The sequence below is a fragment of the Temnothorax nylanderi genome, unplaced genomic scaffold (genome assembly GCF_030848795.1).
Source record: "Temnothorax nylanderi isolate EJ_2023f unplaced genomic scaffold, tnyl_v1.0 TNYL_tig0609_pilon, whole genome shotgun sequence".
In the NCBI taxonomy this organism is placed as follows: Eukaryota; Metazoa; Arthropoda; class Insecta; order Hymenoptera; family Formicidae; genus Temnothorax; species Temnothorax nylanderi.
This window is the reverse complement of record NW_027249671.1, coordinates 1-72,089: the sequence shown is the minus strand read 5'-3', so window position 1 is coordinate 72,089 and position 72,089 is coordinate 1. Positions and strand designations below refer to the sequence as shown.

The 72,089-nt window shown below is 36.5% G+C and overlaps 5 protein-coding genes, 4 long non-coding RNA genes and 1 pseudogene across 11 annotated transcripts; 7 read left to right on the top strand and 3 right to left on the bottom strand.

Moving 5' to 3' along the window:
• Nucleotides 1-6,430: 6,430 nt before the first annotated feature.
• On the top strand, nt 6,431-10,043 carry LOC139784303 (uncharacterized). 3 transcript variants are annotated; one of them, XR_011721533.1, is made up of 6 exons: nt 6,431-6,928; nt 7,065-7,176; nt 7,272-7,415; nt 7,924-8,090; nt 8,167-8,478; nt 8,852-10,043. It is a non-coding gene; the product is annotated as an uncharacterized lncRNA (long non-coding RNA). The 3 variants fall into 3 exon arrangements; XR_011721534.1 differs by having other exon boundaries at nt 7,065-7,415; nt 8,167-8,426; XR_011721532.1 differs by having other exon boundaries at nt 7,065-7,415.
• Nucleotides 10,044-17,284: 7,241 nt separating this feature from the next.
• On the bottom strand, nt 17,285-17,914 carry LOC139784307 (uncharacterized). The gene is made up of 2 exons (XR_011721535.1): nt 17,732-17,914; nt 17,285-17,538 (listed from the first exon to the last, which is right to left on the bottom strand). It is a non-coding gene; the product is annotated as an uncharacterized lncRNA (long non-coding RNA).
• Nucleotides 17,915-37,049: 19,135 nt separating this feature from the next.
• On the top strand, nt 37,050-37,826 carry LOC139784300 (uncharacterized). Its single transcript, XM_071723463.1, has one exon. It carries the CDS (start codon nt 37,050-37,052, stop codon nt 37,824-37,826), a length of 777 nt encoding a protein of 258 aa, XP_071579564.1.
• A 2,708-nt stretch (nt 37,827-40,534) lies between these two features.
• Nucleotides 40,535-40,977, top strand: LOC139784309 (uncharacterized). The gene is made up of 3 exons (XR_011721537.1): nt 40,535-40,629; nt 40,723-40,784; nt 40,871-40,977. It is a non-coding gene; the product is annotated as an uncharacterized lncRNA (long non-coding RNA).
• A 14,635-nt stretch (nt 40,978-55,612) lies between these two features.
• On the top strand, nt 55,613-58,760 carry LOC139784305 (uncharacterized; annotated as a pseudogene).
• A 36-nt stretch (nt 58,761-58,796) lies between these two features.
• LOC139784306 (uncharacterized) lies at nt 58,797-61,765 on the bottom strand. Its single transcript, XM_071723468.1, has 3 exons — nt 60,869-61,765; nt 60,682-60,781; nt 58,797-59,406 (listed from the first exon to the last, which is right to left on the bottom strand). Exons 1-3 carry the CDS (start codon nt 61,585-61,587, stop codon nt 58,948-58,950), a joined length of 1,278 nt encoding a protein of 425 aa, XP_071579569.1. The 5' UTR covers nt 61,588-61,765; the 3' UTR covers nt 58,797-58,947.
• Nucleotides 61,766-62,755: 990 nt separating this feature from the next.
• LOC139784299 (uncharacterized) lies at nt 62,756-63,389 on the top strand. The gene is made up of 2 exons (XM_071723462.1): nt 62,756-62,823; nt 62,870-63,389. The coding sequence occupies exons 1-2, from the start codon at nt 62,756-62,758 to the stop codon at nt 63,387-63,389; spliced, it is 588 nt and encodes a 195-aa protein (XP_071579563.1).
• Nucleotides 63,390-64,877: 1,488 nt separating this feature from the next.
• On the top strand, nt 64,878-65,445 carry LOC139784304 (uncharacterized). Its single transcript, XM_071723467.1, has one exon. It carries the CDS (start codon nt 64,878-64,880, stop codon nt 65,355-65,357), a length of 480 nt encoding a protein of 159 aa, XP_071579568.1. The 3' UTR covers nt 65,358-65,445.
• Nucleotides 65,442-66,821, top strand: LOC139784310 (uncharacterized). Its single transcript, XM_071723470.1, has one exon. It carries the CDS (start codon nt 65,442-65,444, stop codon nt 66,819-66,821), a length of 1,380 nt encoding a protein of 459 aa, XP_071579571.1.
• A 2,930-nt stretch (nt 66,822-69,751) lies between these two features.
• Nucleotides 69,752-71,588, bottom strand: LOC139784308 (uncharacterized). Its single transcript, XR_011721536.1, has 3 exons — nt 70,211-71,588; nt 69,933-70,091; nt 69,752-69,850 (listed from the first exon to the last, which is right to left on the bottom strand). It is a non-coding gene; the product is annotated as an uncharacterized lncRNA (long non-coding RNA).
• Nucleotides 71,589-72,089: the final 501 nt, after the last annotated feature.

The following is a 72,089-nucleotide window of genomic DNA, read 5'->3' as shown; positions in this document are numbered from 1 at the left end:
TTTTATTCGCGCGTTTGTCACCCGCAACAAATTCACCATTAAACATTGTGTTTATCTTTACATTGTCATGTCGTTGCATGACGTTCCGCACACGATCGAGTACAATGTCTCTCGCATCTTTGAGAAATTGACGAGGGTCGATGTGTTTGGAATTTATTACCGCACCAGTCAGTATACGACTTTTAAAAGCCGTATCTATCTCGCGCCATCTGAGTCCTGTCTCACTCGCACTGTATTCGGCACCCACATGCACGAAACGTTGACGTACCGAATCTTTCAGACCTTCGAGTCTTGCAATACATGCGATCAATGACTGTTTAAGACCGATCGATAATCGTGGTCGTTTAATTCGGCTTTGTTCTTCCAACGATTCGATAAACTCGTTACATCGTTGCTCCCACGCGGTAAATTCTTCCCGCGAATTTAATAGGGTGGATTGGTCCAACAACTCTTGCTCCATGTTATTACACAATCCTCTTTCTAACACAATTTGTTGTACTCACGACTTACAATTCTCAACTACTGAGCGTACCCTCAAATTCGTCATTTTATATTCTACTAATGATGCATCGTTTGCTTTTTTATCATATCTAATTTCACCGTGATCTCAGCATCCGTACATTTGCGCCTTCCAAAAATGTAAGATTTGCAGTTTTGCACGTGTGTGATGAAGTCACCGCGAAACACGTCGCGACATGTTTTTGAAAACAATAACGCGCCATTAACTTATGCGAAATTGCAAAATTTGCAATTTTGCACGTGTGCGATGAAATCATCGCGATGTGTCTTTGAAAACGATATCGCGCCATTGACTTATGATGAATTGATCTGTATAACTGCAGCAGCCATATATCGGCGCTATTTGCAAAATTTGCAGTTTTGCACGTGTTCGATGAAATCATCGCGAGACACGTCGCGACATGTTCTTGAAAACAATAACGTGCCATTAACTTATGCCGATTTAATCTGTACCACTGCAGCAGCCATATATCGGCGCTATTTGCAAAATTTGCAGTTTTGCACGTGTTCGACGATCTCATCGCGAGACATGTCGTGACATGTTCTTGAAAACAATGTCGCGCCATTAACTTATGCTAAAATTGTATCAAAAGTGGACTTCGTTACCATGCATAATCGCAGCAGTCGTACATTGACGCTAGCCGAAAAAATGCTTCAATTGCAGTTTTGCACGTGTTAGATGAAGTCATCGCGAGACGCATCGCGATGTGTCCTTGAAAATTTTATCATGTCATTAACCCTCAGGGTACGGACTGGGTTAGCGTAACCCGAGCGAATTTTGAAAGTAGCGCCATTTCAAAGTGTTCCGTAATTTCTGTCGCGATCGCGGTCAATACCGTACGGTGACGCCATCCGTCAGACGCTCTCAGAACGAAGGGATTTCGCGCCGCTCCCCGCGTCTACCCTGACCGCAAAGTTTTCCCGACGAGTATCGATCCGTCATGCCGTGATCGCATGATCACGAAAACACGGCTGATTGGTCGATGCCCGTCACGGGCCCGAAAGCTCCCGAAACGCGAGAGCTCCGGGACCAGCAGTAGTATCACATACTCCGGAGCACGAGGTGGTACACCGCCGTGCGTCCGTTCTATTTTCCGTTTCACGCGGGCAAATACCGTCGTGCATACGGCTCACTTGCTCGTTCCGAGCATCGCTGATTGTCTCGCGCCGATCGTGCGTCCGCAGCAATCCACCCTCGCTACCGCGAGCGGTGAAACATCGCGTATAAGTCGCGCCGCGCCTCGCCATTGTACGTTCGATCGTCTCGATCGCTTCGACAAATTGTGAACAGTCTCGCGCCCGGTGTTACGAACTAGTGCGACTGCATCATAACGCCTCAAGGGCGTTTCGATAAGTGCAAGCTAAAAGTGCGCTTCCAAATTGCCATCGCCTCCGCGATCAGCCGAACATATTCGCGTCGCGGATGATCAGCGCGCCAAACCATCCTCACATCACGTGCGCGCCGAGTGTCGCGCTCACACTTTACGAGTGCGTTCACCATAACTGTACAATATTAAACTGACTACTCAATATATTTTGTGCTTGCTCTATAACAAAAGTTCTGTGTGTTCATTTCCTGCACGTCGGATCCCTGTCGGGGTCGACTCGGCATCTTACTCCAATTGGCGAACCGGAGTTACGCCCGGATCTAACGATTCGCCAACACAAAGGAAGTGAATGGTGTTTTTAAATGTATCTTTGTTTAAACAAATAATGTAAAAAATCTATCAACGCCATTGTATTTTTGAGAAAATTTACGATCCAAAAAAAAAATTGTTTCAATTGACAAATTACAGCCCGATATACAGTCAATCAAAGTCGCCGGGTTAGGCTAACCCATGTCCGTACGGAACGTAACTTTTTTATAGTCCGTACCCTGAGGGTTAACTTATGCTGATTTAATCTGTACCACTGCAGCAGCCTTACGCCGGCGCTGTTTGCAAAATTTGCAGTTTTGTGTATGTGTAAATGGTCTACGAGGATTCTAGAGCGCAGTCGAGAGTTACTCGCGCAGTTGAGAGTTGATATATCTGTAAAAAGAGAGTATGGGAACGGACGGACGCTATTGCTCGTCGATGGTACATTTGCTTCGTGGCAGAGAAGTTGGATTTCGAATTACGTGCTTACTGGTAATAAGACATGGTGTCCCAAGCATTCTGTATTGCATATCATTAAAACTGCAGATAATTGCGAGTCGCTGGGCTCATACCTTAAGGAGGTTCCGTCGCTACAAAAAAATGCAGCCAGTTTCATGAAATTTTAATATGTTGTTCTGGAATGCAAAATAGAATTATGTGAATTTTTTGAGAATTTTTCACCGTCCGTTTTGAAAAAAATCTACTCCAAAAATTGTACTTTTTAACATAGGTTCTTATGGGAAATGACATATTGCACACCTTCAGAATGAAATAAGTGCAAGAAAAAATGCAAATGATAAGGAAAAAAAATATGCACATGTAACTTAATAATTTACAAATAAATGAGTGAAAGAAAGGGGACGGTTACCGCACATTTCGTAGAAAAATTAATTATAAAAGCATAAATTGCTTGATTTTTCGTCTGCTAGACCAGTGATCGGCAAGTGGGCACTGCTCTCGGGCGCCCAGCTGCTCGCGGGCAATAGCTGAGCGCGCTGGGCGTTAGGAGGGAGTGGGCGGGGGGAGCGTCGCGCTGTTCAGAAGAGCATCGAAGAATATTTTGCTATACAAAATCAGATGACCCAAAATTAACATGAAATAGTAACGATGTATATTTTGAATAAACTGTTCTTATATATTGTAATAATAACGCATATAAAAGTTTTATAGATTATAATATAATTAATAATATAACACATAATATTATAATAACAATTATTACAAATTATTGTTAAATGTAAATTGTAAAAAAAAGTTAACGTTAATTGTTTTTAATTAGAAATGTAAAAAGTATAACACAAATAACAAATATTTAATTTATATTTGATTTACAATTGAAATCTGATATTATTTGCGATATATCGGGTGTTATTGTCCTGGCAGAACTTAAACGAAGTATTGCGTTTAAATGTGAATCTGTTAAATGTCCGCGTAATCGTGATTTATTTAATTTTATAATAGAAAATAATTGTTCACATATATATATGAGCCGAACATACTCATTATTTTTGCGGCGCGAGCGTGTAGTCGAGGAAAACGCTCTTGAGGTACATGTGAATAAAATTGTACGATGTCAGTTGTTGTGTGGAAACGATTTGTAAGAAAAGTGTCACATTTCAAATCAATTAATTCTAATTGTATATCTACGGGAACGATATTAATATCAACAGTAAAAGGTGTCATAAAGATAAGCAAATCTATTTCTAAAACATGCATTTCCCTGAAGCGACGGTCGAATTCACCATGCAATAATTGAAGTGAATTTATATACTTTTCGTATTGCTCATCTTCAATGTGCACAGATGATAAATTTGGAAAGTGCAACAACTGTCGGGATTGAAATTGATTAATCCATAAATTAAGTTTCATTTTAAAAGAGCGAATTTGATCAAACATATGAATAATTAATTTATCCTTGCCTTGTAAAGAATAATTTAATGTATTTAAATGATTAGTGATATCCGAAAGAAAAGCAAGATCGGCGATCCAGGAAGGCTGTGACAGTTCAGGCACAGATTTATCTTTTATTTCTAAAAAAAATAGTTATTTCTTCGCGTAAACGAAAGAAACGCTCAAGAGTTTTACCTCGACTAAGCCATCGCGTTTCACAAAAATAGGGGATATCAATATAGTCCGACTCTAAAGAAGATAAAAACTCACGAAATTGGCGATGGTTCAATCCTGTAGTTCTAATAAAATTTACAACTTTAATAACAATTTTCATTACTTCGTCATACTTTAAAGATTTTGCGCACAAAGCCTCTTGATGGATAATACAATGGATCGAATGTATTTCTTGTCTTGATTGCGCCATTAATTTTGACTTCAAACGTCCTAGGAAGCCTGTATTACATTCAACCATTGCTGCAGCACCATCAGTAGCAACTGAAGCTAATTTGTCCCAAGATAGGTTTATGCCTTCCACTGCTTCTTCAACACTAGACAATATGTCTTCTCCAGTTGTAGTATCTTTCAGATGTATTATATTTAAAAGTTCCTCAGTAATAGAGAGGTTGCTATCCACACCACGAATAAAAATTGCCAATTGTGCGGTATCAACAACGTCAGTACTTTCGTCAAGAGCTAACGAAAAAGCAATAAAATTCTTTGCTTTTAATAGCAATTAGTCGCTCGAGATCTTCACTTAATTTTTCAATGCGGCGTGCCACAGTTCGAGGAGAGAGACTAATTGATTTAAAAATATTTACATTATTAGGACATACTGTCTCTGCCGCAATTTCAAGACATTGCTTGACAAATGGACCAATGCTAAATGGACGTGATTCGCGTGCAATAAGATGAGCAATTTTGTAACTAGCATACAAAGCAGGCTTATTTAATTCCGATTCTTCTTCCTATATTAGAAGAATAATATCTTTGTGTAATTAAATGTAATGTATTAAATTAAATAATTAAAACTCTAAATGTAGTAAAATACACATATTTTATATCATGATAATATATATTATAAACAAAAATTACTTTATTATCGATGACAGCTAATTTTAAATCGTGCACAAGTTTAACTCGCTCCGATCCTTCTATCTTGTCATAAGTAGTTCCATGTTTTGTGTTATAATGTCTTTCGACATTATATTTTTTTGGAATTATACACATTCTACAGATCAAACATTGTGCTTGTTTATTAAGTTTGATTGTGAACCACTTCTCTTCCCATAAACTCTCAGAACCTATACTTAAGGATCTTACTTAAATGTTAAACATTTAACAGTTAAATGGATAATCAAAGTGCGAAAAGATCCTTAAGTATAGGTTCTGAGAGTTTATGGGAAGAGAAGTGGTTCACAATCAAACTTAATAAACAAGCACAATGTTTGATCTGTAGAATGTGTATAATTCCAAAAAAATATAATGTCGAAAGACATTATAACACAAAACATGGAACTACTTATGACAAGATAGAAGGATCGGAGCGAGTTAAACTTGTGCACGATTTAAAATTAGCTGTCATCGATAATAAAGTAATTTTTGTTTATAATATATATTATCATGATATAAAATATGTGTATTTTACTACATTTAGAGTTTTAATTATTTAATTTAATACATTACATTTAATTACACAAAGATATTATTCTTCTAATATAGGAAGAAGAATCGGAATTAAATAAGCCTGCTTTGTATGCTAGTTACAAAATTGCTCATCTTATTGCACGCGAATCACGTCCATTTAGCATTGGTCCATTTGTCAAGCAATGTCTTGAAATTGCGGCAGAGACAGTATGTCCTAATAATGTAAATATTTTTAAATCAATTAGTCTCTCTCCTCGAACTGTGGCACGCCGCATTGAAAAATTAAGTGAAGATCTCGAGCGATAATTGCTATTAAAAGCAAAGAATTTTATTGCTTTTTCGTTAGCTCTTGACGAAAGTACTGACGTTGTTGATACCGCACAATTGGCAATTTTTATTCGTGGTGTGGATAGCAACCTCTCTATTACTGAGGAACTTTTAAATATAATACATCTGAAAGATACTACAACTGGAGAAGACATATTGTCTAGTGTTGAAGAAGCAGTGGAAGGCATAAACCTATCTTGGGACAAATTAGCTTCAGTTGCTACTGATGGTGCTGCAGCAATGGTTGAATGTAATACGGGCTTCCTAGGACGTTTGAAGTCAAAATTAATGGCGCAATCAAGACAAGAAATACATTCGATCCATTGTATTATCCATCAAGAGGCTTTGTGCGCAAAATCTTTAAAGTATGACGAAGTAATGAAAATTGTTATTAAAGTTGTAAATTTTATCAAGAGACACGGCAGTGTCTCGCGCCAAGTATACGCGGAGCGAGACCGACCGTGACTCTTTTACGCGACGCGACGGGTTGCGAGTATACGAGATGTTGAGATCTCGATAACGAGTGAACGGATCAAGTTCTAAGTAGGCTTGATCGATAGCTTGGGGTCGAATTAGGGGGGGGTTTCTGTTATAAATATTCCGCTACGTGCCCTACGAGCGGAGATATTGCGACGCAAAGTCCAAATGTGAAAATTTTATTTTAAGATACTTTCTTCTACGTCGACCGCTCTCATCTTAATATAACATATATATAACAGAGAAATGTCACTTTCACTTTTTCGACACTGGCGGCTAACGGCGTTAGTATCGCAGTGCAGTGCAGTGCAGACAGTGCGTTTAGCGCGCTGTCATCAGTCAGTTCATCAGTTAACCTATTCTCGAGAGACACGGTAGTACGCGCGGAGCGAGACCGACCGTGACTCTTTACGCGACGCGACGATTAATTCAAGGTAATTGTTTTATGTAATTATCCTATATAATTATCTTATTCTATATATTACTGTTACTTATTTTACTGTTTATACTACGTTTACGTGAGTGTTTACATAGGTTAATAACCTATTATATTCATTTATATATTGACAGCAGAGAGCTGATACTGAGATCAAGGAGTCAAGGAGCCTGTTCACACGAGGCGTTTCTGCCGCGCGATTGCGGCCGCGCGTTAACGTTTGCACGAGCCGCACGCTGTCGCGAGGTAAGGTGCGACAACGCGCGTACGCGAAACGGCAGTAACACCGTAATCGTGCCGGCGATATACTGAAAATAGAATTGTTTCGTGCTTATCTGGAGATTTCGTATCCCTACATTGCCCTACATCGTATTACCACCGCTGCCGGAAAAGAAGGTTCTCTACGCTTTTGGCAGAAAGTGACGACTGACACGTTCGATCCCGACTTCGTTGATGATCGCAGAAGAGCTGGAGGAGGACTCGAGGTACGTTTCCGATTTGCAATTATAAAAGTATCGTGCGATGAATGTTGTACCCAATTATAACCTCAAATGAAGTTGTGCACGTTGCTAGTAACGCTGTCTGTAATAATTTGCGTGAAAGATTATTGATGTAATATAAAAATAAATTACACAATATGTATGTTTATTGTTCCCGAAACGAGTTACGATCTCATATTCTTCTAAAGCTTACCCTCATGTTCTTTTACTCAAAACCATTTTGACTTTTTAATCAGCTTGTAAACCGAATTATAAGGCCTGTTTTTTTTATCGGGCTGACACTTTCTTTCTCACTTTTCCCAAATTTTAAATATATATTATTTTTAATGTGAGTGTATATTAGTGTAACAATAAGAAACAGACCTATAACATGGATGAATGTTGAAACCAAATTTGAGACGAGTTAATCGTTTCTACAAAGAACAATGTATCATTCCATGTGATAAATATAATCTTCAAATTTTATAATAATATCATATTACAATTATTTTAGGTTCCAGTATGGGTGTGAAATCTGTAGTGCTAGTAGGTGGGATGGACATGCATGCATAAGGAATAATACTCGAAAAGAAACCTCATATTATCATCGCTACACCTGGTAGATTATTCGACCACTTGGAGAATACAAAAGGCTTCAATTTACGACAGTTAAAGTTTCTGGTAATTATATAAGCATATGGATTTATTTTGACAATCATTACATTGATTCTAATCTCTCTCTCGTTTTATTCGCAAGGTGATGGACGAGCCAGACCGCATCTTGAACATGGATTTCGAGGTAGAGGTTGATAAAATTCTCAGAGTAATGCCACGAGAAAGAAGGACGTTACTATTTTCAGTAACGATGACAAAGAAGGTGCTGAAGTTGCAACGTGCATCCTTACGCAATCCCGCGAAAGTTGAAGTGTCTACTAAGTATCAGACTGTAGAAAAACTGCAACAATATTACGATTTATTCCAGTGAAATTCAAGATACGAAATATAAACGATATAACTGTTAGTCACAAAAAGAAATATCAATCATCACAATTATTTTATTATTATTTTGGTACGATATACTCTTTATATTTATATGATAAAATTGCCATTTGAAATTAAGCATTTATTGAGACTCGTAAGACTTTTCGATGTTCTTATTTTTGTATCGTAATTATAAGTCGTTGATTAAAGAAAACAACTTGTATAGATAAGTAAATGTGCTATTTGAATTAGCTAACTGAATCAATGTTTAATTATAACTGTCGCAAATATTTGTATTTTTGTGCAATTAGAAATAAATTTCTTTTAAAAATTAAAATTTATCTTTTACGTAGCATGTTTCTCATTTGTATTATTCTTGAGTTAATTACTGAATTATATTCAATATTCTGAAATTTAGAATAAGTAGTTTATTCTTATCGTCTGAATATTTTTCCATTTAGGCTTGTGGTTAGCGCCGGTGTTGTACATCTCATTAGTATAGCATTAGTCGGCTGGGGCTCAGGCAGAGAAAAGGATGATCGTCTGGAACCAATACCTGCACTTGAAGAGAAAACAGCCGCAGCGATAATGTTATACTAAACATTATAATAGTGTTAAAATCGATGCAAGACTACGATTGAATTACGCTAACGTGCGTAATATCAAATTGATAGTGTCTATATCAAGATTGAACAAAAATTATAGCTGATTGTGAGATTAAATAGCAATAGTTTTCGTTCATATTTGCCTAGATACAGTCCAGTTTTGCAACAGATATTGTGCAATTTAATATTGAATTGAAACGCAAATATAAACGTAGCAAGTATGTTTGAAGTGAAACGCGTTAATAAAAGACAATATTTCTCGTATGTGACGAATTAAGAGTTGGGATATGTATCACCCATGTGTGGCATATAATGTACATTTTGTCATGTTTTATGCATCGATATTATGTTAGTTCATAATAATATTCGTGATTTCAAAGCGACACTAATCGATTTACGAAATTTACGGAAAACGAGCATTTTATGTGTAACAATCGATTATTTATGATTGAAAGTTATGCGCTATTCGCTTTACATGGCATAAAAAGACGAGATTGAGCATGAAAAAACGCTTTATTATAGCTTAATCTATACATTAGTTTTTTTTATCAATAAGGCCGCAATCTAGACAATTATCGTTTCAAACTTCGGTTAACAAATTTCTATCGTTGATTAGTATAAACATTCGTATATCGAGTTATCTCCTGATATATCTCGTAAATAGTTAAAATCCATTTTCATATCCTTATTTAGCTATGTTTTTTTTTTTTTTTTTTTACAAAGGCGATTGTTTTGACTAGACTGGGCTCTTAAAAGAGAACGATAATATATATATTTCTACCTATAATCCAATTAGTTAGAGGATATTTAATAAGTAAGTGTGGCGTGCCTTTTCTTCGAGACTAAATACTTTTAACAATTATTTCTTGAGACTGTTATATCCATATAAAATGTACGATTTAATTCCGTGGCCGTGGCAAATCGTACATGGAACGTATCATGAAATGTAAATACAATAAAAAGTTTGCTCCTCGGGAGTATATATTTATTACAATGATGTCGCGGGTGTAATAATAAAACAGCGAACAGGTCATAGAATGTGTTATAATCTTCGTACATACTTTATTTCCTTCATTACGTCGAGATCCTCGTCCTTATAATTTATTTCACATAAATAGTTTCATGCGTATAATATACAATAATCATTTGCTGTAGGTATGCGATGGGAAGAAAACGTACAGTAGGAAATTGTACAATTTTCCTCTTAAGGAAAGATGTGTGATAACACGCGAGATAATGTAAAAAAATTTAATGAAGGAGTAGGGTACAAGAGAATTTTATTGATATCTCTATCTTTTCTATATCTTTTCAACAGAAAGAAATTATTTATTGTATCAAAGGTATTAAAACTATTTATTGTATATCGAATATCAATGATTATATTTTAATGATAAAAGACGATGAGAGTGGTGGTGAAATTTTTTTACTTTATTAGTATTAATCACGTTAGAATGCGATTATGTCCTATATCGCTAAATATACAGGGTGTTCCTCAATGTTTGGTACTTTTTTCATATTTAGATAGAGCGAGCCAAACTGAGTCGAAAAGTCATGTACCATTTTGCAATTTTCGCAATAAGATCGTCAAGTCTTCTCGCAGAGAGTATTCATTATGTACATGGCTCTGTATTCCACGTTATTCAGACCGAATGGTGAGTTTCCTAAGGAATCTTTTTAATATCTCAACATTAATTAAACAAATTTACAGATATGGATCAATTAATCTATGTTTCTGATACTTTGAATCGGTAAACTCACCATACGGTACGGAGAACGTGTAACTTAATTTCTGTAACTGCCGCTGAAGATGGCTCAAAACTGAGCCGAAACGTACGGATCGATGTAATGTATCAAAACGACGAATAAATCAGTTATTTCTGATATTACGCACTGTGATCTTCCTCTGACCCTCATAGCCTTGACTTCTCCTATTTTAATCTCGAGGGTCCTCATATTACTTTATTTATTATTTTGACTTTTCTTTGATAAAATTTTATTATGTTCTTTGAAGGAGTATAAATTCTTCTTTCGAGTACATGATAAAGACTCTTTCTAAAATTTGTACATTTTAAGACTATTATCAAGAAAATATTCTTTCTTAAAGACAACCGTTACTTACTAAAAGAAAAAAAGTAAATTGAGTAATCGCTTTTTTAAGCAGTACAATTGATATTTCCCTGTGTATGCATGTACACTCGTATGTACATACGTACGCACAAAAAATTTTTCTATGTTGTTAGAAAACTTTATTTCTATTTAAAAAAGGCGAGAAACTATCATCGCTCAGAACGGGGGCCCGGCGTTACGCGCCGCTCGTGCGTAATCATCGACGCTTGTAGAAAACAACTGCCCGCGCGCCGACCGCGGGGCGGCCGCATCTCGCCGCGCGCTTGGATTTGGCGGTGGGCCGGGCCAATACGGCGATTTTTAATCATTAATAACTCATCAACTATTGCGAAAATTGCAAAATGGTACATGACTTTTCGACTCAGTTTGGCTCGCTCTATCTAAATATAAAAAAAGTACCAAACATTGAGGAACACCCTGTATACAGGGTATAAAACTAAAGGTGTTACAAACTATTATTTCTAAAACTAAGCAAATTATGAAATTTTTGTTTCTTTAGAAATAATAGCCTGTAACATCTTTAGCTTTACAATCTGTACATACTGTTTGTAAGATATACTCTTTATAAGACTAGACATTATAGACGCGCGCGCTATTTAATTAGAAGAGGATGCGTAACACTACAAAATGCATGATATCAGTACAAAATTACCTTTTTCAAAAAAGGTAAAAAAAGGGCGCCAAGTACACGCGTGGTTGTTACCTCGAAAAAAAACCAAGTGGTAGTATCATTAATTTTAAATTCAAAAATAAATAAAATCTATTCTAACCTAGGTGGTAGTAGCTTTAATTTTTCTTAACAAAATTATTAAATTACAAAATTGTTACTTTATTCAATCCAAGTGATATCTACCTCGAAAAAACCTAAATAACAAGTGGTATCTATTTAATCGAAAAAAAAACCAAGTGGTAGTATCATTAATTTTAAATTCAAAAATAAATAAAATCTATTCTAACCTAGGTGATAGTAGCTTTCATTTTTCTTAACAAAATTATTAAATTACAAAATTGTTACTTTATTCAATCCAAGTGATATCTACCTCGAAAAAACCTAAATAACAAGTGGTATCTATTTAAAAAAAAATATGTGAAATCTTTTAATACTGCGCCAATTACAAAGAGAGAATATATATATATATATATACCTTAACAAAATTATTATTATATCACAAAATTGCGTTACCAAACTCAATCCAAGTGATACGTACCAACCTAAGTGGTAGTAGCCTTATTTCTCCTTAACAAAATTATATCACAAAATTGCGTTACCTAACTCAACCTAAGTAATGTTATTTCAAAAAAATATATGAAATCTTTAAATTACGCCAACTACAAAAAAATATATATATTGCTTTGAAAAATAATTGTAGCGCAACTACTCTTAAAAAATAAAACAAAATTGTGTTACCTAACTCAACCCACGTGGTATGTATCTTTGTATTCCTGAGGGTCTTTCTATCAATCTAAGTGGTAGTAGTTTTAATTCTCCTTGATAAAATTATAATATTACAAAGAATCATTTTAATCACAAAGAATTAAAAAGGTAACATTATAAAATAAAAATATTTAATTAAAATAAAATAAATAAATTTTTCTTGTAAAAAACTTGGCGCTGCTTTTTTAAGGTCAATCCAGACAAACTTGCATAGGTGCATAAGCATATGCATAAAGAGATGAATTGGTCTTTATTTCCTTTTGCACATATATATGAACCAATCAATTTCTTACGCTTATGTTTATGCGCGATGTAAATTTGTCTGGATAGACCTTAAAAAAGCAGCGCCAAGTTTTTTACAAGAAAAATTTATTTATTTTATTTTAATTAAATATTTTTATTTTATAATGTTACCTTTTTAATTCTTTGTGATTAAAATGATTCTTTGTAATATTATAATTTTATCAAGGAGAATTAAAACTACTACCACTTAGATTGATAGAAAGACCCTCAGGAATACAAAGATACATACCACGTGGGTTGAGTTAGGTAACACAATTTTGTTTTATTTTTTAAGAGTAGTTGCGCTACAATTATTTTTCAAAGCAATATATATATTCTTTTTGTAGTTGGCGTAATTTAAAGATTTCATATATTTTTTTGAAATAACATTACTTAGGTTGAGTTAGGTAACGCAATTTTGTGATATAATTTTGTTAAGGAGAAATAAGGCTACTACCACTTAGGTTGGTACGTATCACTTGGATTGAGTTTGGTAACGCAATTTTGTGATATAATAATAATTTTGTTAAGGTATATATATATATATATATTCTCTCTTTGTAATTGGCGCAGTATTAAAAGATTTCACATATTTTTTTTTAAATAGATACCACTTGTTATTTAGGTTTTTTCGAGGTAGATATCACTTGGATTGAATAAAGTAACAATTTTGTAATTTAATAATTTTGTTAAGAAAAATTAAAGCTACTACCACCTAGGTTAGAATAGATTTTATTTATTTTTGAATTTAAAATTAATGATACTACCACTTGGTTTTTTTTCGAGTTAGAACTACAGGATTGAACCATCGCCAATTTCGTGAGTTTTTATCTTCTTTAGAGTCGGACTATATTGATATCCCCTATTTTTGTGAAACGCGATGGCTTAGTCGAGGTAAAACTCTTGAGCGTTTCTTTCGTTTACGCGAAGAAATAACTATTTTTTTTAGAAATAAAAGATAAATCTGTGCCTGAACTGTCACAGCCTTCCTAGATCGCCGATCTTGCTTTTCTTTCGGATATCACTAATCATTTAAATACATTAAATTATTCTTTACAAGGCAAGGATAAATTAATTATTCATATGTTTGATCAAATTCGCTCTTTTAAAATGAAACTTAATTTATGGATTAATCAATTTCAATCCCGACAGTTGTTGCACTTTCCAAATTTATCATCTGTGCACATTGAAGATGAGCAATACGAAAAGTATATAAATTCACTTCAATTATTGCATGGTGAATTCAACCGTCGCTTCAGGGAAATGCATGTTTTAGAAATAGATTTGCTTATCTTTATGACACCTTTTACTGTTGATATTAATATCGTTCCCGTAGATATACAATTAGAATTAATTGATTTGAAATGTGACACTTTCCTTACAAATCGTTTCCACACAACAACTGACATCGTACAATTTTATTCACATGTACCTCAAGAGCGTTTTCCTCGACTACACGCTCGCGCCGCAAAAATAATGAGTATGTTCGGCTCTACATATTCATGTGAACAATTATTTTCTATTATAAAATTAAATAAATCACGATTACGCGGACATTTAACAGATTCACATTTAAACGCAATACTTCGTTTAAGTTCTGCCAGGACAATAACACCCGATATATCGCAAATAATATCAGATTTCAATTGTAAATCAAATATAAATTAAATATTTGTTATTTGTGTTATACTTTTTAAATTTCTAATTAAAAACAATTAACGTTAACTTTTTTTTACAATTTACATTTAACAATAATTTGTAATAATTGTTATTATAATATTATGTGTTATATTATTAATTATATTATAATCTATAAAACTTTTATATGCGTTATTATTACAATATATAAGAACCGTTTATTCAAAATATACATCGTTACTATTTCATGTTAATTTTGGGTCATCTGATTTTGTATAGCAAAATATTCTTTGATGCTCTTCTTTATTTTATTCATTTATATCCGAAAGTACATCCAGAACAAAATGCGCTTCTGAGTTGTGCATGAAGTTGTCTGTAGACATGCAGCCCGCGGGCGCCCATGCCCAATTTCAGCGTTTTGCCGATCACTGTGCTAGACTGCCACGGTCGTGAACGACGTGAACAGCAGCACGCACTATACACGCGGCGACCAATCAGAGCAATCCCCTTCACTCCCACTACTTCAAACGCTAGTACGCTGTTGCCAGAATCCCCGCGTCCCACTACTCCCCCCGATGAAGCAACCGAACCTCCTTAAAACATGTTGGTGGTATGATTTGTGGCAGTTTTTATAGTGATTATAATGAAAGATCAACACATGGGATTATCTTCAGATCACTCTTATCACATCTGCCTATTGGAAACATCCACTGTTTACAGTGTGGAGGGGAGTGCAAAATAAAAAGAGCTCTAAATTTCAAGAATTTAGCCTTACTTGTCACACTAGGGTGCAGGTGATCCCACTGCGCTTTGGACCGACTGCCACAGACAGACTAACGGTCCCGGCGTAATGCCACTAGCTTGAGGGGATAGTGGCATGCTCGAACTATTGACAGATGTCGCTATAAACCCGCTCCCCATAGGTTTCGGTACTTAAAATTAAGGGAATATGGTCGTGGGGTTGATTTGATCCCAGTGTGGCAAACAAGGGTTAATGTATCAGTCGCTCTGTGGATTCAACAGATACCATTCCGAAAATGTATGAGGGCATAATGAACTACTACGTTCCGATTCAGGATGAAACGTGCGAGAAACAGTAAGTTTTCAATTACATTTTTTTCATATACTTTTCCATACTTAATTCTTTTCTTCTACAGTACATCTTCTCATAATTCTGAGCCTCGCTACACGCCTCGTATTTTGGGAAGGAGATTTGCCTTGACATCGACAGCGTATAAATTTTTGGATGTTGAAATCAACGCGGGACCTATGTCCTCTGTGGATATACTTATTGGCGATAACTGAGGCAATCGGATAATTCTGCCTCATGCAACGTGGGTGACATTCATCGAAAGAGGTGCAGATATTCAGCGACTCGTGCAGTCACCAGCGCCATCATCGCTAGGTTTCGAGATCTGGAACTCGTTAAAATACGTGAAGCAGATATTGTAAAACTGACATCGTGCGACACCAGCGTGTATATGAAACCGTCAACCGTACTCTTCTTGTTCGAACTAGATCATTGCGTCGAGAATGTGTATTTTCAACTATGCTAAAATGTTCATGGCGTAACCCTTATGAAAAAGTAGTACTGGTTTTAATACTGGAAAAAGTATTGGTGAAAGTACTGGAGACATAAGTACTCAAAGTACTACTAAATTCGACCATACTGACTTCGTCAGTACTCCTTCCCAGTACTCATCCAATACTCATTCAGTACTCCCTTCAGTACTTCCTCTAGTACTCCCTCCCCAGTACTCCCTCCAGTACTTTCTCCAGTACTCCCCCCAGTACTTTTTCCAGTACTCCCCCCAGTACTCCCCCCAGTACTCCCTCCAGTACTCCCCCCAGTACTCCCTCCAGTACTCCCACCAGTACTCCCTCCAGTACTCCCACTAGTACTCCCTCCAGTACTCTTTTAGTACTTATCGAATACGTGGGATACTAACGTGTGGTACAGGCGCAGTACTTGCGCAGTACTATCCAAGTAAAACAAAAAGTCAAGATGATATCAAAATAACGTCATATTGATAGTTTAGTGTGTTAATTTAGTATTTTATTAATTTAGTATTTCCAAGATACGTTACGAAAAAGTAGTACTAGCAATCAGTACTCTGTACTGAGTGATCAGTACTCGTAGTATTGACAGTACCCAATCAGCAAAGAAATGTTTTTAAAAATATTTTTAAAAACATTTGGAAAACATTTTTGAAAACATTTTTAAAAATGTTAAAAATAATGGGTTAACAGACCTTTTTTTCATTGAAAAAGCATTTATTTTAACGTTTAACCCTCAGGGTACGGACTATAAAAAAGTTACGTTCCGTACGGACATGGGTTAGCCTAACCCGGCGACTTTGATTGACTGTATATCGGGCTGTAATTTGTCAATTGAAACAATTTTTTTTTTTTGGATCGGAAATTTTCTCAAAAATACAATGGCGTTGATGGATTTATTACATTATTTGTTTAAACAAAGATACATTTGAAAATTTAAACAATTCTCAAAAAATTTTCATAAAAATTCATTTTTTTTTAAATTGCATAACTTTATGAAAAAAAAAGATATCGACATTTTATAAGTCGCGTTTGAAAGCTAAAAAGTTGTTCTTTGAAATGGCTGAATTCGTTTTTTGATCCATTCCAAAAAGTATATTTTTTTTTAACTATGAAAATACCCGTTTTTTGCGATAGCGATATAACGTTACTTGCTTGATTTATCGTAATAACGCAAAAAAAAATATCTTAAAGTAAAAATAGTTCTTTTGGATGTTGTTGATTAGTATAATATAAATAAATAACAAAAATTGATTATTAAATAAAATTTTTATTGTATAAAATTAAAAAAAAAGAGAATTACACGGTGTTTCCGCATTCACAGCATATTTTCGCTACATGTTCTTTGCACATAGCCTTGTCACATCTTAGGCACTTGTAAAAAGTTTTACAAGTACAAGTACGTTTTCAGTTACACTCTCATCCTCGGTTTCTCTGTATAATTTTTCGAGAGCTGCAACACTCCGAGTTCTCCGACGCGATGCCATTTTCACAAAAAAAAACTCTGTTATGATAAATCGTAAAAATAAATATTAGAAATCGTTATTCGACGCATCGTACGAAGAGTTATGCTAAGAGTAGCACAACTCTTCGAGAAATAACATGCATGCACGGATACGTTATGCTGGTATGCTACAGAGCATCATTTTGAGATTAGAATGCACAAAAGTATATTAAAAATAGTAAATTATACATACCAGAATACTCTACTGCAGCAAATACTCGAAAAACACAAATTTTTTTTTTTTAAACACGGATTTTGTAACGTTCCGTACGGACTGGGTGTAGACTACCCGAGTTCAATTTTCAAAATCGTATAACTTGAGCACCAAGCGTAGACTGACGCTGCCCCTTGGCGCTCACATAGTAGCTACCTCAAAGATTTGCCCCCCCCCCCCCACCGGTACGGACCCCCACCATTCACTTCCTTTAAAATGGCGCTACTTTCAAAATTCGCTCGGGTTACGCTAACCCAGTCCGTACCCTGAGGGTTAAAAAGACATTTTTTTAGTGTTTAAAAACGTTTATTTTAACGTTTAAAAAAAATGTTTTTTTAATGTGTTGTGCCGCCGCCTTGAATTGGAGATCAGGGCCGGCACCGAGTTCTTTGGATCCGCCGATTAGGGAGAGAGGACACTGGCGATATTGAGTTTGCAGTCGCGTTAAATAAAAGATAGTTTTATTGATATAATTGTGTATTTACACTACCCTGACTTGCGGGTTACACTTCACGTTTCGTTGTCTCGCGGTACGCGCTTGGTTCTTAGACTGCCCGCCGTTCCTTGGAAGGGCGGGCTTTTTATCGCCTCGGCATTGCTGACTTAGCAGTCAGCAATTTTGACTTCGCGATCAACGTCCTAGCGGGCTGGTGATATCCCGAATGACCATATATGGTCATTACCGCGACGCGTGCTGGCTTTCGCGTCATTGGTCCTCGTCGCTAGGGTCGGATTACCCAGTAATCCGGCCCTCGGTGTTGCCAGGTGCCATACTTTATCGTGAATACGTTGTGCGCTCACAACATCCCTCCCCCCCGCGGAAAAAGAAAAACTGAGGTGTTCGAAATTTTTCGTTATTTATTTATTTGTGATTTTCTTTTTCCTGAGAGGTTACACTCTAATTTCCTTTATTACGTAAATAATTACAAGTATAATGCTTACTACTACTATTATGGTCGCGGAACCTATTGGATATACGATATTCTTATTAAAAAAAAAACTGGCATCTCATTACACTGAATTACATAAGGCTGCACCTCGCTTGGTGCATTCGCAGTTACAACATACACGAAATTTTTTTTTTTTTTTTTTTTTCCTATAAATTTAGTAGTTTCTCGCGTACATTTGTTTAATTCGTTTTTCTTTAATGTTAGTCTGTCGTATCGTTTATGGCTGGGCGGGGGCACGGTGCTCCCCGTCGGGATTAATCGTAAGTTTCGTTTATATTTATTACTGTGTTGTCCTTATGCTATGTCTTTTGCTTATGCTTCGTCTCTTTGCCTTCTTAGTTTTCGATAAAGGCCTTTAGACGGTTAGCGTGGACGCGTAACGTCTTTCGTCCCTTTTTGATTATATAATTTATGTCATTAATTTTTTCTATTACTGTGTACGGTCCTATCCATTTCGCTTCTAGTTTCTTTGATCTTCCTCGTCGAACCGTTTCGTCGTATAATAGTACTGGATCTCCTGCTTTAAATGTTCCGGAATTCGTCTTTTTATCGTACTGTTGCTTTGCTTTGGTTTTTTCATGTTTGATGTGTTCTCTAGCTAATTCGTTTGTTGCGCGTATTCTTTCTCGAAGTTCTTGTGCGTAATTGCCGTAGGTATATGTCAGTTTTGGTGGTTTCGTTAGGGCTGTCGGTAATATAGCTTGATGACCGTAAACTAATTCGAACGGTGTAAATCCTGTCGTGGTGTGGGGCGTTGTGTTATATGTAAACATCGCGTAGGGCAGCCATTCATCCCAGTTCGTCTGATCTTCATTTATATAGTGTCTTAAATATTCTGCTAATGTGCGGTGCGACCGCTCTAATGCTCCGTTACTTTCTGGGTGATAAGCTGTCGTTTGTATTTTTTCAATCTTTAATAATTTACACACGTTTTTGAACATTTCGCTAGTAAAATTTGTACCCTGATCCGTGAGTACTTTTTCCGGTATTTCGTGTTCTAACACGATTTTGGTAACAAAAGCTTTCGCGACTGTAGTGGCTTCTTGATTTTCTACGGGAATTGCTTTACTAAATTTTGTCAGGCTATCTTGGAAGGTCAAAATATATTTATTTTTGTTATCCGTACTAGTTAATGGTCCTACTATGTCAAGGGCGCATTTTTCGAATGGTCTCTGTGGAGTATCCGTAATTGATAAGGGCATTTTTGTTTTTCTGCTCAATTTATTCTTTTGGCAGTATTCACATTTATTTATATAATCTTCGACATCTTTCGTAAGTCCATTCCAATTGTGGGTCAATCGGATTCGATTTATAGTTCTTGTGACTCCTTGGTGTCCTCCCATAGGTAGGTCGTGATATTCGCGTAATATTTGTAGTTTATCTTCTTCCGAGTATTTTCCCGGCATTTCCTCTTGATGCACGTTATTTACTTGTAAGTCCTCCACTATTGGGTTTCGACTCAATGCGTCAGCGTTTGCATTCATTTTGCCTGCTTTGTGGGCGATCTCGTAATCGTACTCCTCTAGTTTAAGTCTCCATCTAATTAATCTGGAGCCGGGATCTTTTACATTGAATAGCCATATTAGTGGTCTATGATCCGTAATTATTTTAAATTTTGTTCCGTACACGTAAGGTCTGAAATGTTTTACGGCCCATACGATTGCCAACAATTCTTTTTCTGTCGTATTATAATTTTGCTCAGCTTTATTTAATACTCTACTGGCATATGCTATCGGTCTGTCTTGTCCTACTGTTCCTTGTTGTGATAACACGGCTCCGATTGCGTAGTCGGATGCGTCTGTAGTTACTAAGAACTCCTGGCTAAAATCGGGGTAATTTAATATGGGTGCCGTAGTTAATTTTTCCTTTAGTGTTTTGAACGCCATTTGCTGTTCGGCTGTCCAACTAAATTTTTCCCCTTTTTTCAATAATTTTGTTAAAGGTTTTGCAATTTTAGAAAAATCTTTTATAAATTTTCGATAGTATCCAGCAAATCCGAGAAAAGTCTGGATATCCTTTGATCGTTTAGGCGTTTTACACTTTATTACTGCTTGTATGTTGGCAGGGTTTGGTAGTATTCCGTTTTCTGAAATAATGTGCCCTAAATATAATACTTCTTTACGCAAGAATTCGCACTTATCGGGTTGAAGCTTGAAACGGTATTTTCGTAATCGCTGTAATACTTCGATTAGACGCCTGTTATGTTCGGCCAAGGTTGCTCCGTATATTACGACATCGTCGAGATAGACGAGACATTTGATTCCTTCTAAACCCATTAATGCTGCTATTATTGCTCGCTGAAAAGTCCTTGGCGCGTTCTTTAGTCCGAAGGGCATTCGGTTAAATTCGTAGTGTCCATTGGGAGTGGAAAATGCTGTCTTCTTTTTATCTTTCTCATGCATCGGTATCTGGTGGTACCCGGATGCGAGGTCTAAGGTTGTGAAATATTTTGCCTTTCCTAATTTATCATGTATTTCTGCAATATTCGGCAATGGGAATGAGTCTCCGATTGTAAGGAAATTAAGCTTGTGGAAATCTATTACGATTCGAAATTTTATTTTTCCTGAAGCGTCAGGTTTTTTAGGTACTACTAGTATTGGCGAATTCCACGGGCTCCTACTAGGGCGGATAATTCCATCCTCTAGCATCTTGTTAATTTGTCGATTTATTTCCTCCTTATGCTTTTCTGGCAAGCGATAAGGTCGGACGTTCACCGGCGCGCTATCTGCTCGCGTCGGGATCTCGTGTTTCACCGTCGGGGTACACGTTAGCTTGTCGTCTTCTAAATGGAATATATCGCAATAATCCTCGCATATTTGTTCTAACGTTTTTCTTTCTTCGTTATTTAAATGACTCATTCTTAATTTACGGCGCAATTGTTCGCGTCGCTCGGTGATTGATTCGCGCTCTTCTGTCGGCTGTAATGTGAATATGTCGGCCTTGTCAGTCACCGGTGCCTCTTCTAGAGTTACATGCGGCGTGATTATTTCGACGGGCTTCTCCGTTATGTTTACTATGCTTATTGGACAGAGGAAATCTATCGGTTTTACCATACAATTACCGATGAATACTCCCGGACTTATTTCTTTACCCCTTACGATACCTACTTTATTCGTGTTGGTTATCGCGGATATTATTGTCTCGCTACGCGGTGGTGAGGTAAACTTTCGATAAGGTGCGATTTCACGATGACGCTCGACGCTGGATTCGAGCGTCAAAAAGCTAAACTGTGTTTAGCTTTGACACTCGACGCTCATTTCAGCCAATCCAGTGGTTAGGTTATATTTCGCGTCCCTCTGAATCTATCACGTGACCAGATTTGACGCTCGAATCCAGCGTCGAGCGTCATCGTGAAATCGCACCTATACGGCTGTAGTTTAAATGTCGCGGCACCGATTTTTAATCGATTTTCGGCGTGATTTGGCACGGCTTGATGCTTTTTCAGGAAATCGATTCCCAGAATTCCTTCGTAGTCGACCGGGAAATCGTCTCGTACCACGTACATTGTGTGCCGGATTGTTTCCTTGCCTATTAGTATTGATGCTCGTATTTTCCCGAGGGTGTAGATCTGATGTCCAGTTACGCCGGTTAGCGCTATTTTCTTTTCTCGTATTTTAGTCTTATCTTTTAATTTTCCGACCTTGATGAAAGTTATTGCGGCTCCGGAGTCAAGCAAAAAACTCAGTTTTCCCTTAGTTGCTTCTCGCATCGGGAGGGTGACGAGGTCCAGATTAGAATTCTTATTCGCTTTACCGCTCACTTGAGCTACTCGGTACTCGAGCGCGTGTCGCGTCTTATGCCTTCTCCGTTTCTCTTGTTTGTCATTACCGCTACTGCGGCTGCTGCTGCTGCTGTCGCTATTTGACATGTCCTCATCCGTTTCTGAGGTCCTATTGCCTCGATTCTTTTCGGTCGCATTTATCGGCTTCTTTTCCTGTGCATCATATTTGGCTTGGCGAGTCCGTTCTTTCTCGGGTCGTCCGTTAAGCGTCCAACAGTCTTCCCGTTTGTGTCCCTCTTTCTTGCAGTGGAAGCAATATTTCTCAACGGTATTTATTCCGTGGGGTTTTTCCGCTCTCGGGAGAGAATATCTATTGGCGTATCGGCTAGTACGGCATTCTTGTCCGCTATGGCCGAGCTTTCCGCATTTATTGCACTTGACTCCGACGCTCTGAGTTCGTCGGGTTTGCTCCTGACCGTTTTGGTTTCGATCGGTATTATATGTTGAACGTTGGGGAGGTCCTTTCAATTTCTCCTCGGAAGTGGCGCCTAAAATGGCTGCTGTGAGGTTGGCGTAGTTTCGGGACCTCACGATAGTTTGAATGTCATCTCGGAGTCCTAGCTGGAAATTTTCTAGCGCTAGTTCCTGTATCGTATCTAATATCGCTTTTCTCTGTTCTGAAGACTGTTCCCGGCCTTCGATCATCGATTGATATAGCTCCATTGATAATTTGTCTACGCGGAGTCCGTATTCTCTCGCGCTTTCGCCTGGCTTTTGCCGGAGCATATTAAATTCTTTCTGAATGTGCGTGGTGCTTCGCTTTGCTAGATAGCACATTTCTATTTCTTGCTTCAATTGAGCGAACGAGTGTATGTCTCGCGTTTGGAAATCGTACATTGCCTTTCCTGTTAATTTCGTGCAAAGTATCGCTTTCAATAATGATTTTTCCTCTGCGGGGTTAATTTCGTTCATCGCATAGGTGCTTGCGTTTAAGAATTTCTGTACTTGACTGCGCGAAGTTCCGTCGATTTCCGGAATCATATCGCGAGCTTCCTTTAATTTAAGGTACGTATTTACGGGATCGTGTTGGTTTCGGACGTCTTCCAACGTTCTTCCGTACGTTATGTCGAGGGGACCTTGGCTGCGTACGCGGCGACCTATTTCGTCGGGGCGATTGTAATTTGCGGCTTCTAGCCTGCTTACGCGGTCCTGCATATCGCGCATTGCGCGAAGGAGTTCTACAGAACGATTGAATTCCGCGGCCTCTGCACGGTTTATGCGATCATGCATGTCGCGCATCATGTGCTGGATATCGCTGAGCACGGAGTCTATTGCTCCTGGGCTTGCTCGCGCCGGCTCATGGGCTCGGCGTTGGTCAATTTCGGACGGTCGCCCGTTTGTCGCGGGTCTGAGCCGCTCTATTTCTGCGTTAATCTGCGCGGGTGATATATCCTCACGCGGTGCGATGGTCGCGGCAGCTCGTGGCTGGCTCATCGTGTTGGCCCGGGGGGTATAATCCTCTTCCGCGGGGTCAAATATATCGCTGTCGTATGAAGTCAGGGAGAATTCTCCTCTTCCGGAGTTCTCGCGTTGTGTGTCGGCCGAGGTGTCCGATCGTGCGTCACCTTCGGTCGGGGGCTGTCTGTGCGCGTCACTGTGTTCGTCGCTGCTTGTATTGTCCGCGCTATCACGCGGGTTTTCGTTTGCGTCGCAAAGGCTGGTGTCTAAAAATTCGAACTCGCGTTCAACGACGACGTTGGGGTGTAACTCGAGCACCGGTGTACTCGCGTCGTCGAGTTGCGCGCCTAAGTTTCGCCGCACGCGATCTAGTTCGTCGTTCGCGAGTCGAGTGGCGCGAAAACGATTCCGGATGCTGTTCTCAATTGCTCGTTGCGCGCGCTCGCTCAGCACGAATGACGCGTTGCTGACGGGGGGATGCCGGGACAAGTCGTCCGACATCAATCGACGCTTACGCTCTTAGATCCTGCAATCGCGGGAAGTGATTCTGCGCTTGCGGTCGTGGGGGACGCTCGCGGAGATACAATCTTTTTTCGCGGCGCGTGCCGGTATCGGCTTATAATAGGAATGCAGACTTACATTACCGCCGAATAACGCATCGTCACCGCTTCTGCCGCGTCGACGCCTGACAGGGCCGCTCCTCTGCTCGTGCGTTGTCTCCGCTTAGCTGCGTCCCTCCTGCGCTGCTTCGCTGGCTCGCTGCGTCCCTGCGTCGCTGCTCCGGGCTGGCGAGTCCGTGCGGTAGGTCGGGGCCTCTCCGGTGTCGCTGATAACACGCGGGGCTGCTACCGTTGCTTCACTCTGCCGGGATCTGGCTGGCTTTTCCTCTCCGGGATATTTACCGCCTTTTGATTATCCGCTCCTTTTTGCAGGCGTAAGTCTGGCAGGATGTCCTCTCGTCCGGTTAGCAGATCCCACCGCTGCCACCAATTGTTGTGCCGCCGCCTTGAATTGGAGATCAGGGCCGGCACCGAGTTCTTTGGATCCGCCGATTAGGAAGAGAGGACACTGGCGATATTGAGTTTGCAGTCGCGTTAAATAAAAGATAGTTTTATTGATATAATTGTGTATTTACACTACCCTGACTTGCGGGTTACACTTCACGTTTCGTTGTCTCGCGGTACGCGCTTGGTTCTTAGACTGCCCGCCGTTCCTTGGAAGGGCGGGCTTTTTATCGCCTCGGCATTGCTGACTTAGCAGTCAGCAATTTTGACTTCGCGATCAACGTCCTAGCGGGCTGGTGATATCCCGAATGACCATATATGGTCATTACCGCGACGCGTGCTGGCTTTCGCGTCATCGGTCCTCGTCGCTAGGGTCGGATTACCCAGTAATCCGGCCCTCGGTGTTGCCAGGTGCCATACTTTATCGTGAATACGTTGTGCGCTCACAACAAATGTTTAAAAAAGGTTTATTTTAACATTTAAAAAGACATTTAAAAAGACATTTTTTTAATGTTTGAAAATGTTTATTTTAACGTTTGAGAAAATGTTTTTTTATGTTACAAAAACATCTATTTTAACGTGTTCTAAAATGTTTTTTTAACGTTTGAAAAACGTTAATTTAAGATTTGAATAAATATTTCTTTCACATTTAAAAAGTTTTTTTTAAATATTTGAAAAACAACATCTTAAAAATTGTTTTTTTATATATTTCTATTATTAGTTGTATAAAAATCTTAGTATTTGTATTAAAAGAACATTTTTCAAACGTAAGATGTTTTTCAAACATTTAAACAACTTTTTAAATGTGAAACAATTATTTTTTAAATCTAAAATAAACGTTTTATATGTAAACGTTAAAAAACATTTTTTATTTATAAACTTAATTGTGTGCTCATTGATAAGCTTTAAAACAACAAAGTACTTTATTAAAATTGAAAAAATAAATGTTAAAGTTTTATTTTTCTCATTATTTTATTTGAATATATTTCTATACAAATATCTATATATTATTTATATATAGATATTTATATATATATATTTTTTTCTTTTATATGTAATATATTTATCTTTATATATTTGTCACGCGTCACCTTTTACTCTCCGAAATCCCATGTAGATAAACCCGAAAATGTTAACCTTACATAAATGAACAAGAGCTGGACAGTAGGGGAGACCGGGGCCTAACCGTCGCCAGGGTTGAACCGTCAAATCAAATATCTCGGAACCTGTATATTGTGCGAACTCGCTATTAACATTGTAAACGCTGCTTATGGTACCCATGTGACCAACGGAGTTTCGGCAGGTTATCTGCCGTGTTATGATTTTTACGAGGGCAAACGTGTTTTTGGAAGGTAAAAGTTACATTTTCTGCGCGTGGAAATTTTGTAATATCTGAAATAATATTTGCTCTCCAAATCTCGAGGTACGTGATTATAAAGAGTAATGCATGCTGAACACGAATCCAGTGTAGTTTTTTCATTATCGTTGATGTCTAATATTTCGTGGGTGATCAAACCTGAAACTTGTGTTTGGGGTTAATCCGTCAGTAAGCAGTCCGGGTGCATTTCCAAGGCATTTCCGGGCATTTCCAGGGTCACTGCATATGGAATATGGATGAGACGGGAATTACAACCGTTCTGACACCGAATAGAGACATCGGACGTCGAGGAGTGAAACAAGTCGGGCGAGTGACTTCTGCGGAAAGAGGAACCCTCGTGACTATTTTTTAATAACGTTTCGCATAAAAATTTTAAATAAATTTTTATATTTTTCTCTTAAAAAACAATTATTAAGATGTATCCTATCATTTTTCAGGATTAGATGTACGTATATGTATTGAAAATGCAGTGTGACGGTTAAACCCCGGCATTTTTTAGATTTCAATTTTTCCACCGTTGTCGTTTTTGCTCTATACCGGTTAAACAAAGCGACGTAGATAAAAATTTCCTATATAAATTTTGTAGCTAAAGGTTCACTCTTTACAGTGGTATACCACATTTAACTAAAATTATTTATTTTCTTGTTAAAAATCGGCACCGAAAAAAAACTGACGGTTAGGCCCCGGTCTCCCCTATATCCCATGTAAAATATCTTTATGGGAGATTTTTTTCCTCATCGTTCTTTTGGTTCTCATTGTTCTCATCACTATTCTCGCAGTTTTCAGAGTTATCATCGTTGTCATCTGAATGAGCCTCGTTATTGTTGCCGGTGTGTCTGTTAATGTTAAATATATCTCTATAATTATCGTTATTCTCGAAATCAAAGTGTTCAGAGTACTCAAAATAATCAGAATTATTAGAAAATTCAGAATGGTGAGGAAGTTCAGAATGATGAAAAAGTTAAGAATAATGAGAAAGTTCAGATTCTTTTTGATTATGAAGAAAATCTGGTATTACGGAACTTTGGCTTTTAACGGAAGCATGTGCTTGCTAAATATGCGATAGATCGAATTCAATTAAAGAATCTGTTGAATTGAGTTCTTCTACAACTTCGACATTCACTTTCTGCCATTTAACTTTCTTGGAAAACTTATGAAATGGTGTTTTTTGGCATGTTCTAAAATAAACTGCAAATAAATTTAAATGTTATGTTTACATAAAATACATAGATTTCAAAATATATACTATCTTTACTCTTTAAAAACATTTATTTTTTCAGATTTTCTACTGCACAATCACTATAACAAATGTGTTAATGGAAAAAAATATAACTAAATTAAAAAAACTAACAGCACAAAATAAACTATAGGAAGGAAGGCTGGCTGATTTTCGAGTTATAAAAAGGTCATTAACTTAAATTTAAAAACAAAATCTCGTTTAATTAAACAAATTTTAAATACAATTAACGTTTTACGTTTCGACTTTATATACTTAGTCTTCTTCAGAAACCTGATACATAAGAAATAATACATAAAAAATAATTAAAAAATAAAAAGAAATAAAATTGCTACAGATAAAAAGGCTAGAGAACAAAGCCGCATACTTTGGACTGACTTGCCAGAAATGTAGCTAAGATCTACACTATGACATAGTATAGACCTTAGCCACAATTAATGTATATACGAGTTGTCAAAAATAGAATGAAATAAGTCAAGTAATAAAATTGTTACTATTATCTATACTGTTGTTATTATTATCAAACGATATTATTTATTGTTTGACAGTGTAAAATTGTAATGCATATATTAAAATTACATTAGGGCTAGAATATAAACCAGAGCCACAAGAATGAGAGCAATTCCAAGATCTCAAGACGAGAATTAACCAGATCTTACAGGACGGAATTAAGGAGTCTGGATTACTGATTGAAATCAAAGTAAGAAAAGAAAAGAAAAGAAAAGAAGAGAGGGGGGCCTCTGCATTTGTCTACGAGATCAATTCTAGGGCTAGAATATAAACCAGAGCCACAAGAATGAGAGCAATTCCAAGATCTCAAGACGAGAATTAACCTTGCAGAGCCCCTTGTACTACTACGATCAGTGTCGATCTTCCAATATGGCGTCCCAAATGAGAATATCGGAAGGGCCCTGCTCGCTGGACCGGACTCCTCGCTTCAATCCTCCCTCTCGGACGCGAGCTGCCGCAGCTCTCCTTTTCCTGGCGGTGAGCTCTCCTTGGGAAGTCGAATCTCGCTCAGTTGGTCTCCAGAATACGTGCCGCTTAGCTCAATCAGTTACGAAAGAAGGAAAACGTACTCGTCTCGTCCGAAGAAACGCAGCAAGAGCGGCCATGACACTGAACGAGAGCAAGGAAGGAGGTGGGGGCGCTTTGAAAGTGGCGACTCACGCGTCGCGCCATCTGAATGAAACGATCGGGCGTTTGCAAAACGCGAAGAAATTTGAGCGCAATATCTGAACACACACATACATATATAATATATGTATCAGCTTTATATACATAGATACGTGACGCGGAAATTTGCCACGAAACGGCATTTATAGAGCAAAACGACAACAGAAAAATAATAAAACATCTCTTATAATGAAATAATTAATATAAAAATATTTGAAGTAAATATTAAATTAATATTAAATAAATGTTAAGTAAATGTTTCTTTAAATCATTATTGCAAATAAATAATTAATGTAAAATAAATATTACATTACTGTCGAATAAATGTTAAATAAACGTTGTTTCAAATCATTATTGCAAATGAATAATTAATGTGAAATGAATATTAAATTAATGTCGAATAAATGTTAAATAAATGTTTTTTCAAATCATTATGGCAAATAAATAGTTAATGTAAAATAAATATTAAAATAATGTCGAATAAATGTTAAATAAATGTTTTTTTCAATTCATTATTGCAAATAAATAATTAATGTAAAATAAATATTAACCCTCCCGAGGCCACACCTCTTTTTTTAATACGCCTTGACCACACTGGATGGTCGGCACCCAGATGGATTCAGTCTCATATTTCCAATTTAATTATGTGCACGTAAAAATTCATGAAACATCTTAAAAGGGTGTTTCAAATAAAATATGCAGAACCCGAAATGTGCTTGATGAACAAAAATGTTGTAATTTTTGGTCGCGATAAGAAATATACACCGATCGAGGTCACATCCCGGGTGGTCACAATCTATAATAACTTTCGAATGTTTATCAAACATAACTGACATGGCTTAAAGCCTTTCTGTACGCATCTTCGAGAGAAGGACTCAAACATAGGGATCCTAGGTGGAGGGACATTGATTATTAAAGCCTATCTTAAAAATATCGGGCCTGAATTTTTGTCTGGGTGGCCGACACCCACTCGAAGAATTAAAATAATGTCGAATAAATATTAAATAAATTGTTATAATTAGCAGGTCAGGGATGACGAAATTAATCGATTAGGATTAATGAACTGAACCTTTTATTAGTATAGCGCGTATACATCTGTACGAGGCTGCGGTCGAGAAAGAACTAGAACTAAGGAGAGGCGACAGTTAAAGATTTCTTTACGGTGGATGCCGTCGAAGACAGTGTCATCTGAAAAATAACTAGATGTAAGAACACTAATGCCTCTATGTTCCGCAGCGGCGTCACGGTTTGGTTATCTATAGGGTATCACGAGGGCGCGAGTTGCTCAAATTCTAACATAAATATTTTTTAAAATCATTATTGCAAATAAATGAGTAATGTAAAATAAATATTAAATTAATGTCAAATAAATATTAAATTAATGTTTTTTCAAATTATTATTGCAAATGAATGAGTAATGTAAAATAAATATTAAATTAATGTCGAATAAATATTATACAAATGTTTTTTTAAATTATATTATTATTGCAAATAAGTAAGTAATGTAAAATAAATATTAAATTAATATCGAATAAATATTAAATAAACGTTTTTTAAAATCATTATTGCAAATAAATAATTAATGTAACATAAATATTAAATTAATGTCGAATAAATATTAAATAAATGTTTTTTAAAATCATTATTGCAAATAAATAATTAATATAAAATAAATATTAAATTAATGTTCAATAAATGTTAAATAAATGTTTTTTTAACTTATTATTGCAAATAACTTACTAATGTAAAACAAATATTAAATAAACGTTAAATAAACGTTTAATAAATATTTTTTCTAAATTATCACTTCAAATAAATAATCAATGTGAAATAAATATTTAATAAACATTAAATAAATATTATTTTTACAATAAATTGTACAAATGTATAATTAATAAAAAATAAATATTATAAACACATTTAAAAAACATTGTCTGCTGATTGAGTATTAGTATGTTAATACTCAAGAATATTGCAGAATGGTCAGTACTGTGCCTATTAGTTCTTACAGTACTGGCAGTACTATCATGATAGTACTCCAAATATTAATCTGATAAAGTACTGACCACTTCAATACTTTGAAGTACTAATGAGTATTATTGCTTGTAGTACTGCCAGTACTGTAAGCACTGACAGACACAGTGTACTGACCATTCTGCAGTATTCATGAGTATTAACATACTAATACTCTCAATACTACGAGTACTGATCACTCAGTACTGAGTACTGATTGCTAGTACTACTTTTTTGTAAGGGAAGTGAAAAATTTAAACAATTTGTAACCATTTTACGCCAAAATTGTATCACTGATAAATGTAATGCAGTTAGAATCTTGCATGAATTTTATGATAAAAATTCGCTAAAAGATTGTGAACTGTTGGCGTATGCTGCAGATCAAGAGACACGGTAGTGTCTCGCGCGAAGTACACGCGGAGCGAGACCGACCGTGACTCTTTTACGCGACGCGACGGGTTGCGAGTACTCGAGATGTTGAGATCTCGATAACGAGTGAACGGATTAAGTTCTAAGTAGGCTTGATCGATAGCTTGGGGTCGATTTAGGGGGGGGGGGGGGTACGTTCTTTTCATTTTTCCGCTACGTGCCCTACGAGCGGAGATATTGCGACGCAAAGTCGAAATGTGAAATTTTTATTTTAAGATACGTCGTCGTCGTCGTCGTCGTCGTCTACGTCGACGCTCTTATATGACATATATATATTAGTGAATGTAACTTTCACTTTTTCGACACTGGCGGCTGGCGGTGCTAGTATCGCCAGTTTCGATATGTATTGATATGTACACATATGCATACGTGTGTGTACTGCGCGCAGTGCAGACAGTGCGTTCAGTTCAGTGCGCTGTCACAGTCAGTTAACCTAACACAGTAGTGTCTCGCGTCAAGAGTTCCGCTCGAGCCGTGGTGCGAGACGGACGTGTTTGACTGTACTCCTGCTCAACTTGTCTTTGCCTCGTTGCTAGTGACGCGTGATCTTTCGTTTCTGGGGCTTTGTTCCTGGCGTATTTTCGGGTGGGCGTATAATATATTAATTATTACTGCTCCCCTCTCGGAGGGGGAGCGACTTAGTTTCAACAGGAGCTCGGATGGATGCGTCGGATGGTCAGTTCCGCTCTCGTCAGGGATCCCATTCCTCGGCGAACGGAAATCATTTGGCTAACAAGAGAATGAAAACGGACGTTTCGGAACATGAATTCGACGAGTTTGTCAGGGATCGCGCTTCCGAGGAACCTCCCTCGGATTCGGATTGGCAAACGGCAAGTTTCCGCAGAAATATATCAGCTAAAAAGCAGAAGGACGAGGAGCTTAATAAGCGAAGAAATATTATGGAGGTTGAGATCGTGAATCCTAGTCAAAGTGATAATCGGGACAGCGAACTTTTGGTAAATCAAGCGGCCCTGAATAAAGACAATGATCTCCGTCAATCTTCGCCCGTAGATCATGTGGCGCGCAGTACCTGTTCACGTGATGTTGGTGTGATCGATGCGCGTCTGTTGACGCACGTGTCTTGCCCGTGAATAACATGCCTGAGTTTGTGGAGAGAGAGTCCTTCATTGTATGCGGTACTTCCCTGAGAAAGGAAAATTCTACAAATCCTGCTGAGAGTAACGTACAGAGAATTACCAGATTTCAGGACGATTATAGGGGAAAAGCTACTATTACCCTTCGGCTCCCCCCCGATCAAACTTCAATTAAAAAAGGTAGGAATCTTATCAAAATATGGATGACCCTATCTGAACTGCAGATCTGTCCTTCATCGGTTACCATGGTGAATCATTTTTCCGCGGAGGCTGATTTTAAGGATTTTTTGGACGCTAATATCGCACTAGATAAAATTGACAAGCTTAAGGACCCGGTTAAGTTAAAAGCTAATTTAGACCAACGTTCAATTTTCTGTAAGGGTGTAATATCAGATTGGCCCTCGTCAATCCCCGATCTTTGGTCGGTAATAGGTGATAAGTCCAATATCATTAAGTTGGAGCGCATGTACCGACGGAAGTGGGACCCAGTTAACAAGAAATCTATTTTATCGGTCACAGACAATATTCTTGTTACCTTCAAGGATAATCATATTCGAGATCTAAATATATTTTCTTACTGTGTTAACCTCAGAGTTCGGCCATATGTATCACAAGTCCGTCAGTGCTTTAACTGCTTCAAATTCGGCCATACTAAAAACGCATGCAAGAGTGAGACTCGATGCATTATATGTGGAGAAAAAGCTCACGGTCAATGTGACAAAACTGTGCGTTGCTGTAACTGCGGGGATCAACATAGATCAACATTTAGAGGCTGTCCTTATTTTGAAAAAACTAGGAATATAAACGTTGTTATGGCTCACAAGAATGTCTCTTTTCATAGGGCGAGGCGTATCGTCGAGGGTGGTAACTCCCCCTCCCCTATGTATTATAACAGGATTTTGTATCCAGAAGCATGGCCAATTTTACCGGAGCCTACAAGGACGAAGTCTTTTTCTGAGGCTGCAAGAGTCAGCGGACGAGGAGGTCGGGAGGCTCACTCACCTCTAGTCGATAGACTAATGTAGGTAAGGGAAGTCGGCAAATTGGATCCGTAACTTCGGAATAAGGATTGGCTCTGAGGAGCGGGGCGTGTCGGGCTTGGTCGGGAAGCGGGTTTGGCTGACGTGCCGGGCCTGGGCGAGGTGAACCGATCGGCGTTCTCGCGCCGGTCCCGGGGATCCGAGCTCGGTCCCGTGCCTTGGCCTCCCGCGGATCTTCCTTGCTGCGAGGCTTCCGTGGCGGCGCGAGCCGTCGTGGTCGTCCTCTTCGGCCGCCATTCAACGCTCAGCTCAGAACTGGCACGGACTAGGGGAATCCGACTGTCTAATTAAAACAAAGCATTGCGATGGCCCTCGCGGGTGTTGACGCAATGTGATTTCTGCCCAGTGCCTCATCCTTCAAGTGACAACCGGGATCGTTATTCCCGGGCTGATAATAAATTTAGTGACAAACGGAGCGTTTCATATGACGCCTCCCGCAATTATTATAAGCAATTTGATATTAGGGCTAGTGATATTAATAAAGAGAAGAGAGGAATTATGTTTTCAGCGTCTCGTAATGGCGCTGCGTGGTCGAAAGTTATTCGGGAGGAAGTGTCCACTCGAGAAGATACTGCCCGTTTTCGGGGTAGTGCACATATAAGTGACACTATTGAGAAAATTCTTCTCTTGCTGCAAAGGGTCCAGGAAGCCCGGGTCCGATTGGTCGACGCTTTGATGAATGCTGACTTTCGAGATGGCCCAAGGCGTGGCCCCCCTTAGCGTGGCAGGGAGCGTTTAGGACTTCAAGAGGATGGATTGGATATTGAGGATGACAGGTTGACTAGTGTGGTGGGAGACGCAAGGCTCCCCCTTTCTTCATACTAATTCCAGCTTCTACTGTGGAACTGTCAGGGTTATAAAAGCCATAGAAATGAGCTTTCTAAACGTGCTATGGATTTCGATATTGTCGTCCTCACGGAGACTAAGTGCTCTGGTACGAGCCATGTTTTTTTTCGGGCTTTAGAACGTTGCATAGTAGGAATCTACTTGGTAGCGGAGGCGTCTCTGTCTCTGTGCGATCTCATATTGAATTTGAGTTTTGCCGATTGTTGGTCTTCCGGTCGGATATGACGCAGTTTGTATTAAAACTAAGAACCTTAATCGCAATATCAACATTGTTGCCATTTACAGACACCCAAGGTCCACTATTGCTCGACATGATTTTCGTGCTGTGTTTGACTCCATACGTGGCCATCAGGAGGACACCGTTATTCTTGGCGACCTGAATGCACACAACACTCTGTGGAACTGTGACTTCACTAATGACAGTGGTGATGCTTTATTCGACACTATGAATGGCAATGACTTTCTGTGTGTGAACACTGACACCAGATCACGGGTTGGATATACCGGGCAGCGTGACTCCAATCTTGACTTGTTATTTTGCACTAGAGGTGCTGTCAACAGAATCGACTACCAGCAATTGGATGAGACATGGGGTAGCGATCATTTTCCTATCACATTTACTTTTGATTATCAGACTCAAGTTTATCGTAAAATTACAAATAAAATTTCTACCAAAAAAACTGACTGGTCTCGTTTTCAGGAATTGTAAGTATCTGATGAAATCAATACTTCACTCCTTCCGCATCTCGATCTTTTTGACTCGAACTTTGATTGTTACTATAATCATTTTATAGATATTCTTAAAAACTCCGTCGCCCGTGCCTCTGGCAGGAAGTGCTCCGACACTGAGCCTATTCGAGATGACCCGGATAAACGTAAGAGATCGCACAGATGGTGGGATGACGAATGTGATAAAGTTATTAAAGGTAGAAAAGCTGCATTTGCCGAGTTCAAGAGACTTAAAAGTCTACACACATGGGCCGAGTATAAGAGGCTATGTGCTCTGGCTAAGAGGACGATAAATAAAAAAAAAGGACAACTTTGAGAAGTTCTGTAGTGGCATCAATAGATTCACCAGTTTGACCTTTGTTTGAAACACGATTCGCATTATGAAGAATTCAAGAAAGAACATCGAATGGAACAAGTGGCAAACGACCAACAGGGAATCGGAAATTAGAAAATCCATAGATAGTCTCGCCCCCCCGTTCGTGGGCTGTGAGCTGTTGGAGGACTTCGATGGGTACCAGGGATATGGGGATCTTGATGCTCCCTTTTTTCGTGCAGAATTAGAAAGAGCTATTGGCATGGTCAGGAGGGACTCTGCTCCGGGTCTTGACGGTATCGAATACAAGATGCTCAGATTGCTCCCGGACTCTGCTAGAATTTGTTTATTGGAATTATTTAATACGGTTTGGTCTACTGGTGTTTTGCCGGAGGATTGGCATATGTACCAGGTTGTCTTTATCGACAAGGTCGGTCGCGAAAAGGTTCGGCCCATTTCTCTTTCTTCTTGCGTTGGCAAACTGATGGAGAGGATGATAAATGAGAGACTGATCTGGTGGGCTAAAAAGGAGGAGAAATTTAGTAAATCACAGAGTGGTTTTAGACGTGGAAGATCATGTGCTGACAATTTGGCCCGTATTACATCCGACATTCGCTCCTCTATTAGCGAGAATAAATACACATTGGCCGCATTTCTTGATGTGTCATCGGCGTACGACTGTGTGGACTATTACATTATGCTGGACAAATTGAAGACGCTAGAATGCCCCGTAGGAATAATCAGATTTATTAGTAAGTGGTTATACCGTAGAAGGGTCAGATTCATAGTTAATTCTCGTGAATTCGTGGATCGCCTTGTCTATAAAGGGCTCCCGCAGGGCGCCGTTCTCAGTCCAGCACTGTATTCATTGTTTACTCAGGGCTTGTGTGCCGATTTGCCGGATGGTGTTGAGGCTGTGGAATTTGCGGATGATATCGGGCTCTATGTTTCTGGTGTCAACCGTCAGCGCAACCGACTTCTACTTGAACGAGCCGTTAATATCGTTGCGGAGAGACTTAGAAGGATTGGTTTGGATCTTGAACCGAGAAAGACCGCTCTGATGGTCGAATTTTCAAAAAGCGGTTACACTGATAGAAGACTCAGCATCCGAATTCGAGATGTTGAAGTCTTTAATTGTAACGGTGCGAAATTTTTGGGCATCTGGCTTGACAGTCGTCTGAATTTTTATCACCAAGTACAGGAAGTTAGAGGTAAAGTAAACAGGGCCAACTCTATTTTGAGATATCTGTGTCGAGTCTCCTCGGGCATGGAAGTAAACACCGCCCTTATGCTGTACAAGAGCCTCGTGAGATCCATTACTGATTATGCCAACTTCATCTACTTTCCCAGGGATGCTGCCTTCCAACTTAAACTGGAGAGGGCCCAGTTTATGGGCATTCGTACTGCTCTGGGCTACCGAAACAGCTCTCCTAACAATGTTATTGTTGCTGAGGCCAAAGTTAGGTCCTTGCGAGATCGGGCTTTTATGCTGGGCAGTAACTTCGTAAATAAAACTATCGTTTACAATCAGAATGGCCTCTGCCAAAAATTGCAGCGTATGTCGGACTTGGAGGGTTACTGTCGATTCATACAGCCTACCTACAGATTTTCTCTTCTCTCTGACATCTGGAGGAAATCTCAGACTTACAGGGCGGCGTTGGGACCTTCGCGCGGGTTCGAGATCTTTCGGGGGCCATATGGAGCCCACTCCTTCTTGCCCACCGTTGATACTGAATTTGGTAAAACTAGAAAATAAAAAAAATGTCCTGACCACATCCTTGTTCGGGATGTTATTAATGAATACAATTTGGAGTCCCCGGAGATCATTTTTACTGATGGTTCTTATGATGATGCGAAACGTTCGACTGGTGCCAGTTTGATCATCTGCGATCAGGATATTGCCTACAAAATGAGCTTGCCTTTTATGTGCTCGTCATATACAGCTGAGGCATTTGCCGTCAAGTCGGCGTTGCAGCTTATGCTCCTCCAGAGTGCATACAGGAAACGTGACATTGTGATCTTTTCGGATTGTAAATCGGTCCTGCAATCCATTAGTAATAATCACCTAAATGTGCATAAAAATCCATATGTTACGGAGGCTAGGCTCTTGCTTTATGAATTGATACATGACCATGGGAAAAGGGTTATTTTGATTTGGATCCCTGCGCATGTTGGTATCACTGGAAACGAGTTGGCTGATGAGTTGGCTAAGGAGGCGGCCTGTGAGGAGGCCGACCCATCTATTGTGGTTCCGGTGGGGGATATGATGATGCGTGTCAGGCGAGAGACTTGGGAGTCTACTCAGAGAACGATCGTTGCGGAGTCAGCGTACAAGGGAACTTTTTATTTCAAGAACTTTCACGATCAACGTTCGACGAAACCGTGGTTTTGGGGTCTGAATAAGGAGAGATACTTTGTCACATTCATCAATAGATTGAGAGCCAACCATTTTAATTTGGGATCATCCCTGTACAGAAAGGGTTATGTTGACAGCGAGAGATGTGATTGCGGCTACGAGATCGAGGATTTGCAACACGTTTTGTTACAATGTAGAAGATATGACGATTTGAGAATTGACATGGATGCGGAACTTAGAGCCGTTGGATTTCTTGCACATATTGACATTTTTAATCTTATCAGGAGACAGAATTGGAAAATTCTCCATATTATTGTAAAATTTTTTTAAAAAATTGGGAAGGTTATTTGAATTAGTTGTACATATACTTTAGGTCTACATCGCTTGTGTCAGTTACCACTGGGTAGAAGACACCTGACCATCCTCACCCGAGGAAGTTTGAAAAAACCCCCCTGTCTCGCGTCAAGTACGCGCGGAGCGATACTGACCGTGACTCTTTACGCGACGCGACGATTAATATTTTTTCTGATTCAAGGTAATTGTTTTATTTACATGTAATTATCCTATTATTATACGACGCGAAGCGAGACCGCACCGTGACTCTTTTATTACGCGACTAAGTGCATGTGACAGGAATTATAATAGTTTACGTTTACGTGAGTATTACTTCTGTAGTAACTTATACGAACGATATCATCGTAGTTACTATAAAATCTCCCGTTTATGCGGAGGAATTATCGTATCGTTCGTAAGTTACTACAGAATTAAGTAACACTCGCGTAAACGTAGTATAGGTTAGATTACCGATTTCTTACAAATTTTTTACATAAAACGCGAGATTCACTTATGGGAGCTTTCCAGCAAGCGACACTAGTCGACACAGGTATCGTTTTGTCTTTGTTACTCATTGCCAAAAAAGAAAGATAGAACGACGTTTGTGTCGGCTTGTGTCACTTGCTGGAAAGCTCCCTATGTATGCAAGTTTAACGCCTATTGAGATGAAATAATTTTCCTAAATGTAAAAATAACACGATGTTATATGTGCGGTTTGGCGTGAATTTATATGTATATATATGTGTGATTTGTGCCCAGTGCTCTGAATGTTATGTGATTTTTGCCCAGTGTTTTATGCTTTGATAGAAGGAACGTGAAAAAGAGCAGGAAAAGGAAAGAACGCTAGCGGCGAAGCAGACAGAAAAGAACAAACAGAAGAGACAGATTCAAGCTTTGTCTTTTAATCTGGACGAAGACGAAGATTAAGCTGAGATGTCTTCTGACGAAGACAATGCCGAAAAATCCCCGCAGTCAGAAAATGTGCAATCTGATGGCTCCGCGATTAAGAAGATTAAGAAAAATCCAGATGTAAATCCAAGTTTCTTGCCAGATAGGGAATGGAAGGAGGAGGAGGAAAATAAACTTAAGGAAGAATTGAGGCAAGAATGGGCTAGAAAGCAGAACGCATTGAAGGAAGAAGAAATTGAGATCACATTCAGTTATTAGGATGGATCTGGCCATCGTCGGAGTGTTATAATGAAGAAAGGTGAATGTCTTAGTGATTTAGAGAATTTTTAAGTTATTAAAATACTCCAGTGTCACTTTTGGAGTAACATTGGCGTGATATATAATGTTCTACTGCATAAATTAAATTTTCACGTACAGGTAATTCTATCTATCAGCTTCTTCAGAGATGTTTAGAAGTTCTGAGGCGTGAAATCAGCGAGCTTAAAACAGTAATGGCAGATCAGTTAATGTATATCAAAAGAAGGATCTTTCTTATATTACCGCACCATTATACGTTTTACGATTTTATTGTAACTAAGGTAAAAATACTAAATGATAAAACTTATGAAGCAATATCACAATGTTAGCATGTTATTTTAATGTATGTAATATTGCGATTAGGCACGAGGAAAAAGCGAACCTCTCTTCACATTTGACGTTCACGATGATATTCGTGTTATGCACGATGCTTCTGTCGAAACCGAGGAATCACATGCCGGAAAAATTTTACTTAGGTATTTATCATTAAAAGAATACTTTGTATAATTCTCTTTTATGTTATTTCTCATTAGATCATGGTACGAGAGGAACAAACACATTTTTCCAGCGAGTAGATGGAAACCTTTTGATCCAACGAAAAGTTACGACAAGTATACAGTGTCGGATAAAAATAGGAAAAAAGATAAAATCTGATAAACTTAGATTCAACGAATTGTCCAATTTCGTTTAAAGAATTCAGATTCAAAGGACTGTAATTTAGTAGAGCTACATAATCGAGTAAATGAATTAAATATTATCACATAACTAAATGAATTAAAATCACAGTCCTTAAAAATACAATGTAGCTATATATAATGCGTATATATATTGTAATATATATATATATATATATATATATATATATATATATTACAATCTGTTGTATAATGAATCAATTGTACGATGAAACAAAGTTATTTATCTGGTTATATTTACAGTCCTTTGAATCTGAATCCTTTAAACGAAATTGGACAATTCGTTGAATCTAAGTTTGTCAGATTTTATCTTTCTTCCTATTTTTATCTGACACTGTATACTTGTCGTAACTTTTCGTTGGATCAAAAGGTTCCCATCTACTCGCTGGAAAAATGTGTTTGTTCCTCTGGTACCATGATCTAATGAGAAAAAATAAAAAAATAACATAAAAGAGAATTATACAAAGTATTCTTTTAATGATAAATACCTAAGTAAAACTTTTCCGGCATGTGATTCCTCGATTTCGACAGAAGCATCGTGCATAACACGAATATCATCGTGAACGTCAAATGTGAACAGAGGCCCGCTCTTTCCTCGTGCTTATAGATATCCATTAACAGGTGGTACTTATGGTCGGCAGTCCAGACTTCGAAAAATCGCATTTTGCAAAGAATTATCTGAAGGAATACGGATACGTCAACAGAGACACTTTAGGCAGCTGGCAGAAGTGCATTGCCGCAGTCCAACAATACTTGAATCAAGGAAAAAGTATAGTTATAGACAATACCAATCCCGATCCAGCTTCGAGAAAGAGATACAGGTAGCCAAGAAGCGCAATGTCTCAGTCAGATGTTTCGTCATGACGACAAGTATAGAACACGCGAAACATAATAATAAGGTAATCGGAAATTAACATTAACCGTCATCGTGTGAAAGAATCGTATGAAGTGATGTTTCCGAAAATTCTAATCGATTTATTATTATATTACAGTTTCGCGAGTTGACTGATCCAAGCCACATTCCAATCAACGAGATTATTATCAACTCCTACGTGTAAGTAGATTTTAGATATATACATCTCTACTCAAAATTATTTATCTTTGGATATGTAATTATACTTTGATGTTACTCCTTTGCAGGTAAATGGTCGACAGAAGCTTACAATGTGGTACATATTTTCAACAATATTTCTATATGTAAGTATATTTGATGAACCAATAAATGGTAAACATAAATTCAAAATCTTGCCAATAGTTATATGAAATGACTGTTTTATGATAGTTCAAACATATATACATATACATATTAGATTTTATAATATATTATTAAAAATTACAAAGTGCAGTTTTCTTTATTTTAATTATGTTTAATATAGAATATTCATAAATAAATCCGCGATTTATCTTTTATGTCCTTTTCCGATCGTTTCCAATAATCTCCATTCCGTTGTCATACTTACGTGATATACATACGTGTAGCATGTTGATTCAAGCAAATAAGACTTTACCTTTGTCGATATACTTGTCACTTAACTGTTTGGATCTGTTAATTGCATATTTGTAGATAAAATAGCAAGTCCTATCAACCTTATCCATACATTTTCTAAGAGTAGCAATTTTGAACGATATCATAATGATAAAGATACAAGACATAACGAGAGACATTTTTGTAAAACTCACAAGTGCTTCAAATAAAGAATTTGAATTTTTTTTCTAATTGAATTGACAAATGGATAATAAAAATATAGCATCGTATATTATAGATAGTAGATGATACGTTATGTCGATACGTTATGTCGAGGCGGAAATTCCAAAATCCGTGGAAGAACAATTAGCCGAGTTAATGGCAAAATCGATAAGAAACAGGAATGGTTAATAAAACCTGTTCTACCTACGCAACTATCAATTTTAGTACTTAATAACTTTTTTCCTAATTGAGAGCGACAATTTTAACTTATAGATTCATGTTTTACGCACCAAAATACACAAAATTAAAATTTTAGCCAATTCGGTGAGGAAGCCCCTCTCCTTTATAATTACCTTTTTTAAACCACATTTAACTGCTTATAAATATAAATAATATAAATAATATAAATAATTAAATTATTTATATTCAACCAATTAATAATTTTTAAAATATAAGTAATTTATCTGACTATTTATTTATTATTGAAAAAATTAATAATTATTTTCCACTAATTATTAATTTTCAAATAGATAGTAATTTATTTTTGATAAACCATTTATTAATTATTTTAATAATAAAGAATTTATTTTTACTAATTACCAGTTTACAAAAGAAATGAATTCATTTTCACCTAATTACTAACTTTCACAAACTAGAAATTTTTCTCTGACAAATTACCAATTTTTTAAGTAATCTACACTTTTCACAAAAATTAAAGAAACACTATATAAATTTATCTTTAAAAATAGGCAAAATTCAAGCAGCTTAACTTTGTTAAAAATGAACGAAATTTAAATTTTAAAAAAGGATTTTAAAGCTCAAAATTTCTACTTTCGAAAGGTTACTATTATTTTTTAGTTTCTGTGAGTTTGGTAATTTTTACATATAGAAAACTACGAGCTAGACAAAATAGAAAATTTTCTTCTCACTTTGTGGGCCTGTCAAGTGCACAAAAAAAATCTGCAAAAATTTTCGACTTTCTAACGTAAAAGCTTGAAGTTTTCCTTGCAAAATCTTTTTTTAAAAATGTTTCTACGATTTTTTGTTACTGATTTATCGCGGATTGAATAAGAAATGAGGATTTTGACTTTGATTGCTCATAATTCCCTTAGAAATCATGGTATCGCAATTCAAAAAATAGATTCTTAAAGCTGAAACTTTGTTCTATTGAACGGTATAATTGCCAAATTTTTTTAAATAACATGTATGATACAAATAGATGAAAATAATGTAAAAATTCAGGTTTTAAGCTTTAAATTTAAATTTTGTTCATTTATAACAAAGTTACAGCTGCTTGAATTTTGCCTATTTTTAAAGATTTTAGTGTTTCTTTAATTTTTGTGAGAAATATATAATTTACTTTTACTTAAATATTATTAATTTTTATGTAAATAGTAATTTTTTGTAACTAATTATTAATTTGCTAATTTAATAAAAATTTAATTTGTTGTTATTGCTAATTTCGTGAATAATTAAAAAATAAAAAATAAAAATTTTTTGCAGATCTTTGCTTAACACTACAAAATGGGTGATATCAGTACAAAATTACCTTTTTCAAAAAAGGTAAAAAAAGGCGCCAAGTACACGCAATGTATTTTGTAAATTCAAAAATCCAACCTAAGTGGTAGCTTTATTTCTTTTTCACAAAATTATATTATTTAACTTAACTCAAGTGACATATATTTCAAAAAAAGATATAAAATCTTTAATTTCTTCTTCACAAAATTATATTACCTAACTCAACTCAAGTGACATGTATTTCAAAAAAAGATATAAAATCTTTAATTTCTTCTTCACAAAATTATATTACCTAACTTAACTCAAGCGACATGTATTTCAAAAAAAGATATGAAATCTTTAAATTAAATTACGCCAATTGCAAAGAGAATATGTATATTGCTTTGAAAGATAATTGTTGTGCAACTACTTAAAAAAAATAAAACCCAAGTGGTATCTTTGTGTTCCTATTCAGGGTCTTTCTATTCCAACCCAAGTGGTAATAGCTTCTTAATTCTCTTTAACAAATTTTTAATATTACAAAGAATTATTTTAATTACAAAGAATTAAAGAAGTAACAGTACAAAATAAAAATATTTAATTATAACAAAATAAATAAATTTTTCTTGTAAAAAAACTTGGCGCTGATAGACGTTGAAATTTAAACATTAAAATTTAAACATTAGTACTAGATTTTTGATTAAATAAAAAACAATAAACATAATTTAGGGAAGAATGCGACAGGAGTAAAAAAGCAGCGCCAAGTTTTTTTACAAGAAAAATTTATTTATTTGGAGCTCCCTAGTTAGAACCGGCCCTACTACCCTACTTTTTGTCCCTCGATGGTATACACATTGATCGACACGTCGTTGAGTCGTTCGAACTTTTTAATTTGACTCAACGTCGTTGGAAATTCAATGTCTCGTAAATTCAATATTGTTGTATAATGAGTGTATAAGGATTCCCGTTCTGAATGTCTTTCGACCGGATGTAAGGCAGCGACCACTGACCACCCTAAACATGCATTGTCCATAGATTGCACGTTGATCACCGCTCTCCTCGTTTTAATGTCTTGAGGTAATTTCAAATGACACCCCGCGCGCAAAGGATTGTACCTATTGACGTTCACCGTCAAATTGAGGATTCGCGACAACGCCCACCCACTGTCGCGTTCCTGGAACTCCTCGAGGGATGCTAATGTGGGTTCGATAACGTGCCGCTCGTACCACTCACACAAATTCGATGTACGACAGAGTTCTTTGTTTTTTGTGTTCAGACTCTTATTGTCACGTTTATCGCCCGCCACAAACTCCCCGTTGAACCCGGTGTTCACTTTGACACAGTTATGTGTTTTTATAATGTCTCGCACTCGCTCGAGTACTACGCTGCCGGCGTCTTCCAAAAACTGTCGCGGTTCTATGTAGTCTGCATTAATTACCGCGCCGGTCATTATCCGCGTTTCGAACGCGGCATCGATCTCTCGCCAAACGAGTTTTGCCGCGCGCGTGTCGCCACTGCTACCGGTGTCCGCATAATCACCACCGCTATGGAAAATGTCTTTCCAATCGTGTCTTCGCACCCTCGAGTCGCGCGATTCTGGCCACCAACGATTGCCTATGCCCGATCGAGAGCCGCAAACGTTTGGCACTACTGCGTGCCTCGAGCTGCTCGACGAATTCTGCGCATTTCAGCGCTCATGTGAAAAATTCACCCAAGGTAGCGACTTGGTGGGACAGCTCCAATAGATCGCGTTCGGTTTGCTCGAATTGCTCCATGTTTGATCTATTTCGCACTATTTTTTTATTAAATCGTTTCACAGAGTCTCTTTTACAGAGCACTTGCACGTGATAATGTTCAACTATAAAATAATGAAGAAACCGCAATACTTTTCGACCGATGTATCGCTGCACATATGCTCTCAAATCATACTACTGCGGCTTGACGTGCTTCATCTCTCGTTATATACCTTTTGCTTTCTCTCTCGCTCCAACTGAATCTTGAAAGATCAGTTCTTCCTTTGTTTTACGTACTGCGTCGTAAAAAATAGTGCGAAATAGTTTAGTCTACGCGATAACACCCCCTTTTTGTAGGAAAAATTTGTTTACGACGCCCGCGAAACATGTCCCGACAGGTTCGATGCGTCATCGACAAAACACGCTCCTACGTAGTGCGCTATCGAGTTAGTCTTACCCATTGTGCGTCGTTGCAAACGGACCCCGCAGCGCGAACGCGGACCTCGCGGCGCGACCGCGCACCTCCACGTGAACCCCGCGGCGCGACCGCGCACCCCCACGCAGACTCTCCACGCCGACTCCCCACGCCCTACTTGTGCACGTGAGTCATACACGTGGTATGTCAAGGTCATCCCCCCTCCTCCTTCCCCCGCGTAATCCGATACCCTTGTATAATCCGATACCCTTGTGTAATCCGATACCCCCCTGTAACCTGATACCCTTGTGTAATCCGATACCCCCCTGTAATCTGATATCCTTGTGTAATCCGATACCCCCACCCCGCTTACCCCCCCGCGCAATCCGATACCCCCCTCCCTCACCCCCTCTCGGAGCTCCCGGGTTCATACTCCCCTATTATACCTACTAATTATCCATAAAAATTATCCATAAAAAAATTCAGTTTAATATCTAAAAGTTTGCAGAAATTGGAACAATCACGTACATTTTTTTTTTTTTTTTTTTAACAGAAATCGAAAACCCCTTTACTATTAGCAATTTTTCTAATTCTATTACATTCTTTAGTTCTTTTTTACCCCTATTTTATATATAATTCTTTAAGATTCGGTCAATTATTTCCCGAAAAATTGAAAAAATTTCTGATACCGATTTCCAAAAAGATCGGTAATGAAAAATTATACACTATGGCACTCCCCGGGAAATTCTTCCCCTACTTCATATACAATTTTTTAAAATTCGGTCAATTATTTCCCAAAAAATTAGAAAAATCGGTTTCCAGAAAATCGGTAACAAAAAATTATACACTTTATAGCACTCCCCGGAAAATTCTACCCCTGTTTCATATGTAATTCTTTGAGATTCGGTCAATTATTTTCCGAAAAATTAGAAAACCCGGTTTCCAAAAAGATCGGTAACGAAAAATTATACACTTTATGGCACTCCCCGGGAAATTCTACCCCTACTTCATATACTTTTGGTAAAAATTCGGTCCACTAACGAATGAGTAGTTCGCGGTTAGACAGACAGAAGACGGTACTTATACTAGAAATACTAGATATAGATAATCTTTTAGATACTTTCATTTTTCGGACATTAATACATTTAACGTATCAAAATATTTAACGTATATATTTTTAAAATATTTTAATCTTTCTTATAAATATTTTAAAAATATTTGCATGCGCATGTGGCCGTAAGGCAAGTTCAGTGTTGCTATATCTCGTCGGTATGACAGGAATCATAACCTGATTCCTGTCAACTTTAACGTTTAATATCTCGCGTCGCGGGACAGAGCGACACTTTTTTCTGCCAGATTCTTTCGTTTCATGCAAAAACGCATTGATTGAGCATAATTTCATAGATATTTGAGATGAGGCCCCTAAACTAAATAATTACCCCATTTCACAGTGGTTCCAATTCCTTCAAAGGTGGCCAAAACCTCATTTTTTGGTAGTCAAATTGCGGTAGTTATTTATAATAACTTTGTTGTGCTATATCAAAAGATTATAGAGCCAACAACGCCGAGAGCATTTTCATCTTCCTGTCTTTAAAAAAATATATTGAAAATAAACAATTTTTTAAGTTACTTTTCAAACGTATTTCTTAGGATACGTTTCTGAGATTTTCTTCAGATATGAAATGGTATATAATATTTGTTTTTATTTTATTTGGGTACAATTTATACAAGAATAACCAATCTCAGCCAAAAATAGTTGATATTTAATATTTAAACGATATTTATTTCTCTAATATGATTTATTACTTGTGGTTCAACAAGTCATTGCATTCATAGGCCTACAAAAAAAGCCCGATGATGCCCGATTGAGATCTTATTTTTTATATAGTGTCTAAAATGTTAACTTCAAGTTCCCTAAAGAAAAAATTGCACATCTTTGCCCCCTTTGCTGATATCGTAAAATATAAATACGTGTTATGTCGCGGTGCGGCGCGCGGTAGGTGGATCGACAAAAACAAATGCCGCTCGGTTTGTCGCTATGCACGACGCATCGCGATGCAGTGAGTTATAAAACCGAGCGATATTTGTCGGGCTGCTTATGGATGCCAAAATTATATTACGTACTGCATCGATTATCATTACAAGTCTTTTGTGCATATCGTGTGCTTAGAGTTCGCGTTTTCCGTAGTGTAAAAAAGTTAAGTTTAAGATGGAATATAAGTGTTTACGTAAAGATTTATTTAACATTTTGCAAAACAAAAGACTACTGGACGTGACAAGCAGAAAGAGTGTTTGCTGAATTATTTAATTGCAGAAACTAAAGTAGAAGAATCAGAGGAAAATGTAAAGCAATTGAAAAAAAAAAAGAGACGTTACCCGGTTTTGTAGTGAACTATTTAGAAGACTCGATAATTCAGGCAGAACGATAGACCAATTTTACAAGAACAATGAACAGTGGCTTAATAAAGATTTTATTTGCAAATTTGAAAAAAATTATCTTATGTCTTCTATATCTAAAGGAAAAAGGCGAAAGGATTTTGAACACAGTAGTTCCAGATCTAAGCAGAGAAAAACAGAAATTTTGCGACAAAGTTCCGAAAGTGCAGAATTATTAACTTTTGCTGCTGGGATGAAATACCGTGAGGAAGGCAACAACGACTCTGCGAAATTACTTAGTGAAATGCAAAAATCACCAACAAGATCATCGAAGATCAGGTCTGCATGGAAATCAGCAACAACTCATCCTTCTGTAGGACGCTATAATGATGATAATGCATTGGCTCTGTTTCTGGAAGCCGACTTAACTAAACATCAGTATAATTTGATGAGACATGGCGCAAAAAATATTAATGCTGATATATATCCATTATACAAAAAAATTTTAAACGCTAAAAAGAAGTGTTACCCGGAATCTATTATTGTAACAGAAACAAGTGCACAAGTTAAGCTCCAAGATTTATTAGATCATACCGCTACTAGACTTTTATTAGCACAAGAGCCTGTAATATCCAGTATTGAAGAAAATAAATTAAAATCTTTGATACTTCTGTCAAAATGGGGTTGTGATGGAAGTAGCGGATATTCACTTTACAAACAAAAAGCTGAAGAGGATTTTTCCGATTCAGATATTTTTTTTATTTCTTTGGTCCCAGTGCAACTTTTCTTCATAAATGAGAAATTAGAGAAAATTATACTATGGCAAAATCTTAAACCATCATCCACCTTATATTGTCGTCCGATAAAATTATATTTCAAGAAAGAAACCTCAGAACTTGTCAAAGAAGAAGTCGCTTATGTGGAAAATCAAATCAAATGTCTAAAAAAAACAACATTGAATTTCATGGGGAAAGAAGTAGAAATAAATCACGATCTTATGTTAACAATGGTGGATGGTAAAGTATGTAATGCCATTACATCAACGTCATCTCAAACCTGTTATGTTTGTGGAGCAACACCTAAAATAATGAATCAGTTGGATATACTGATTGGAAAGGAAGTTGATACATCTACATTTCGATTCGGGTTATCAACATTACATGCGTGGATTCGTTTTTTCGAATTTTTGCTTCATGTTTCTTATCGGCTAGAAGTTAAAGAATGGCAAATTAGAGGGAAGGAGAAGAAAGAAATAGTATCTCGGCGCAAAACAGAAATTCAGAGAAAGTTTCGAACAGAATTAGGACTTCTTGTAGATCAACCAAAACCTAGTGGAAGTGGGACCACAAATGACGGAAATACGGCAAGAAGATTTTTTGAAAATGAAGATGCTGTAGCAGATATAACAGGAATTAATAAAGAATTAATTCATAGATGTGGAGTAATTTTAAAAACCATGTCTTGCGGATTCGAAATTAATACAGATGCTTTTGATAAATATGCAAAAAGCACTGCCCAACTGTTTATTAACCTTTATCCTTGGTATTACATGCCGGCTTCTGTTCATAAAATCTTATTACATGGACCCGCAATAATTTCTGCTGCATTAATTCCCATAGGACAAATGTCAGAAGAAGCTCAGGAAGCCAGAAATAAACATTTAAAACAATTTAGGAGACACCATGCGCGCAAGATTTCAAGAAAAGCTACTAACATTGATGTTATTAACCTTTTATTAGCAACATCTGATCCATTCATTTCTTCTCTCCGACAACAACTTCAGACAAAAATAAAGAGAAGAAAAAATCTTTCAGCAGATATCATCGCTCTATTAAATCCCGAAATCAACCTTACAGTCAAAACATCAAATGTTCCTGACAATAGTGATGATAGCGAATAATTTGTAAAGTAAGTTAAAAACATTATTATAACGTATACATTATGTGTTATTTTTTTATTATTTTAAGTTATAGGAACCATTTCGGTTATATTTATGGTTATGACAAAAATGTATCTATTTTCGTTTTTTAAACGTCTTTTTTAACATTCATGTCCGCCATATTGGATCCGCCATTTTGTTATTTATTATTTTGGTCTTGGATTCGTAATCAGCGACCTCAAAAACCCTCCGTTACCAAATTTCGGCTAAATCTAATATTTTTTAAATATATATGTCCGCCATATTGAAACCGCCATTTTGTTTTTCGTAATTTTGATTATTGATTCGTAATCAGCGACCTCGAAAACCTTAGTATACCAAGTTTCTTTCAAATTGAAGAACGCCTTCATATTTTGGCCAGGTTTTTGGGATTTGGGACCACTGTGCATTTTCCTAAAAAGCGTTCAGGCAAATGCTATTTGCCTAGGAAAATAGTATTTGAACACAAATAAACGGGCAAAAGCCATTTGACCAGGCAGATAACATTTGCCTAGTCAAAAGCTATTTTCTTAAAATAACCATTTGCCTACGACATGTACATATATATATTATCCGTGAAAATTCAAATTTATAATAGATTTATTTTGATTTTTATATAGGTCTTTGAAGCGGCTTAGGACATTAAAAATATTAATATTATTTAAATTATAAATAAATGACAATTATGTTCAACAAAAACCAGAATTACGGATACATACATCTTTATATATGAAAAAGACATATACTATATTATACATATAATAAATTAGAAAGAAAGTGACTTATAATTAATATAATAAAAGAATAAGATACAAAATAAATATAGAATAAATGTAAAATAAATACTAAATAAATGTTAACAAAATTCAATAACAGCAAATGTGATATAAATATAAAATAATTTTTCTACATCGTAATTATACAGGGTGTTTCGAAATTCGATGGTAATAAGATTGCAGCATGAAAGTTCGTACAAAATTAAGGGGGAACATATGAGTAGACCGCAAGAAAAAAAGGTGAAATTCGGGAATTTTTATCTTGGAAACTATTAATTCGATTCCATCCGGGTTTTTTTTATTTAAAAGTATCTACATTGAGGCACGTTCACAAATTTTTTTAAGGGAATTCATTCCCTCGGAGCGCTGTTCTCGTGGCCGGCGTAAAATGTGTTCCTCGCGGACACGGTTCACGGTTCCCAGAATATCTCGAGAACGCCTGGACCGATTTGCTTCAAATTTATACACAATGTTTTACGATAGTTTTTCTCGTTTCCATCGGGAGATTTTTTTTTACTCAACTAGTTTTTTTTTTATCAGACTATAAAGGTCACATTCATTTTTCAACCCAAATTTTCGACCTTTTTATAGTCTGTTAAAAAAAAACTAGTTGAGTAAAAAAAAAATCTCCCGATGGAAACGAGAAAAACTATCATAAAATATTGTGTATAAATTTGAAGCAAATTGGTCCAGCCGTTCTCGAGATATTCTGGGAACCGTGAACCGTGTCACATTTTACGGCGGCTACGAGAACAGCGCTCCGAGGAAATAAATTCCCTTAAAAAAATTTGTGAACGTGCCTCAATGTAGATACTTTTAAATAAAAAAAACCCGGATCGAATCGAATTAATAGTTTCCAAGATAAAAATTCCCGAATTTCACCTTTTTTTCTTGCGGTCTACTCATATGTTCCCCCTTAAGTAATAAAAGTGCATGCTATTTTTTTCATAAAATAGTTTCTTAAGTATAAAGGTTTAAAGTATAACCAATCGTAAGCATTGGATAAAAAGTCATCTGTTCGTATGTCGAATCGTGCGTGTGTCGTATTAGATATCGAACACTTCACGTCAAACAAAACGTTATTGCCGCTGTATGTACGCGCATACTACCGCACGATCATACTTTTTAACCAATGCGTACGATTGGTTATACTTTAAACCTTTTATATTTAAGAAACTATACTTTAATGGAAAAAAATGGCATGCACTTTTATTATTTAATTTTTCACGAACTTTTATGCTGCAATCTTATTACCCTCGAACTTCGGGACACCCTGTGTAGATGACTATAATAAATACACAATAAGAGCAAACTTGATATAATTTAAAAAATGTTAAAATTAATACCGAATCCGATTTTGCGCTAACCACAGATAGATTAAGTCTAAATAAATGTTAAACAAATTTTTTTCAAATCATTTTTTCTAATAAATTATATTATTAATGTAAAATAAATACTAAATTAACATTAAGGATGTTCTATAGGGACAGGTCCAGCCAAAAGTCATGGAAATCTTAAAAACACCGATATTAATTCTCTAGAGATCCAAAGACAAAAAGAATGTAGACAAATAGTTACGACAAGTCTAATAGAATGTAAAAAACGTAGATTTAGTGACTGTAAATAATTGTTACTACTATTCTTTTCTTAAACAAAATCTCGGCAAAATAATTTTTGACAGTGAATTTGCCCTGAATTCAACTTAAAAAAATTAAATCTGTGAAAAATTATAAAATAAAGTAATTGCTCTAAACTCGTAATTTCAGTCATATTCAATAATATAAATTAAGTATATTGTATAAACATGAAAATTTGTTCGAGAACACGCGGTAGCGCGAGATAGCGCGAGGTAAAGACAACCACAAGAGAAGACACAGCAAGTACAAAAAAAAGAGAGTTTATAATGTCAAATATGTACAGAGTTAACAACGGTTTCTTTTAGGCAAGTGCCGTGAGCGCGCACAGAGTTTAGCACGGCGAGAGCAGCGAGAAGCAGTTAAGCAAGCGAGTGCGAAACGGCGGTGGTACGCGGTATAGAAAAGCGGTAGAGAAAAGCGGTGTACTAGCGGTGATCTGCGAGCGAAATCGATTCCGCGGCGCAGCGGCGGTCTCTTTATCACCTCCGAGGCGAAACTCCCTCCAGGCTGGTTACCACCAGTTTCGGGAGGGTGATTGGCCATCGGAGCCCTACGTCATAGTACAGACGTCACCGTTTTCACGTGACGACCCGGCGGGATCGTTACATGTTTTCAACTGCTTTGTTTATAGCATGGATCTTTCTTTTGTGAGAGCGTCGTCGTTTGACTTTGTTTATGCGACCGGTCGGCCGAGGCTGTGTTGTTGCTAGCAATTAGCGAACTTTCGGAATGTAACGAAAGATCCATGCTATAACGTGCCGATGGTTATTCCCTTAAAGCGAAATTATTTAGGCGATTACTTTATTGAAAGCGTGACATGCGCTGACATGCAACCGAATTATCACAATCTCACACAAAATTATATTTTTATTATAATAATATTTGCTGTAAATATATTAATAAGCTACGCAGCTAAATGTAACAACACTGTACAATCCAAGAGGTTGGAAGGCCTGTTTTCACACACACGTACTTACACAAATCTAGTTAATACTATATTGGAGGTTAGTGTCATTTTTCGAGTATACATGCTTTACGGACGGAGCAGCTGATTGCGGTGTTGCCACACTTCCATACTGCGCGCGCCGATAGTCCGATCACGAGTCCAATCCGTCAATAATTTCATTAATCTTTTTGCAATTTCTTTAAAACTATGTTGTAAATTGTTTCAAATTTTGTTGCTATATTTTTGTTTGTTGATGATCTACTTATGTGTAAAGTATCACTATATTTGTTACATTTTTTAATGTCTTTTTTAACACTTTTCTCTGTAACGCCGATAAGGTTACATGTTAAAACTTGGATATTAAAAAATTGATAACTTTTTATCTAAATTGTGAATCGATCTGAAATTTGGCCCCGAGCTTTGAAAGAGTACACAGAATATGATATTAAATTTTCATCAACTTCGTTACATTTTGCCTAACTATATAAAACATCCTTAAATAAATGTTAAACAAATGTTTTTTTAAATCATTATTTAACATTTGTAATTAATGTAAAATAAATATTAAATTAATGTTTAATAAATGTTAAATAAATGTTTCTTCAAATCATTACTGCAAAGGAATAATTAACGTTACGTAAATATTAAATAAACGTTAAATAAACATTTAAAAAATATTTTCTTTAAATCATTAGTTCAAACAAATAATAATTAATGTAAAATAAATATTTAATAAATCTTAAAAAAATATTTTTTTACAATGAATTGTACAATGTATAATTAATGAAAAACAAATATTAAAAAAACATTTAAAAAATATTATCTGCTACTTGGGAAGTAAGGAAATGATAATTGAAACGATAATTTATAGATATATATTTCGCTTCTTACTTCAATTAGATCATATTATGCTATTTACAACTTCAACACACATAGTCTGATTGATATATTAAATTCAATGGAACAAATTAATAAAATAGTCCTTGCTTGCAGTTCAAGATATGTAATTGGTAATGCGAATACGTGGCCGGTGGCCCAAATTTATTCGAAAAAATGTTTTGGGATAAAAATTTAAAGGATCACAATTAAAACAGACAACAGTTTGTGGTTTCAGTTAAAGAAGCAGATAATACTCTGCGTATTTATGCTTTCTACTATTCTCTGCTTTAACAAAGATTATAATTTTAAAATATATCCCAAGTAGCAAAGTGACGTCAAAAGACGACATAATGACGTCTATTTTTAGTCATTTTTGGTCTATGACGTCGGCGACTAATAATGGACGTTTATAAGACGTCATTTCTTAGACCATCTAAAGACGTCATTTTAAAGACGTCCAAATAAGGTCTTTTTGTAATATAACTATTTTTACTTCTTAATATTGTATAATAAAGTAATAATAAAATAAAAACCACAAAATTAACTACAATATGTTTGCTTCGCAACTTTATGATTGAAGTGGTGAATTTATGGTATAAGTGGATGTAGTTGCGTGTGATTATAGTTTTATGATAACTATTTCATGCAGTGTTATAGCTATCAAGAAGATATCATTACAAGATTTTTGAACACTTTAAAGATGTACCTGTTATAGACAAGTATACAGTCAATAAGGAAGCATCAGGGTCAGAAGATCGTCACTGTCCACTGAATCATCGAAGTCAAGCAACACGGGCGCGGTACTGTACTAGGATGGGTGACCGCCTTGAGAGAGCGGCTATGTACGCACATGATATGTAAAGAAACAGTTAAAAAAGCGTTTTTTTCCTAGATAAAGAAAAAGAACGTTTTTTTATAAATGTTTATCAAGTGGACATTTTAACATTTTAATTTCATAAAAAACATTTTTAGAAACCGGTATGTCGTACATTGGACTTATTTTTGAAGTCAATAAGACGTTAGAAAATGACGTCGTGTGGATGTGACATATCGACGTCATTTTCGGGTCATTTAGGACGTCTGATTGGTCATTTTGTGACCAAAATTTACCGTCATTATGACGTCATTTTGCTATTTGGGATATAATTGAATGAAGTTGTAAATAACATATGATCCAATAGTAAGAAGCGAAATATATATCCATAAATTATAAATAAAAGGAATCGCTCGCATGTCTTAATACAATAGGAATAAAGGCCAATAATCGAGCAAAACAGTAGATGAGTAAGTTTCCACCGAGGGTTCGTACTGGGTCAGAGTCGGGTCAGAATCGGGTTGGGGTGAGCGCTCTTGCGGTGGAAACACCAAACTCGAACCTGAACCCTACCCAACAAAATTTTAAGGTAGGGTCTAAATGACCCAGATAGCAATGCCTGATGATCAGATTTCATCACGTCATGATCTTCTGATATTGACCGAAATGTGATGTATGTCTTGTGATCATATTGTGATGATACACATCATGAGTACAAGTTAACATGTATATGAGGAAATATATGAGCTCAGATATTGACGTTACTTAGCCAACTCATGATAATCACATGCTGACCCTGGTGGAAATAATTTTACAACAATTACCGCGAGCGCTAGTACCGCACGCTGCCGCGACGCGGCTATACCACGCGTCACTTTCTCGTAATCAAAAATCACCACGCGCTAGTATAAGAGGCGAGCTTGTGAGAAGCCTAATTACAATGTTCTTTGCTGCAGATCAGCTTAAGTGATACCTCTGGTATCACATAGTGCAGAGGTCTGCGAAGCAATTTTTGATAAATTGTTGGATATGTCTTACTTATTTATTTACATGTTTTTAAATAATTTTATTAAGCATGAAATATTTAAAATTGTTGTCATTTCTTGAGCTTTATATGCACACAATATGCAGTATTTCATTGAACATTTATGTGTTTATTATGTCACTATTTTGTAAACTTTTATAGATTTCATCACATGTCTGCATTCTGAGCAACATATGAGCCCGCATCTGTGTCTATTCTTGCCATCATGTTTTTAATAAACGTGAGTACAATATGTACTCAGAACGAACACATTTTGCTATCTGGGGAGGTTCGATGGAAACGACAAGAGTTGAGTTAGCGTTACTGTAGTGTTGCCAACTTGATAAATGAGTTTATACATAAGTCTTCTAGAAGACGTTTTACTTCATACTGTCGAGTTTACTTATTACTATTATCCAGAAGATATTACTTTTCTCTGTAAGCAGAAATTTATACAAGTATTATTATACTATATTTTATTCGATAACTTTACTATTGAATAATATATAATTTTTTAGTATCACCGCCTAAGTTTTACGTGCAGCTCAATCCCATGCAAATAAATTTCGACGTCTGCTCATGTCTTTGATTTAATTCATTTGTATTGAATCTTTATCATTCTTATAGGAAAAGATAAGCAGCTGAGCTCTTCACGTTTAATGTATTTTGATGTAAAAATAGAGGTTATACCTCGTTTACAATGGCTGCTAATCAAGAAAGAAAGAAGCCGGCCACTTGGGATGTCCAGGAGACGGAGTGCTTTTTAGCAATTATAAAAGAATTGCGAGTGATAGCATTGATGGATGGAAAGAAGTTTAGAACTTCTGAAATATTCAAGAAAGTAGAGGAAGCCTTTAAGAGCAAAGGATATCAGAAAACACATACGCAACTTTTAGACAAATTTAAAGCGATGAAAAGTATGTAAATTGAAAGAAATATTGTAATTGTAAGGGCTCAGACCCAATGAGAGGAATAAGGAACAAGGAATAGGAATTCATAGTCGCATCTTATTTCAATAAACGTGTATTGAAATAAGATGCGACTATGAATTCCTTTTACCGTTCATCTATTTTATACCATAGCTTGTTAATGACTAGAACACTTATTTTGGAACTGACAATAAACTTCAATTTGTAATCGTTGCTTTTGCAGTGAATGTTACCCTTTACTTTTAATGCTTTTTTTATTTACAGAACGATTTAAAGCTACAACAGAAGCTCTATCAGTAAGCGGCGCAGGAACCAAAGATAAAGTAAAATGTTTTTTTTTCGAAGAGCTGAGTGAGATATTTGGCCACCGACCAATTGTAAATCAAAGTGGTGTAGATTCTACGGTACTGCCTCCGGATCTAAGTATGATTTTCGAATGTTTAAAGGCCATTGCACGTAACAAAGTTTTAGTCATAATCGTAAGGCCGTAAGAAAATAGACCAATCACAGTCGATTATTCTCCTTGAGCTCGAAGAATAATCGAGTGTGATTGGTCTATTTTCTTACGGCCTTACGATTATGACTCAAACTTTGTTACGTGCGATGGCCTTAAGTTGATATTTAATAGCGGTGCTGCAATATTATTTTAATTATTAAAAATATTTTACTAACTAATATAGATACAGAACTAACTACTATATGTAATAATGTATTTTTCAGATAATGAGACCTCTGGTTATTGTGCAAGTAATGCTGAGTCCGTCGTAACATCAAAAGATTCAGAAGGTCGTGATGGATCACAGAAAAGGCATTTCATGAAACATACTAGTGGTCGTTCTAGCCTGTCGCCATTTACTTCAACTAGTCACCGAAAATCATCTTCTGATGTCCTACAAAGTCCATTATCACCAACGTTCAGCTGTTTATCGGAAGACAGCAATGCCAGTTCAATGCCTTCCTTAGATTCGTGTGAACTTGATGGCTTTGACAAGCTATGCGCTTCTTCTGAGAAACGTAAAATATGTAAAACACCTACATATCCAAGGCGCGAAGGTCCACGATCTAATCTAAAGATTATGCAAAACTTTACACAACAAATAATTGAATCGCAAAAAAATGTACTGACAAAAACTATCGAAGAACAGCGCAAGCTTGATCAGGAGATGCTTAATCAATATAATTATATCTTCTTGCAGCAAACGCAAATGTTACTCACAGGGCTGCAAAATTTGAATTCGCCGTTACCTACAAATTATCTAACGGTTCAGCAATTTCCTGGAATTTCAACTATGCCACCAATGAATCCGATGTTCACAGAAACTGTACTACCTCAGAACAATAAGAATACAGCTCATCCTTATACTTCGCCGTGGCGAAATGCAGACTCGCCCAAAGCCAGATCAAATTGAAAAAGCGCTTCCCAAATTTACAAATTTACCACCTGCAACTTTTATCCGACCAAATATCATACCGCATCAGCCACTTGTCCAAAATCCATCCTCTTCACGTCAAGTATCCACTATACGACAAAGTGAATCATTATCTCGTCCTGTGCTTGAAGAAGATAAAGACAGCTCGGACATTGAGTATGAACAGGTAGAATATTTAGATGATGCTCAAAATGACTGAAGTAATCAGCAGTGTAAAGCAGTGCAATTGCTAAGTACAAAGACGAGAATTATTACATATTTTTTAAGAACTAGGATTATTTTTGTTTTGTGCATATTATTTGTACTTATTATTATTACGCATTTTATTCGTTTCTTACGAGTTACTTTCGTTTATTCGTTTCATATGAGTTACCAAAGATTTTATGTTCTACAAAAGAATTAATAGTAATGTTAAGATTTGTTCTAAGGATAAACAGGTAAAATATTTAGATGGTGCTCAAAATGACTGAAGTAATCAGCAGTGTAAAGAAGTGCAATTGCTAAGTACAAAGTACGAGAATTATTACATATTTTTTAAGAACTAGGATTATTTTTGTTTTGTGCATATTATTTGTACTTATTATTATTACGCATTTTATTCGTTTCTTACGAGTTACCTTTGTTTATTCGTTTCATACGAGTTACCAAAGATTTTATGTTCTACAAAAGAATTAATAGTAATGTTAAGATTTGTTCTAAGGATAAACAGGTAAAATATTTAGATGGTGCTCAAAATGACTGAAGTAATCAGCAGTGTAAAGAAGTGCAATTGCTAAGTACAAAGTAAGAGAATTATTACATATTTTTTAAGAACTAGGATTATTTTTGTTTTGTGCATATTATTTGTACTTATATTATTATTACGCATTTTATTCGTTTCTTACGAGTTACCTTCGTTTATTCGTTTCATACGAGTTACCAAAGATTTTATGTTCTACAAAAGAATTAATAGTAATTTTAAGATTTGTTCTAAGGATATATAATAAGTCTTATGTTATTAACATATTGATATTGATACAAAATTATATTGATACACATATTGATATTGATACACAATTATATTGATACAAAATTATATTGATATTAAAATAAATTACATATTGAGCATTAAAATTAAAAAATATTGTTGACCTATTCTTTACCCTTGCCCTGTATATCAGCAAAATGATCTCCGTAATGGAAATTGTGATAAGTGATTCATGAGGACATTTCTAATGTTCGATGCATCCAAATCATCATATTCACGTGATCTTGTTCCTTCTGGTTGTGGAAACAGTACATCAGATTCATCGATATCTCTCATCCATGTATGTCTGAATTCTTGTTTGTGAGATTCCACAATGTTGTAAAGCACACAGCAGGCAGCTACGACTTGGGGCGCTAAAGAATAATGGACGTCAATCCTCTTTAAAATGCGACGCCACCGCGCTTTTAAGCGTCCAAATGCTATTTCTATGTCCACACGTCCAGTGCTTAAATAAACATTGAATGATTCTTCTTCTGGCGTAAGACGTCTACATTTGGTATATCCTTTCAGCAGCCATGGGAGCAGAGGATATGCTGGATCTCCCATTATCATAAAAGGTATTGCAGCACCATTTAGTGTCACTGTTTTCTAAAAGTTTTATGCAAGGAATATTATTAAGCCCGTATCAGACTATGGATTGGAATTGAGATTAGATTGAAATTTTACCAATCAGAGTAAAGTTTACTAAACTTGAGATTACTTTTCTTTATTCTGATTGATTAAATTTCAATCCAATCTCAATCCCAATCCGTAGTCTGATACGGGCTTTATTACGGGTTGCGTTCCGATATTTACTGCCAGTACTGAATGTCACATACACTATACATTTTCAATACTGGCACTGAATATCGGAACGCAACCTCAATTATAAATTTATATTAATACGTTGATTTAAGGTAGTCGTCTCGTCAGGGCATGTATTAGATAAAGTTTTCGATTTCGGATTTTATATCAAATTATATGATCAGCTTTGCAGTCGATTTTTTCTGTGGCTCCTTACCGACTATTTACTCTAGAAAATCGATCTCAAAAATCACAAATTTTGCATTACTTCATACAGACGGCCAGAAAAAGAAGGCTCTATCACGGTTTCAATCACATATTTTCGCATTTTTCGATTAGATAAAGTGAGAAAAAACATTGCTTTTTGTACATTAGATTTCGAAGAATCCGATGCAACCATAAAATATATAGTTTACCGGAGATTTCGCTGCTAATTTTTTAGTTTATTTTAGTGAAAATGCGGTAATCGAGCAGACATTTTTTGGTCGAGGTTAGGTTGGGAAGACTTGGCAACGCCGCTGGCTAATCACTGTAGTTGCAGGTTATGGGGCTCGTCTTTCTTAGCCGAATTGGATAGTGATTGACTCCCCTGTCATACGTTTTGAAACCCTTTCTCAGTAATTGACGTAAAATGCGACGTTGCCAAGTATTTTTCTCACTTGTAACCTTTCTCGACGACTCGCATGATCAGCTGATCAAAACGGAGTCAAATAAGAAAAATTACAGAATTTGGAAAAAGTAACATACTTTGTCACGTATGAAATTTTACACCATAATTCATAAAATTATTTTTCCCTTGGCAAAAATTGCCTGAAATATATTTCTGAACGTGAAAACCTACAAACAGTCACATGACTAGCACGTAGCGAGACGACTACCTTAAATTTGAATAATCTGTAACAATAATTTCTCTATAATATTAATCTAGTTCTAACTACAGCAATTGTTGAATCTTACTCCAATATTGCTAATTTGTTTGAGTAATTAGTTATCTGGACTAATTATTTGTATCCGTTATTGCAAGTCAGGAATTCAATGATTTTATTTAAATAATAAGATTAATAAGATTGGTTATCTTACCTGCGGTATTAAATGTTTGTAGTGTCGAAACAAATTTGACTCTTTAAAGACTGCTGTATCGTGTGCCGACCCAGGTGCTTGGCAATTAATATTTCTAAATCTAACATTAATTATTCAAAACGTTAAGTTGTACGTAAAATATATCATTATAAACTTTTATATGCATAACTTTATTATATGTACATACCTTTGTGTATGATCAACTACTCCTTGCAATACTATTGACGGCCATCCCTTTCGATTGATGTAGTCTCTATACCCATCTGCAGGTGGTAACACGGAAATGTGAGTGCCATCAATAGCTCCAATAAGTTGTGGGATATGTGTACGTTCCTCATACATCTGAGCAATCATCGTACATTCAAATTCATTAGGCATCTTGATCCACAATGGTTGTAGTATGTCATTTATTGCTTTGACAACTTTGTGGACGCATCTCCATACTGATGTCTTGTGAATTCCAAACAAGTGACCAACAACTCTGTATTCACAGCAGCTTGCCAGGTAGAATATGGTGACTGCAATTGCCTTTTGAACAGAAATTGGCACTCTAGCTACCAAGAATGGTATCGCGGGTTGTAATCTATTGTGTAGTTTGTCACATATGTAATCAAATACAGATTTTTCCATCCTGAAGGTTTCAAGCCAGTCTTCATCTAAATATTCTGTCAATACTATTCTTTCCCAAAAGTCAGAACTTCTGGCTTTCATCCAGATTCGCGGAGATCGTCTACAACTTTGCATTGCAATTATTTGTCCAAATGCAAGCAAATATGTATTCATAATTATAAACATTGTATGCCATAACTTTTGTGCTAATCTTCGTCGACGATTTTGTAATATGAGAAATAATTTATGCATATTACTTTGGTACTGTGCAACTAAAATTATGGCTCTCGGATCCATAATATTTTTTAATATGTTCTGATAGTTACATAACCTTCAATATGTCAAGCTACTGTTGACATTTTGCACAGTTGGTAACGTTCAACCTTGCCGCAACCCTGGTGCAACTCTGGTGTAACACTGGTTCGGTGGAAACAGGCAAGCCAACCCAACTCTGACCCGACTCTAACCCGACTCTGACCCGGTTCGAACGCTCGGTGGAAACTTACTCGGTCAAATTATAAGTTCATTCTATCTCATAATACATACATATAAATGACTGGACGTTTCGAACACACAGTGTCTTCTTCAGCCGACGAAAAATAGATAACCGTAAAAAATTAAAGAAATTGAAAGATTGATATCTCAAATAATACAAATAATACAATTATTTGATGCCTCAAAAAATAATTGTTGTACTACTTTGAAAAATCTTTACATTGTGTCAATTGGAAAAAGAATGTATGATAACAATTTTATAAAATTAAAAATTTTTATTTAAATTTAATAAGGGAATACAAAATATTTAAATACAAAGTTTACATATGTATTTTTTAGTGGATATGATAACAATTTTATAAAACTAATTATTTTTAAATCCAACAAGGAAATACTTAAATAATACAAAGTTTACAAACATATATGTATTTTTAATAAAATAAAAGATTTAATTACAAACAATTACAGACAGAGATATAACACTACAAAATGAACATATTTTATTAAAATTATTACATTTTTCTTGTATAGACCTTGAAATATAATAAAGTACTAAGTCGAATTACATTACAAATTAAAATTACAATAGTTTTATTTACAATGACACTTATATACTAAAGAAACCTTCTTAAACCTAGTTCGCATAATCGCACGCACGCCTTACCAACGTAAACGTATCCTACATTTAATTCTAATCGCTTTCACAATATTCAACACACGCCTTAAAAATCTAAACTTATCCTAAACCTAATTATAAGCCGCATCACTCGCCGTCACTGCCCGTATCACTCGCTCGCACATACACACACGCTGATAATAATTTATTGTTACTCTCGTTGCATTCTTCCCTAAATTATTTTTATCGTTGTCCATATTTAGCCATAATTATTTAGCCAAAATTATAGTAGGGGAGACCGGGGCGAAGTCGGCACCGGGGCGAAGTCGTCATTGCAGTTATCTCGAAATCTGTATGTTGTGTAAACTCGCCATTAATACTATAAACGCGGCTTATGGTGCCCACGTGACCAACGAAGTTTAGTGAGGTTACGTGCCATGTTGTAATTCTTATCGAGGCAACAAGCAGCGGGAATAAAGTAGCAGCCGCGAGTGGAGCAGGGGATATTGATAGAAAAATAGATTGGCTTGTAAGAACAGTGAAAGAATTAAAAGATGAGACAGCATGTAGAAAGGAGATCAAGTCAATGATAAAAGAAATAGTCCGTGAGGAGATGGGAGGCATTAAACAGGAAATAGAAGAATTAAGAAAAATGTTAACTCAAGGAGCATATGGACCATCAGGTGGAGCGACAAGAAAATATAGCGATGTAATTAAAGAAAGGAAAGAAGAAAATATCTTGATTATAAAACCAAAAGTACAACAAGAGAGTAAAATTACGAAAAAAACAATTAAAGATAAAATTGATATAACCAAGGTGGAAATAGGAATTACCAAATTAAGAAAGAGAGGTAAAGAGACAGTGATCTTAGGATGTGAGACGGAAGAAGAGAAGGAAAAGCTAAAGGCGACGGTACAAGCGGCAATGGGTGAGGAGGTCAAGGTCTCTGAGCCACAGAAGAGGAAACCTAAGATTAAAATAAGGTAAATCTGAAGAATAGTGGCCTCCTCACCGATTTCGTTGAACTTAGGCTTAATTGACGCGTTTTTGCACAAAACGACCGAATCTGGCAGAAAAAAGTGTCGCTCTGCCCCGCGAAGCGAGATATTAACAGTTAAAGTTGACGACTATCAGGTTATGAGACCTGTCATACACACACACACACACACACACACACACACACGTGTGTATGACCTGCTTTATAGAAGTTGTGATTTTCGTTAAAGCAGGGCACACACACACACACACACACACACACACACACACACACACACACACGTGTGTATGCCCTGCTTTATAGAAGTTGTGATTTTCATTAAAGCAGGGCACACACACGTGTGTATGCTCTGCTTTATAGAAGTTGTGATTTTCATTAAAGCAGGGCACACACACATGTGTGCTTTAACGAAAATCACAGCAGGGCACACACATGTGTGCTTTAACGAAAATCACAACTTCTATAAAGCAGGGCATACACACGTGTGTGTGCCCTGCTTTAATGAAAATCACAACTTTTATAAAGCAGGGCATACACACGTGTGTGTGTGTGTGTGTGTGTGTGTGTGTGTGTGTGTGTGTGTGTGTGTGTGTGCCCTGCTTTAACGAAAATCACAACTTCTATAAAGCAGGACATACACACGTGTGTGTGTGACCTGCTTTAACGAAAATCACAACTTCTATAAAGCAGGGCATACACACGTGTGTGTGCCCTGCTTTAACGAAAATCACAACTTCTATAAAGCAGAGCATACACACGTGTGTGTGCCCTGCTTTAATGAAAATCACAACTTCTATAAAGCAGGGCATACACACGCGTGTGTGTGTGTGTGTGTGTGTGTGTGTGTGTGTGTGTGTGTGTGTGTGTGTGTGTGTGTGTGTGTGTGTGTGTGCCCTGCTTTAACGAAAATCACAACTTCTATAAAGCAGGACATACACACGTGTGTGTGTGACCTGCTTTAACGAAAATCACAACTTCTATAAAGCAGGAAATACACACGTGTGTGTGTGCCCTGCTTTAACGAAAATCATTAAACAGTTAAATACTTTTAAAGCGCGTTACTAACCTACATAGGTTAGTTGACGCGCTTTAAACACTTAAATACTTTTAAAGCGCGTCACTAATCTATATGCCGAAAGAATATCATTTCGAATTATGTTACACTTCTGACTTACCAACCAAACAGTTGTCACGTGACCTCTTGCATGCGCGTGCGGCCACTGAGCATGCGCATATGGCCACAGGGCATGTTCGTAGTCGCTACATCTCGTCGGTATGACAGGTCTCATAACCTGATAGTCGTCAACTTTAACTGTTAATATCTCGCTTCGCGGGGCAGAGCGACACTTTTTTCTGCCAGATTCGGTCGTTTTGTGCAAAAACGCGTCGATTAAGCCTAAGTTCAACGAAATCGGTGAGGAGGCCACTATTCTTCAAATTTACCTAAAATAATTAATGTTGGTGGAGAGGAAATGAAAATGGAGGATGATGAATTGTTAGATACAATCAAGAAGCAGAATAGAATTGGCGAGGAATGCTGTATGCACTTAGTAAAGAAAATTTTAAGAGGAAAAAATAGGGATATTGAGCAAGGATCCGTAATAATTGAAGTGGATGAAAGCACTCATAAATCACTAATAAACAGAGGAAAGATAAATTTAGGATGGCGAAAGTGTCCTATATTTAATTACATTAGTGTTAAAAGATGTTTTAAATGCTGGGGCTATTATCATATTGCCAAGAATTGCACGAGACAGGAAACATGCTATAAATGTGCAGGAAATCATAAGGCGAATGAATGCACGACGGCAAAGAAGAGGTGTGTAAATTGTACCTACAAGAATCAGACATACAACTTGAAGATAAATGTTGAACACGAGGCGCTGAATTCGGAATGTCCGACATTTAAGAAAGTACTGGAGGAGAAAAAAAGAGCCGGCTGGGAAGATGCAAAATAGCAACCACAGGAAGAAGCGGAATTACTCTGGTATACGAATGCACAAAGCTTTTTGGCGCATAAGGATGAAATTCAACATCAGATTATGAAGAGGGTGAATCCTGCAATTCTAGCATTATCCGAGACTAGATTGACTGTAGAAATTGAGGATAGTGAGGTCAATGTACCGGGGTACAGTATAGTTAGATGTGATGCTGAAAATAGAAATACAGGAGGAGTACTGTTATATGTTAGGGAGGATATTAAATTTAGGATAGTTGATAAGAAAAAGATAGTGTCAAACTGTTGGTGCGTGGTGGTAGAATTGAGAGAGAATTTGTTTAAAGGTATAATAGCAGTAGTGTATCATTCGCCGAGTGCGTCAAATGGAGATTTCGTGAGATTTCTGGAAGATACGGTCGAAGATTTAATAATAAAGTACGACTGTATAGTGATAGGGGACTTTAATATAGATATAATGGTAGATTCATTTTACACAAAGAAATTATTAACGGTAATGCAAAGCTTAGGGATGAGGCAGTATGTTGATTGTCCAACGCGAGTTACAAAAGATAGTCGAACGAGGATAGATTTAATTTTTTCGAATAAGGAAATAAAGGTACAAGTGAATGAGAAACCTAAAATAACGGACCATGCATGGCTAAAAGTAGAATTTAATATGAATAAAAAGGGAAATAAATATAAAGAATTTAGAGGCAGGGACTATAGTAAATTTAATGTAGATGAATTTCTTAGAATAATGGAAGAAAGAACTGAGCAAGGTCAAGGGCTGGATATAAGTATAAGGGCGGAGAGATTTGTTAATAGTATAGTAAGTGTATTGGATACTGTAGCACCTAAGAAAAAGTTCAAGATTCCGAAAGTATGGGAAGGGAAAAAGTGGTATTCAGATAAAATTAGAATGGCAGCAGATAGAAGGGATGAGGCTCACAGTAGAGCAATAAGCACAGGTAAGGAGCAGGACTGGGAATATTTCAAGAATGAACGAAATGCAGTAGTAAAACTTATCAGGGCAAAAAAGAAGGAATATTATGAGAATATGGTAGATAACAATAGGAGGGATCCTACAAAGATGTGGAAAACTTTGAAAGAATTAATTAAGGGTGAGCAAAGGGGTTCAGAGAACATCGATAATGTAGATTTTGAAATATTAGAAGACATGGAAGAATGCAATATAGCTGATAAATTTAATACATATTATGTAAAAAGTATTAGTAACATTGTGCAATCTATAAGTAATAAAGGGATAAAAGGCACAGGTAGGAGACCTATTTATGTAATTGAGAATAAGGGGATTATGGAAAATTTTGAGTCAATTAGCGCAAGAGACCTGGAACAAATTGTTAGGGAACTACCACAAAATAACGGAACAGAGGAAGGGATAAATAGTAATATACTGAAAATGGTGCTACCTGTGATAAAAGATGAGTTTGTTGGGGTAATAAATGATTCGCTTAGGACCTAAGTCGTCTACAGACGATTCCGAGTCTCGACATCGAACTCGCGAAACTCATGTTCGACCGTTAGACGCCGTGCCGTCGTAAGCGGTGAGATCCCGACGACGGGCAGAGGCGCCGTACGGCAAACCGGGCTCGTGCGACGACCGGCCCGCGAGGACCGGCCGCCTAGTAGTGTGTCACATTGTTTTGAGCCTTTCGACTCACGAGACTCCTAGAGATATCATTGCCACCTTTGACTAGAGAGGATACGGCCTTAAAGGCGTTCAGGCATAATCCCACGGATGGTAGCTTCGCACCACCGGCCGCTCGACCGAGTGCGTGAACCAAATGTCCGAACCTGCGGTTCCTCTCGTACTGTAAATTTCCAGTAGGTAAATTTCCAGAAGGATGGAAAACATCCACGATAATACCGATACCAAAGGTAAACAAACCAAAAAAAGCGAGCGAGTATAGACCGATTAATATGTTACCGATATATGAAAAAGTATTAGAGTTAGTTGTAAAAAAAACAGTTGGAAAAATTTCTAGAAGACAATGAAATAATAACCGAATACCAATCGGGATTTAGGAAACAGCAGTCGTGTGAGACAGCAATTCAAAGTTTTATCGAGGAATGGAAGTTGATAATTGAGGAGAAAAAAATGGTGGGGGTGTTATTCCTGGATCTCAGAAGAGCGTTTGAGACAATAGATAGGGTAAGATTAGTGGAAAAATTATATCAGTATGGAATAAGAGGAGTGGTATTGGAATGGATAATATCGTATTTAAGTAATAGAAAGCAGCAAGTTAGATTCAATGATATATGTTCTAAAATAATTGAGACAATATATGGCGTGCCACAGGGATCCATATTAGGACCTCTATTGTTTATTTTGTATATAAATGATATAGTTAAAGTCTGTCCGGAGGGAAGTATATTTAGATTATTTGCAGATGACACGACCGCAAGTGTAACAGGTGAAAGTTGTGAGGAATTAGAAATAAAACTAAATATGGTGCTCGGTATACTTGAAGAATGGATGAATGTGAATATGTTAAAAATGAATGCAGATAAAACCAAATATATGATAGTTAGAAGTATAAGGAAAGAAATAAAAACAGACATAATAGTAAAAAGTTTGGATGGAACTATAATTGAGCGTGTCGAAATAACGAAACATCTGGGTGTAATGATCGATAGTAAACTCCGTTGGGAGAATCACTGTGATTATATGTTAAAGAAAATAGGGAAAAAAATGAGTTTTCTGAATAGAATAGGAAATGATATATCGGTGTACACTCGATGTACTGTGTATAAGTCTATCATAGCGCCTCACTTTGAATATTGCGCAACGATGTTATAGCCCGAGAGCTGGCGTTAAAAAACTGCAAGAGTTTTGTAATGGCTGATTTTTTCACATAACGTTATATTGCGGGTGTACATGAGTCAGCACCCACTCGCAAGGTCAGGTACTGGGACACTTGGCGCCGGCGCGCTTTGAAATAGGTCAAATTATTAAGTGCGATAAGTGTTTTGTAATGGCTCAAATTTTGTGAGAAACTAATAAATAATATAAAAAACCGTTAGAAAGTGGTCAGACCGCACAGTTATGGGACGCAGCGAGTCAGCACCTCGCATAAGTGGTCGCAATAATTAGGTCAGTAAAACTGTTTCGAAATAGCTGAAAATTTAGAAACTATTAAATTATTGCGTATAATGAAGGAAGAAAACGGTCAGACTTCAGTTTAATGGGACTGACGCAGTCAGCAGTCGTTTGAAGTGCGAAGATCAAGCGCGCGCGGCTGCTCCAAGCGCGTAGTGATTTGCTTATAATTAAATTCCATTTGTATTTAATAAAATGATTGAAAGATTTTTAACTAAATCACGATTGAAATTGTTATTTTTTACGTTATTTAATTAATTAATTAAAAATTTTATTATAATATAAATAAACTTAAGATCAAATTGTAAATTACAAAACTACAAATGAAGAAACAAAAAATTAAAAAAAAATTTTTATAAAAAGTATAATTAAAGTATGACATAATACACTTTTTTCAAATAAACAATTAATAATCAATGTCGCTGTTATTTTCTTCATCTGATTGCTCATCACTCTCGAAATCAGCTTCTTCAGTGTCGTCTACCTGCTCAGACTCACAAGGGGAGGTCGCAGCTGACTACCCACCGATTTGGATCTCCTTTTTTTTGGTGAATCTGTATGGTAAGTACATACGTCACGTAAAAGCGTTTTGTCCAATGCGCCTTAGAAGTAGTATTTTTTTATTTTTTTATTATAAAGTGGGTTATGAAATAATACAAATACTTACAAATAAAATATTTTTACGGACAAAAATCAGATGAAATAAAATAGATACATGTTTCGTAAAGATGGTTATTCTAACGCTGGCAGAAAATTTTGAAAGCATAAGTGTAAAATATTATCCGGGTATATGCAATAAATAATTATAATTAACAATAAGTCAATATAAACTAAAAAATAAAATGTTAATATACGCTAATTATTATGCTAAATTTGTATGTTAATTAACGATTATAAATGAATTTAATATACGATTAAATTATACATTTTCCAATGTCAACGTTAACATTGGAAAATGTATAATTTAATCGTATATTAAATTCATTTAGTTATGTGATAATATTTAATTTATTTACTCGATTATGTAGCTCTACTAAATTACAGTCCTTTGAATCTGAATCCTTTAAACGAAATTGGACAATTCGTTGAATCTAAGTTTATCAGATTTTATCTTTCTTCCTATTTTTATCCGACACTGTATACTTGTCATAACTTTTCGTTGGATCAAAAGGTTCCCATCTACTCGCTGGAAAAATGTGTTTGTTCCTCTCGTACCATGATCTAATGAGAAATAACATAAAAGAGAATTATACAAAGTATTCTTTTAATGATAAATACCTAAGTAAAATTTTTCCGGCATGTGATTCCTCGGTTTCGACAAAAGCATCGTGCATAACACGAATATCATCGTGAACGTCAAATGTGAACAGAGGTTCGCTTTTTCCTCGTGCCTAATCGCAATATTACATACATTAAAATAACATGCCAACATTGTGATATTGCTTCATAAGTTTTATCACTTAGTATCTTTACCTTAGTTACAATAAAATCGTAAAACGTATAATGGTGCGGTAATATAAGAAAGATCCTCCTTGACATACATTAACTGATCTACCATTACTGTTTTAAGCTCGCTGAATTCACGCTTCAGAACTTCTAAACATCTCTGAAGAAGCTGATAGATAGAATTACCTGTATGTGAAAATTTAATTTATGCAGTAGAACATTATATATCACGCCAATGTTACTCCAAAAGTGACACTGGAGTATTTTAATAACTTAAAAATTCTCTAAATCACTGAGACATTTACCTTTCTTCATTATAACACTCCGACGATAGCCAGATCTATCCCAATAACTGAATGTGATCTCAATTTCTTCTTCCTTCAACGCGTTCTGCTTTCCAGCCCATTCTTGCCTCAATTCTTCCTTAAGTTTATTTTCCTCCTCCTCCCTTTCCCTATCTGGCAAGAAACTTGTATCTACATCTGGATTTTTCTTAATCTTCTTAATCGCGAGGCCATCAGATTGCTCATTTTCTGACTGCGGGGATTTTTCGGCATTGTCTTCGTCCAGATTAAAAGACAAAGCTTGAATCTGTCTCTTCTGTTTGTTCTTTTCTTTTCCTGCTCTTTTTCACGTTCCTTGTATCAAAGCATGATATGTATGACTAGATGACATTCAGAGCACTGGGCGAAAATCACATAACATTCAGAGCACTGGGCAGAAATCACATGTATATATGGGACAATCCACGTCACTTTTACCCCCCATCTGTCCAAAATTGGTATGGACGGATTTTAATGACTAAGGGCGGAAAATGTTCGTCTTGAAAAGAGCTTTCGAAAGGCGTGTGGCATATATGCGCAATTCAACATGGCGTCATAGTTATGGCTGCTTAAAGGGATAAATTCAAAATTTCAGATCCAACATGGGCAGATAAAACGGTGAAAAGTAACTAAATTCACGTGAAACTCAGTATTTGGGGGATTTTGGGGTCGCTGATTACGAATCTGAACGTAAAATTGTGAAATTCAAAATGGCGGATGCAAATATGAGAAACGGACGAAAATTCCAGTAAATGATCTGAAAACTCTACCTGGAGGGTTTTTTGGGTCGCTGATCACGAATTTGTAGCTAATTTGTTAAAAAACAACAGAAAAACCGTGTTAATTGAAATTCTACTCTTAGCGTTACCCAGAGATGACGGCGTGGACGTGGTAGAAATTCATCTCCTAGAGTAGAATTTTAATTAACACGGTTTTTCTGTTGTTTTTTAACAAATTAGCTACAAATTCGTGATCAGCGACCCAAAAAACCCTCCAGTAAGAGTTTTCAGATCATTTACTGGAATTTTCGTCCGTTTCTCATATTTGCATCCGCCATTTTGAATTTCACAATTTTACGTTCAGATTCGTAATCAGCGACCCCAAAATCCCCCAAATACTGAGTTTCACATGAATTTAGTTACTTTTCACCGTTTTATCTGCCCATGTTGGATCTGAAATTTTGAATTTATCCCTTTAAGCAGCCATAACTATGACGCCATATTGAATTGCGCATATATGCCACACGCCTTTCGAAAGCTCTTTTCAAGACGAACATTTTCCGCCCTTAGTCATTAAAATCCGTCCATACCAATTTTGGACAGATGGGGGGTAAAAGTGACGTGGATTGTCCCATATATATATATATATATATATATATATATATATATATACATTTAAATATATAATATCAACGCAATATCAAATATTTAAATATATATATATATATATATATATATATATGGGGCATTCTCCGTGAAATCAGACACCCCCCCTGTCCAAAAATTGGGGTCACCTAAAAAATTCATTCGGGGCTCATTTTATAGCTACACATATGTAGTTTTATTTGAGCTGTGGCCTTTTCAAAAATCAACATGGTGGACCCCAATATGGTGGCCGAAGTCTGGGGGAAACGAAGTACGACTGATGAAATCGTTACTTGGAAGTTATAAAACAGTGTGTTAATGGGTTTATTTAGTAGTTAGCATTGAATCCATGAAAAAAATGAATTTTTAGTTTGCCCAAAACCAATATGGCGGCCAAATTATCCGTGAAATGCTAAAAAATAACTATTTCGTTCTTTAAAAATTACAAACTGCGTTCAATTTCCATGAAAATTTATATCATGATACATTTTGAGATG

What these genes read in the sequence shown, in the direction of transcription:
- LOC139784304 (XM_071723467.1), top strand. Translation starts at nt 64,878, where the DNA reads ATGGAGGATGATGAATTGTTAGATACAATCAAGAAGCAGAATAGAATT.
- LOC139784299 (XM_071723462.1), top strand. Translation starts at nt 62,756, where the DNA reads ATGTTGTGTAAACTCGCCATTAATACTATAAACGCGGCTTATGGTGCC. An exon ending in CACGTGACCAACGAAGTTTA is followed by an intron (nt 62,824 to 62,869) that starts GTGAGGTTACGT and finishes GGCAACAAGCAG; the next exon opens with CGGGAATAAAGTAGCAGCCG.
- LOC139784306 (XM_071723468.1), bottom strand. Translation starts at nt 61,587, where the DNA reads ATGGATCCGAGAGCCATAATTTTAGTTGCACAGTACCAAAGTAATATG. An exon ending in GTAGTTGATCATACACAAAG is followed by an intron (nt 60,782 to 60,868) that starts GTATGTACATAT and finishes AATTAATGTTAG; the next exon opens with ATTTAGAAATATTAATTGCC. An exon ending in ACAAACATTTAATACCGCAG is followed by an intron (nt 59,407 to 60,681) that starts GTAAGATAACCA and finishes TAAAACTTTTAG; the next exon opens with AAAACAGTGACACTAAATGG.
- LOC139784310 (XM_071723470.1), top strand. Translation starts at nt 65,442, where the DNA reads ATGAAGAGGGTGAATCCTGCAATTCTAGCATTATCCGAGACTAGATTG.
- LOC139784300 (XM_071723463.1), top strand. Translation starts at nt 37,050, where the DNA reads ATGAGCTTGCCTTTTATGTGCTCGTCATATACAGCTGAGGCATTTGCC.